This window comes from Haliotis cracherodii, unplaced genomic scaffold, assembly GCF_022045235.1.
Source record: "Haliotis cracherodii isolate W230 unplaced genomic scaffold, xgHalCrac1.p SCAF_22, whole genome shotgun sequence".
Lineage (NCBI taxonomy): Eukaryota > Metazoa > Mollusca > Gastropoda > Lepetellida > Haliotidae > Haliotis > Haliotis cracherodii.
The window spans coordinates 13,902,850-13,974,938 of record NW_027266278.1 but is presented as its reverse complement, the minus strand read 5'-3'; the positions used below and the strand labels follow the sequence as shown (position 1 = coordinate 13,974,938).

Below are 72,089 nucleotides of genomic sequence, written 5' to 3'. Positions count from 1 at the left end.
AACATTTAACCCCATTTCACCTCACCTCATCTTATGATATAAGCAATCCCAGCAAATTTGATGAAAGTCTTTTAAAATACACTTTGTTTGTCTACCAGTTCAAACCGAATGGTGTACACCAATCTCGAGGTTAATGAAAGCCCGAAGTGATGCAGGTCTTAGACGTTTTCCACTTTTGTTAAACCCAGAGCTACGGGGTGGTTATCACAAACTCTAGAAACATGATCGGGGCGAACCGGAATTCGAACCCATGATGAGAGGTTTCCATCACGCCTGGGAGCCAATTAGCCTCCTCTCAAAATTAAAAAAAAATGCTTGCACGTTTGATTGTTAGTATGTGGTTTTAACTGGAATAAGTCTGTTTTCAACAAATGAAAAGGGAACGAAAGGACGGACATCACCAGATTTCACACATTCTGGCTTCGCATCATCTCTCAAAATATTTTGTCAACAGCAGAGAGAATTTCAAAACCGTTTTGAACAGGCGTGCTAAAACCTAACAACGTTTGTATCCGACTAAAAATGACAATGCATGCGTCTGATATCGTTATTCTGGTCATTGTTTTTAACTGTTGCCAATATTTGTACATTCCACAAAAATTGACAAAAGTTCAAAAGTTTAAAGGGTTTGTTTACGACACTTAACCTGATTCTGTACAAAACGCAGCCGTGACTGGGATGCATTGGGGTGCTCGGAAACCAAATTAGTCACCGTTCATTGAAAAGTTTGAGAAACAAATTGCAGCTTAGCTCCCACAAATATCAGAGTGGGACATTCTAGCAAGTAGGTGACAGGGATGAAGTATTCTGTTCTGTTTGCTGTCAGAACAACGACATTCCCGCTGTGTGGAATCTGATATCAATTAAAGGTGACAGGCAAGTAAACTCAGCACACTTGCACTTGACAGATTCCAGCGCGCTTATCGCAGGTACAAAAATATAGAATCTTGAGATAAACGCAAAACAACGAAATTGTGACAATTAACGACTTAGTCTTTCCATATATATTTTTAAATTACACTTGTATTAATTGTCTAACGATATGCATTTTTTTGTTTTTAAAGTGACATTCTCATACTGAAATAGAGAAACACTTATTATGCAGCCTTATTTATTGCATAGTGTGAGCGAATAGAGTTCAACGCTTTAAACAGTATTCCAGTTATATCACGGCGTGGCAGCTTGACGAGGGAGGAAAGACCGAAGTGATGCAGGTCTCAGATGTTTACCACTTCAGTGAAACCGACGAGAACAGGGTGGTGATGACAAACCTAGAAACATATTCAGGGCGAACCGGGATTCGAACCCAGGATCATAGGATTCTGGCACGCCTAATGGGCGCAACTCTGCACAGCGAATTACAGCGCTTTCGGCGACGTTTAATCTGCATCAAGTTTGAGTTAGCAGTCAAACAAAGAGGCTATAAATGACATGGATCAAACTCGCTGGGACCGTCAAATGACCTGCCTCACTAAATCACAAATAATATACATACGTTCCCATCCACGGGATCTGTCAAATTTACCGTAATAACATTCCACGGAAAGGTCATCCGGAAGCCCCCGCGAGGTATATTGCTGCTTACTTGAATATACCCAGGTAATCTGATACGACTTGGCGAAGGCAGGGATATATACAACCATTGGTTTATCCAGGGTGTGACAGGTTGATTGACAGATGAAATGAGCAATGATGAACGTTGATTGTCATGGACAACACGATCCGCGCTAACTGATACGATGATTGGAGGATCGGGTCCCTCGTGGCCAAGGACGCACGTGCGTGTCAATGGTCAGAGGTTTAACATTGCATTCCAAGGGTGTGTGTTTCACCCATGTCGATTAATGAACTTAATCTACGCGACACACGAAGCGTGTGATTGAACGACTGAAGCACGCGTTTTCATGTTCTGAGCGACGGACCTCGATGTATGAGATTTTTTATGGGCCGCCATAGACAATAGAAAACAAAAACATACCTTTGTTAACATTGACAAGAAAACATTCATAATTTGCGCACCATCCAACTTCAAATGTTTTATAAATGTCTTGAAACTGGACCAGACAATCCAGTGATTGACATCATGAGTATCGATGTACGCAATTGGGATACGATGGCGCTCGACATTCAGTGAGTGAGTGAGTTGGGTTTAACGCCGCTTGTAACAGTATTCCAGTTATATCGCGGCGTGTCAGCTTAATGTGGAAGAAAGCCCGAAGTGATGCAGGTCTCAGACGTTTACCACTTCGGTGAAACCCATGAGCACGGGTATGGTGCTGACAAACCTAGAAACATAATCGGGGCGAACCGGGATTCGAACCCACAATCATGGGTTTCTGGCATGCTTTTAAAACAAAGGGTTGCTGAAGACATAGAAACTGAAAATCAATAACCATAAACCCAAGACTCCCCCACTGAAAGTTCTCAACGTTTGGTTTGTTCAACACAGCGGGGTTCACCAGAAATTAGCTTCACACATTGCATCCAAGTGTGGAATCGAAGCCAGGTCTTCGGCGTGACGAGCGAACGCTTTGACCACTAGGCTACCCCACACTCCAACGTAACAGTCAATGTCTGTTGAACACATACTCCAAAAGAGTGAGTGAGTATGGTTTTACGCCGCTTTTAGCAATAATCCAGCAATATCACGGCGGGGGACACCAGAAATGGGCTTCACACATTGTACCCATGTTGGGAATCGAACCCGGGTCTTCGGCGTGACAAGCGAACGCTTTACCCACCAGGCTTCCCGACCGCCCCTACTCCAAAAGATGAGTACAATGTTACAGTGATTTTATCACAACATCTGGAAGCGCCGTAACAAGCCGGGGCGAGTACAATCGGTGTTATTCGCCTATTAAGCAAGTCCGCGTCCTGGAGGCCGGGGGGTGCGGCAGCCATGTGATATGCACCGTGGGTGGGTCGGATAACGGGATCACAAATCATTAGCTCCGTTTGACCAGCTGTTGCGTGTTACCATTTTTCAGTTGGTTGTTACATAATACATTAGATGTGATGAGCCACTGACGAACACCTTGTATTGTATCTATGATGAAGAAAAGAATTCTGATAGAAACATGTTGAAGCCCGAATGTTAAACGTTGTGTCACTGTCGAGTGGTACAGAAAGGGGAGGATTACCCTTCAAGCGAACACCTGGTGCAATCACTGATTTTCAGTGATCATTCATGTAACTGTCACCGCCATGCTGCTCTTTACGCCCAAATGAATATCTTTCGGCGGATAATCGAGACTGGTTAATCTCTGGCGTTGACGTTTTACATTCCAGATAACGGGGTGAATTGTCAATCCATATACGTGAAACGTGACATAAGAACATTTACATTCTTGTGCAATAATTCCAAACTAAAGTGACCTGTACCAACTCATGCTAAGACAAATCAGTAAATAGGATTTTACGCCGCTTTTAGCAATGTTCCAGCCATACACAATGACACAAAGTCTTGCCAAGTTGGAAATCAAGCCCTGCTCTTCGGAGTGACGTGTCACCGCTGACACTATTCGGCTACCGCATCGCCCGCCTATTGATGCAAATAAGCTCATTATAGAACAAAAGACCTGAAAAATTAGCATGTGTTTTGGCTTCAAACCAAACTTCAACAGCAGCATTCCAGCTATATGACGGCGGTCTGTAAATAATCGAGTCTGGACCAGGCAATACAGTGATTAATATCATGAGCATCGATCCACGCAATTGTAATCGATGACATGCATCAATCAAGTCAGCGAGTCTGACCACCCGATCCCGTTAGTCGCCCCTTACGACAAGCATAGCTGAGTGAGTGAGTGAGTATGGTTTTACGCCGCTTTTAGCAATATTCCAGCAATATCACGGCGGGGGACTCAAGCATAGCTGCTTTTTACGGCAAGCATGGGTTGCTGAAGACCTATTCTATCCCGGATCTTAACGGGTCCATTTTCTGCGTATCACCCAACGTGTTATGATGACTCAAATACCAAGGAATGTTTATTTTTCTCGTGTCATCAAGACGTTATGATGCATTTTATTAAATGAAAATTGCCCATGCAAGAGAATAACCAGTCTAGATTATCCACCGAAACGTGTTACATTTGGCGTAAAGCGAAAAGAAGCTGTGAAATTTACATGAATGGATCACGGAAAAGTCATGACACCAGGTGTTCGCGAAAAAGAAAAACATGTCCTGCCCCATAGGTATAATAGAATAAATGAGTTTTGAGTTTGGTAGAAGAAGAAGATGAAGAAGATGTTTATTTCTCATGGATCACCGTGGTGACATAAAGAGTGAGTGAGTGAGTGAGTATGGTTTTACGCCGCTTTTAGCAATATTCCAGCAATATCACGGCGGGGGACACCAGAAATGGGCTTGTACCCATGTCGGGAATCGAACCCGGGTCTTCGGCGTGACGAGCGAACGCTTTAACCACTTGGCTACCCGACCGCCCGGTGACATAAAGAAGTCATATATACAAAGTTGGTTGGTTGGTTTGTTGCTTTACGCCGCACTCAGCAATATTCCAGCTATATGACGGTGGTCTGTAAATAATAGAGTCTGGACCAGACAATCCAGTGATTGGCGTCATGCGCATCGATCCACGCAATTGGGATACGATGACATGCATCAACCAAGTCAGCGAGCCTGACCACCCGATCCCGTTAGTCGCCTCTTACGACAAGCATGGGTTGCTGAAGACCTGTTCTACCCCGGATCTTCAAGGGTATATATACAAAGAAATGAGACAATAGTTAGTGGAGCATACGCAGTCCACATTTTACATACTGGGCTAGTCGTAAGAGGAGAGGTTTATAAGAACAAGTCATAAGTGAAACAATTTTTTCAGTATTTGGATATTTACAATAATATGATGGGAGATATTGCTTTCTTAAATGATCCAATAAATGGCATTCTAATATAAAATGGAATTCATCACCAATTTTATTTTTACAGAGAGCAAAGCCTAACTTCCCTATTGAGGTTATACCATCGGTGGTTGGTGGTTCTGATTTTAGTAAGCCAGATGCGAAAATTATGAGGTAAATACAATAAGTGTGAATGAGTGAGTATGGTTTAAAGCCGCTTTTAGCAATATCCCAGCAATATCAGAGCGGGGGACACCAGAAATGGGCTTCACACATTGTACCCATGTCGGGAATCGAACCCGGGTCTTCGGCGTGACGAGCGAGCGCTTTAACCACTAGGCTACCCGACCGCCCAAATACAATAAGTAGTATTCGACTGAGAGGATATCTTTATACAGATTAGAATAGTGTCCTTGTAAGGAATTTACTTTACTACTCCTCCAGCTTTGTAAAACCCGCTGGGTAGCACCCGCCATTCACAAAATTTGCATAAAAAAGTAAGTATATATTGCCTGATCCGCACTGAGTACTCCTGCCATGTGACGGCGGCTCCTATACAAACCAGACAATCAACTGGTCGATAAACAAGAAAATGTTAACTTTATATGATAGGCGCTGTATTTTTATTTTAATGTATAAACGTCTATTTTATGCATGTTTTTTTATGATGTACAGCGGTGAGACGAAAATAAAATATCTGTCTGACTGTTAATTTTGTTTGCAAGTGACAGATTCGGCTGCTTATGAGTAAAGAAAAACATTTAGGAAATGTATTCGTTTTGCAACATAGTAGGAGGCAGTTTTAATGTCACGGCACAAACTTCTCTTTTGTAACTGTCTCAGAGTAGATGAAAACGACCGAGTCAGTCCACCAGCAGAAACATCGACCCAGCTCAAGTAAATATAAAAGTATAATTTATTTTTATATAAAAAGTAAATTTCTCAGTTAGACATACGTTGGCTTTGTAAAAATAGAAGATATTCTGAAAAGATACATTTTAATTTAATATCAGTGAAACCTGCCTGCCACACAGGTGACACGCGAGCGTGTGAAATCGACATACTTTTGACTCGTAAATATCCTATCAGACAAAGAAGATTTTACAGTCTGTGGCCACACGTGAATGCACTGTTAACACCAAAATAGGAATAAAGCCTTTATCAAAGCAAACGGTTTCTATTCCTATACACACAAAGCTAAACCTGTTGTCCAGTAATTGTTTTAAGTATTAAAGACCCCGCAAGTTCATTGAGGCGAGGTTGAAATTGACATAAGGTATTTGTCTCATTATCGGATTCGTAAATCATGCGGTTGGTCTATACATAATCCTATTCTATTTCACCTGTCTGTGAGATCGTTGGGGCTATTCTTTGCCGCGACAAAGCTTTAGTCGATGAACAAATATTTATGTACTTGTGCATGGTCAACCGTCTTTCGACAACAGCGGTGACCATGTGAACAGGTGTTGAAACGAAGTTTTGATCAGATGACCGACTATTTATGGAATTTCAGAAATATGCAGAACATAATTTGTTGCAGACACGGCGAATTTGACTTCAGAATACCGAGGAGAGTATATTTCTATCGTGGCTTTAATTTTACCCCTTGTAAAGAGGTTTATTTGGAAATTGCAAAAGCATGTGTTAGGAAACTCAATGGATGGAAAATACTAATAAACATCTGTTTATGAGATTCCGATTTATCGACAGTGTGAATAAGTATGGTTTTTACGCCGCTTTTGGCAATATTCCAGCAATATCACGGCATATATGATCATCGATCCACGCATCAATCAAGTGAGCGAGCCTGACCACCCGATCCCGTGAGTCGCCTTTTACGGCAAGCATTGTCGCCTTTTACGGCAAGCATGGGTTGATGAAGACCTATTCTTCCCCGGATCTTCACGGGTCAAAAGAATGTATGCATTAAGAGGTGTCATAAACGTCCAAACCGTTGCATTGGCAAGAAGTGTGAAATACGAACCTTTGTCTGTTTTCTTTCTATTTTCCCCCAGATTAACGCTGTTGTTTAATACACAATACCCGCCATAAACCAATGGAAGTATTAACAAAGTTATTATCCTATTGTTTATAATGGCTCCCATATCACCCACTTATTCCCCAAAGGAACCTTCTGTCTCTTCCCTAACAATCTTAAATGACTTATCCCTGTTTTACGATTTAACAATTTACTAAAAATGCACGTTGTGTGAAGAATCCATTTAACGCAGTTTCCATGGTAATAGGGCTTATATGTTCTGGTTTAAAAGGTAAGTCCTGCTCAAATGGGAGATAATAATATTAATAATATTAATAATATTAATAATAATGAAAAGTGTCAGGATCACGAAAACCCTCTTTCATTTTTTAAATTTAATCTGAAATATTAATATGGCGCTCGACAATGGCCATTGCCGTTATATTTCACTCTGAACACAAAATCCGTAATTACTCGTCGCTCGTAAGCTCTTCTATATATATTGACCTTGTAGAAAGATTAAAGATATTTGTGTAAAAAGCTTACCTGTGCCAAAGCTGTGCCGAAAGGTTAACATTAAATATACCATAAACCATATAACATATGTGTCAAAAGATAAAAACACAAAGTGCCAAAACTCACAAGCTAAATAGTAAAAGTCATAAATCATCAATAGATGTGTCAAAGTTAAATACTTTCTTCGTCAAAAGCCAAATACGATCTGTGATGCAGTTAAACACTGCCCGTGTCAAAAGTTGAATACTGTCTGCGTCAAAACATGATCATCATCTGTGAATACAACATTAATGTGCTATTTAGAGAAACAAAATGTGAATAATGTAAAAAAAGTTCACTTTAGTTTTATTTATTTATTCATAATTTTCTTCAGTTCCATGCCAGGATTAAATCACAATATTATTACGAAATGCAAATAGCTCAGCAATCTCTCAAGGTCACGAACATCTCAGTTATGCAATTCAAAACTGTTCATTTTCATTTTTTGCTGTGTACTATTTTGGTCATTGTTTTCACAGCAGGTTGAGTCAATAGATGAGTCTGTTCTGTCTCTTGGGGCCATATTACATTAGACATCGAAATTCTACATGCGATCAGCACTATTTGAACAAACTTCGGATTATCGAATTCGTCACTTGAGTAACAGCTGAAGCCCGTCAGGTTGTGGAGCGTTGACTCTGTAACCAAAATACAACATCTCCGTATCTTTCCCCTATAAATATGCTCGGATTTGTGAGATTAACGATTTGAACATTTTGGGAGGTTTTGAAATAGACAACGATTAAAGGGGGTCGATGTTTTCACTTTTCTCACATGTGTGACAGATTCTGGAACAGTGCGTTGCTGTAAAAACGGGACGCTTGGTTTACACATCAACGTCGTTAATCTAAATCCGGACTGATTAATGTTCGCAATTGTCTGGATTAACTGGTGTTACGTCCCAATAAAGGGCGACTAATTTACAGACAGACATATTTGGTTTCTGAAAGTGTCGCATGATAAAAATGTACAGATAAAAGCGTATATTGAAGTGATAAAAGTATGTTTAACGTCCAGCCAAATCTTGGCCTACGGGACACCAACATTTATAGCGAAATATTTTTAATAGAATTAAATCAAATAAAGCTCAATTTATGAAAGACGATACAGTGATGAAATCGGTATATAGGTATCTATGACAAAGTTGCTTGAGCCTGTAAAATATTTCTCTTATCATAAAAGCAATCTTCTTTCAAACGATTTTAACAGTAAATAAATTAGCGTAAAAATGAGATAGGTAGGCACAGCACGTTGTGTCACACTATATAACATCTGCATATAAATGACATAAAATAAGAAATTGTATTTCAGATTCGATTTTATCGTAGAAGGGGATTAATCTTTTTTTCCGAAGGGTCGGGTGGTATGTTGTAACGGCCGGTCTATAAATATATCACGAATTGTAGTTATCGCCGCTGTATAACAATATTCGAGTTTTATCTCGGCTGTCTGTACGGCGACACGCAATCAGCCCGGTCACCATTTGTAACCACTCGATCTTCATGTCTGTCTGATCCTACGACAACCGGGAGGACTGACGTTCCCCACATCACAAGGTTGGTTTATTCTATACTAGTAAGGTCAGCAGATTCTATACTAGTAAGGTCAGCAGATTCTATACAAGCAAAGTCAGCAGATTCTATACTGGCAAGATCAGCAGATTCTATACTAGCAAGGTCAACAGATTCTATACCAGCAAGGTCAGCAGATTCTATACTGGCAAGGTCAGCAGATTCTATACTGGCAAGGTCAGCAGATTCTATACTAGCAAGGTCAGCAGATTTTATACTAGCAAGGTCAGCAGATTCTATACTAGCAAGGTCAGCAGAATCTATACTAGCAAGGTCAGCAGATTCTATACTAGCAAAGTCAGCAGATTCTATACTAGCAAGGTCAGCAGATTCTACACTAGCAAGGTCAGCAGATTCTATACTAGCACGGTCAGCAGATTCTATACTAGCACGGTCAACAGAATCTATACTAGCACGGTCAACAGATTCTATACTAGCACGGTCAACAGATTCTATACTAGCAAGGTCAGCAGATTCTATTGTAGTAAGGTCAGCAGATTCTATTTGAACAAGGTCAGCAGATTGCATATTGGCAAGGTCGGGATATTTTATATCAAACATCATCGTCACGCCAGATCCTAAACAATGTTATGTTAATCTAGAAAATCACACTGTAAAATAAAACGTTTCCGTTGTACGTAATTAACATACTTTCTCGGGAAACACGGTCACATATATATGTAATTTTACGGAAATCTAAACGTTTGTTTTTCTTTAAAGTATGTCTGTACTTACATTTTTTTATTAAGTCAGTTTAGGCTTTTTAATCCCGTCCAATAAACATATGGTAGTCAGTAAGCTAGTAACAATGACTAGAGTTAATAAACCTTAATTTGTCATAAATTACAGCAAATTAACACTCAAATTAACACGTAACAAAAAACAAATTTACACCTTCGGATTATAATTTCAGAAACACATTTACACCGTAAGACTTTATAATACAATAAAACAGTTTGATTTGCCTAATTGAATGTTGTCAATTACAATCAAGCTGAGAGAAAAAATAAAGCTGAATTTTTTATTATTTTTTTTTAAATTTTAAATAAATAAAAACAATCAATCTGAGACTGCCGAGAAACAAGACCGCTACAACAACGACATCATCTTCAAGCAGATGTCTCGCTAATTACAGGGGATACGGGTGGCACAGTCGTGATTCGCTGTGCAGAGTTGCGTCCTTTGGGCACGCCAGGAACCTATGATTGTGTGTTCGAATCCCGGTTCGCCCCGATTATGTTTCTAGGTTTGTCAGCACCATACCCGTGCTCGTGGGTTTCACCGAAGTAGTAAACGTCTGAGACCTGCATCACTTCGGGCTTTCCTCCCACATTAAGCTGACACGCCGTGATATAACTGGAATACTGTTAAAAGCGGCGTTAAACCCAACTCACTCACTCGCTAATTACACACGATCAACCCAATTTAGTCAGCTTGGAGAGAATACATTAAATACATTTCTTAAAGTAACCCATTTCTCCTCCACAGCATAAACAAGTGATTATAGCACCCATGTCCCGTGACAATAATTTCCACTCTTAATGGAAACAAAGATTCCTTCAAAGGTCACGGGTCATGGCGTATGGGTTCCTAAAGACAAATGTTCCTTTATGCGTCTATACCATTACTGGTCCGATCTCTGTATCCTGACGTACATGTTATGCCTTAGGGCGCATGGTTTGTCGACAAATGGGAATTATTAACTCGAGATCGTAAGTGCATTGTGCTCTCAAGTTGTATTCACTATCATGAAATTATATCGCGAAGGGTAGTTATTGAAGTTATAAAGCCCTTTTGAGTCATATACGTACCACTGCTATTTACCACGGGGCGTATCGGGCTTTGTTAACAAACCTACTTCTGAGCTTCGTAAATTGAAAACATTCCGATATCTACATCCCACTTGTCAATATAGGTTAACATATGTGTGTACACGTGCAGTTACGATATGAAATAGACGGATTAGTGAGTGAGTGAGTATGGTTTTACGCCGCATTTAGCAATATTCCAGCAATATCACGATGGGGGACACCAGAAATTAGCTTCACACATTGTACCCATGTCGGGAATCGAACCCGGATCTTCGGCGTGACGAGCCAACGCTTTAACCACTAGGCTACCCGACCGCCCCTAAATAGACGGATTAATTTAGTGTATGTGTGTATATGGTCAATTCAGGTACTCAATTCAGTCACCACTTGGGTTTGTATGAATGATTCAGATTCAGTGTAGAAGAGACACAAACGTTGTTTTGTGTGTTTGTTGTCTAACGCCGCACGAAACACGCAAAGGCAAGGCAATTCTTCATTCATCATTTTCGTCACTAGGGCGTCAAATATACTAGGGTTGTTTTTCATCTGTCGCGTCCATTTCTTTTGACTGTTGAATGCTATGTGATACATACACTGGTATGGATACCCATGAGGTTATTGTTTGATGTTTGACGCCGCAATACTGCAGCTTCATGACGGTGGGCTGTAACTTATCGAGTCTGGACCAGACAAACCAGTGATGGATGTTGTGAGGAACGATCTATGCCATCGGGTATGATGTCACGCAATCAATCTAGTCACCACCCGTTCCATTCAATCTTACGACCACCCTAGATTGTTGAGGGGTCAATTCTAACCCAGAATCTCCACGGGTTGTTACAAGCGGACTAGCATGCTACATAAATAGTACACACAGTTGTCCTTACATAAGAAATCCGTAGTAAGGTGACAATCAGCGCCTGGAATATGCCGTTCGGAAAAGAAGGGCAACAGAGCACTACGGGATTCGGTTAACTCCCTGCTTATGTCCGATCCAAGATTCTATGCACTCCCTCCTTAAGTCCGATATAGAGTACTACAGTATTCTATGCACTCCCTCCTTAAGTCCGATATAGAGTACTACACTATTCTATGCACTCCCTCCTTAAGTCCGATATAGAGTACTACAGTATTCTATGCACTCCCTCCTTAAGTCCGATATAGAGTACTACACTATTCTATGCACTCCCTCCTTAAGTCCGATATAGAGTACTACAGTATTCTATGCACTCCCTCCTTAAGTCCGATATAGAGTACTACAGTATTCTATGCACTCCCTCCTTAAGTCCGATATAGAGTACAACAATATTCAATTCACTCCCTGCTTGAGTCCGATATAGAGTACTACGATATTCAATGCACTCCCATGTCTTGTATAGACAATGACACGTCTAATGCACAAAGGAGACTTCACTTAACCTTATTTTGGCATGATTGACATTGGGAACGTCACATCTTAACCATAAATATGATGATGTGTTGTTACATAAAAGCCGTTGCAAGAGTGTTTTAAATAATGAAGGACAAAGCATAAGCTCCCAAACATTGTGTTCCTCATAATAAAGAGTGAGTGAGTATGGTTTTACGCCGCTTTTAGCAATATTCCAGCAATATCACGGCGGGGGGACACCATCATAATAAAGAAGTCTACATCAATAAATTCTCTCTTTTATGTGTATCCCATTATTAGTAGTATACATCACCAACGTTTAAGGGCCCTTCGTCACGAAGGGGCAAGACGTAGCACTGAAACGTTTTGTTTACAGTGAAGAAGTTGTGATCCATATACTCCTTGGCATGAGGCTACCCAACTTTTAAATGCCTATAAAAAAAACTCCCCCAAAAGACGTTTTATAAAAATTCCAAAATAATCTTAGTTTAGCATTCGTCAAACTTGATAAATGGTGAAAATGTTTATCCAAAATAAACATAGTTTAGGTGACTTATCCCCGGGTTTATGAGAGTAAAGATACCTCAATATTTGGCATTCTTTTAAAAAAGCATAGTGTCAACGTAAGACATAGGCACAGCATTGGTTTCATGTAGGAGCTGACACAGTAATGCCATTATGGATAGGCAGCACCTTCTGAACATAGTCAGACCCAAGTTCTACGTTCACGTATTACAGTTGCACGTACCTGATAAGCATGACGACATCCCGGCGTTCGTACCGATGTTCTTTCTCTAATTAACAGAAGCCTCTCCGTCGGTGACACACGGTATATAGGTAAAATTCCTCCTTGACGAACACAGTCGGACAAATATAAGTAATCTGTTAAAACAACAACAGAAACACAACCCTACAAACTCCAAGTAAACAAACCCTGGTAAATCAACAACTCCTATGGCCGTCTTCAAGTGAGGCGAGCGGCCTTACGTTGTGTTCATCCTCGGCCGATTGCTGCTCGTTGTGGTAGCGCTACACGCGAGGAGGGTCGATAGGGTCAACCTCGGGGTCGCGCTGTGGTGTCTGTAGCGAGTCCGAGCTCGTCACGTGACAGTTGGAGATACTCATTTGCCTAATTAGATTTAGTTTATATAAGTAATTAGGGTTAAATGTAGTTGCTGTAATTAATACAATTGTTTATGCAGGTGGGGTGTTTTGTTTCTTTGTCGGTGTATTTTGTATTATATGACCACGATAGGTGATACGTGCCGCGTACATATTTCATTGTCCCTGATTAATACCTACTTGATCGGAATGCGGAACAGAGTCCTATTGTTATTTTTCGTTTACCTGTTCACATTGTCAATTCTCTATAAAGGGTTAGTTTACCGTTGTAAGCAAACCTTATAGTGAGATTCACATTTGGTGATCCGCGAACATGATTGTGAGATTCACATTTGGTGACACGCGAACCTGATTGTGAGATTCACATTTGGTGACCCGCGAACCTGATTGTGAGATTCACATTTGGTGACACGAGAATCTGATTGAGAAATTCACATCTGGTGACCCGCGAACCTGATTGTGAGATTCACATATTATAATACCTAAATCAGATTATGAGATTCACATTTGGTGACACGAGAACCTGATTGAGAAATTCACATTTTGTGACCCGCGAACCTGATTGTGAGATTCACATTTATAATACTTAAATCAGATTGTGATATTCAAATTTGGTGACACGAGAATCTGATTGAGAAATTTACATTTTGTGACACGCGAACCTGATTGTGAGATTCACATTTTATATTACCTAAATCAGATTGTAATATCCACATTGGGTAACATAAATAAAATTCATGATCATATTTCGCCAACTGGAAAATGATCTCTTGAACATTACTCAACAAAGCATTATGCTTAATCTTAAGCCTCAAATCTCTAGCCTCTGATGTGATCTCCCTCTCAACCCCCATAAAACAAATACAGACATTAAAGTGCCCCCCCTTGAGGTTGGAGGTGAGCCAGAGTGTGTCCGAGGCCCACAATATCTCACGCGTTGTAAATCTCTCACCAATCATATTTCATTCTCATTCGTGCTTGAGTTTGATCTTTATAAAACCTTCATTTTGTGGCTCTTCCCTTTGAGAGAAAACAAACAACGCAACTGCAATAGAAATCACCCAGTGTCAGCTTCTTGGAGTGAGTATAGTTTTACGCCGCTTTTAGCAATATTCCAGCAATATCATGGCGGGGGACCAGCTTCTTGGAACACCGTGAGGATTAGTGTTGAACGGACACGCATATGCATGGTGGCGTCCAGCTTGTAAAAAAACAATATTGCATACTCCCTCACCCTCACACCCATACTCTCATACTCACTCACACTCTCACGCTCACTCAAGCACACACCCTCAGTCGCCCACGCCCATATGCTTACACTCAATCACCCACATTCACCCACGCCAAAACTTGCCCACACTCGCCCATTCTCACTCACTCAGTCACTCACTCAGCGAGAGAAATGCTGGTCAAAGTGAGACTGAGATGGTGACGCCACTGGGTGACCAATGGGTCGATGGTATTTCTCATAAAAGAATGGAAATATACTACCCTGGACCATCGAGGATGTACACGACCAAGCTGTGAACTTCTTCTGAGCAAAACAAACTACATCGTTTATGGGACCACATCTCTAAAACACATACCAAAAATCAGAAACGCATCGCACCTCGTGGACAGGTATAATCCGCTCAAAAAACGTTCTCAAACAACATTCTCGCACGAATATCTCAGTTTGTACAAATGGCGTCGACAGTCATCCCATGTTTTTTAGTCAAACATCTAAAAAAGTATATGTATGTTAGTTATTATCAGCTTAAACTGAAGTTTAAAAGGACTATGAGGATGTTTTTTTAGATATCGACACGTGACATAAATACACGTGGGTTATGAACTGTCCTGTAATATTTTGGCAAGTCACACATATTCCTAAAGTTACAATGTTTATTTGCGCTAAATTAGGCATGGAACAGAGATTATCACTTAAAGATAACAAAATCCACATCACCGATGTGTCAATGTGGTTTTTTTCATCATTTTAAAATGAGTCAAGTATTTTTGGTTATTTGTACAGCTAAAAGTAATAATTCAATTTTTCTTCCTTGTTTCCGCACTAATGTGTGTGGGGAGTTTGCAACAGTTGCCGAGTTGTTGCACATATATGCTGAACCAGCACGTTCGTCTCGGTCACGCCTACACCTGCTACCTTGTAACATCATGGGGATACCGAGACGGACTCCAGTCGTCACAAAGATCTACGAGCACGGGCTTAATGTACGGTCACTTGGGGGTCGCCCCGACTCCGGCCAGCTGACCCCATCACTCCTGCCCACGACGTGCGGTAACGTTGCGAGTCGTAGCTAATGCTTCTGGTTTGACATGACGCATTAGATCACCGTCGACTGCTAGTTATACAACAATGTATTGTTGCTATATATCTATATACAGTACGATGACCTTGGCAATCTCTCCATACCTACATAACAGAGGCCTTGTTTTTCTAAATATTGAAGACTGTTTATAAAGCGATCTCAACATACGAGCAAGGCTTTGGGACTTTGGGACTTTTGGGACTTTGAAATCAGGCAAAACGTTCAGTCTGTCCCGTTTAACCCAGAAAAGACGAAACACACATACGAAATATATATGCGAATAAAATACGCGTCTGACCTTGACGTAGCGTATTTTCATATCCGCGGTCCATGAACTAAATATGCAAATTAGTAAGTATGATCTGTGTTAGGTGAAATGGGTTTTAACGTCGCGTTCAATATTGTGGGTGTTGGATGGGTGGGGAGTGGAATTTGTTTTTGTTGGGTTTTTCTCTCTCTCTCTCTCTCTCTCTCTCTCTCTCTCTCTCTCTCTCTCTCTCTCTCTCTCTCTCTCTCTCTCTCTCTCTCTCTCTCTCTCTCTCTCTCTCTCTCTCTCTCTCAAATTTAGACCAGGCCTGGGGAATAAGCATAACCAAACAGAAACTACGTACAAAGAAAAAGTCAGTACCACATAAAAAACAAATCTTTACATGTTTTAAATGTGGTTCCGCGAGGTCGTGAAATAATAGAAAAATAACCGTTATCGACTTTTATAAGAAAACGAAGCATTTGGAATTTGAAAGCAAACTGAAACACGGTAGAAAAATCGGCTTTTTTATTCTACAAACACTGGTTAACGCTCACCTATAATTAATTTTACGACGTCTTAACTAAGCATTTTAAGAAGATTATATACAATTTGGAATAAAACCCTCTTGGTGTTTTTAACTTGTTCAAAGCCGAAAGCAAATAACGGTTTAGCAAACAAGCAGATGACAAGGAATCCACTCTCAGGTTAAACTCTAAACGATTTAACAGGTGCTCGATTTTTTTCAACGCCATCAATGAAAAGAATGGGAGTTAGAAGTTTTCCTTGTCGTAAGACCACGTTTGTGTTCTGAGGTCACGTCCGAAGTTCCTTCTAGCGACAACAGTCACATGATGCGTCGCCAACGCCGCCATCATCCGGAAACGTTGTCCTATCTCGTAAATACGACACTGCCCCTCAAACAGTTGACCACTCTGGTCGCTTGGGGGTGGTATCCAAACCACAGTTTTCTTTTTAGGAAACTGACGAAGACACAGTGATAACTACATCACTGAAGTGAAATTGTAGTTCCTTCCATAATGAATTATTTTTCATAAATGGAAGTAGGTTATAAAGTTTGTAATGAGTATTATACGAAACGAAAAAATAAATATTACTTGAATTGTATTATAACGTCCCGAAAACACTCGGACAATAACCAACGTGCACAGCTTATCATGACCTCGTTACATGTCCTTCTTTTAGCAGGAACAAGAGAATGTTTTTTGAAAGATTTGCACGAAAAGGAAAAAGTTTGGATGTTATTTGACAAGTATGTAGACGCCCAGTTGTCAAAAGCCAGGCTACGAGGGCAGCTGTTACGGGTTTGTTTTTGCTCTTTTTTGCGACATCATGCTTTGAAAGTACTTGTTACTTATTGGTTTAAAAATCTACAACCTAATCCTGATTTCTGAAACATGTATATATTGTCTTCCTTAAAGGGAGATATTGATCCAGGGTTTGATATCCATTTTCGTTCTATGCCTAGACGATGAACTATGAGTTTGTTTGTCGTTTAAGGCCGCACTCAGCAGTATTCCAGCTACATCATGGCGGTGTGTTAATAATCCAGTCAGACAATCCAGTGATTGACATCATGAACGTCGATCTAAGCAAATGGGATACGATGACACGGATCAACCAAGTCAACGAGCCTGACCACCCGATCCCCTCAGTCGCTTCTTACGACAAGTATTGGTTTGCCGGAGACCAAATATAACCCGGGTCTTCCCGCGCTTTGAAATTAGAGACTCAAAAGAGAAAAAAACAAACTTTGAGTTTAAAGACAAACAAGGTATATTTGGAATGACTTGAGTCAACTTTGCTAGAACTGTCAATAAGCGTACACCCAAAGAGAGTGAGTGAGTATGGTTTTACGCCGCTTTTAGCAATATTCCAGCAATATCGTGGCGGGGTACTATTATTTACAGGTCGCCAACAAATTTAGGAATAATTACTTTTATCTCACATGTTGCGTATGTTATTTGTGTATACATATGTTTGTTAATGTTAAAGAAGGAATCAGGTTTTGTTCAGTCATCACTTCTTAATGTTATGTAATAAGCAGCACGAATCAGAGGGGTGTGGAGGGGGTCGGGGGTGTTAAAGACCCAGGTTTTATATCAAGCACTGTTTAACATTAACTTATAAAGAAACAAGAAGACAGAGCCATACCCCACCCAACGCCATCCCACCACCCAAATCCCATCCCCTCGCCTCCACTACTCTCCCCTCCCTCTTTGCAAGTTTACGGGTGGGGTGGCCCAGTTGTCTAAGGCGCCGCGATTCGCTGTGCAGGGTTGCGTCCCTTGGGCACGCCAGAAACCTATGATTGTGAGTTCGAATCCCGGTTCGCCCCGATTATGTTTCTAGGTTTGTCAGCACCATATCCGTGCTCGTGGGTTTCACCGAAGTAGTAAACGTCTGAGACCTGCATCACTTCGGGCTTTCCTCCCACATTAAACTGACATGCCGTGATATAACTGGAATACTGTTAAAAGCGGCGATAAACCCCAACTCACTCACACTATAACGAACTGGGGATACGACAAACTGTTTTTTGGTCCCGTCTCACTCATATTGCAAGCTTACAATTGTATATAAATGACCTAGGTTTCTGTGAAAACGATAGGCGCCAGTCCTAAATAGCCAAATCCATTTGCAAAGTTACATGAAAAAACGAACCGAAAACAAACCGTACACCCATCTGAACAACTTGTTGCCCTCGGAAAACATAGGATAAAAAAATAAAACTTCCAGAACATTGAAAGGCACCAGTTCAACACTTGCCTAGCGTGTATACAAAATTTTCATGCAGAAATTTTTTGCATTTGTTATTCTCCTGATACGACCTCCATCCCTAATTGGGGAAACGCAAAATTTATTCAATAAGGGATATAATTCTGTAAGATATCAATTCTTGAGGGCAGTTTTCAAACTAGACAACCCATTAATCACATAATGTATTCAAAATGTTATCTGTTATACTAATATGAAAAACGTAACTGTGCTTCACAAAAAGTGGTGTAAATGTTACTGAAAATAACATAATGTTTGGTCATTAGTCTGATGAATGTATTATCCTGACAAATTCATTGACAAAACCCATGCCAAGTCACAGGAGACGGCGACACATCTCAAAACAGCGGTGGCGTAAGAACTCCATTAACAATGATAGTATGGGGTGTGACCGCCATTCCTGTTGATAGAGGCGAGGCAGCGGAGGCGCAACCAAAGATTGGTCTAAATGAGCCAACGTTACTGGGTGGTTCTGGTCCTGTCGTAGGCGTCGTTATGTCTCATCCCAGACATGTTCCATTGGGGAGAGGTCTGTAGAAACAGCCGGTCATGGCAGTACAGTAATGCTATGCGGCTTCAAAACGTCTGTTACAATACGTTACAACGTGACGTTACGTCCCTACATTCGCACGAACGGTAGAACATGATCTCGAAAGATGTCGTCTCAGCAGCGTACGCAATTCAAATTGCCATTAACAATTATGAGTTGTTTGTTTGTTTGTTTCGTTGTTTGTTGTTTAACGCCGCACTCAGCAATATTCCAGCTATATGACCACGGTCTGTAAAATAATCGAGTCTGGACCAGACAATCCAGTGATTGACACCATGGGCATCGATCCACGCAATTGGGATCGATGACAAGCATCAACCAAGTCAGCGAGCCTGACCACCCGATCCCGTTTAGTCGCCTTTTACGACAAGCATAGTGGCATTTTACGGCAAGCATGGCTTGCTGAAGACCTATTCTACCCCGGAATCTTCACTGGTCTGATGAGTTGTATTGTCCCATGAACTGTGATGGCATCCCACATCATTACGCTTCCACCCCACACTGACGACGCCGAGTAACGGAAGCGTCGCTAAAACGTTCTCCTGGATGCATGCCGAACCTTGCACGACCATCGGAGCTGTCTAAGTGAAACACGGACTCATCTTTGAACGGTACACTGTCCCACTCTACACCAAGATAGGCGTGCTTGACGGTGACGTGGAAGCAAAATTAGGCGTATCACTGGGGTTATCTCTTATTAGTTACAGGGGGCACGGGTGGCCCAGTCGTCTAAGGCGCCGCGATTCGCTGTGCAGGGTTGCGTCCCTTGGGCACGCCAGAAACCTATGATTGTGGGTTCGAATCCCGGTTCGCCCCAATTATGTTTCTAGGTTTGTCAGCGCCATACCCGTGATCGTGGGTTTCACCGAAGTGGTAAACCTCTGAGACCTGCATCACTTCGGGCTTTCCTCCCACATTAATCTGACACGCCGTGATATAACTGGAAAACTGTTAAAAGCGGCGCTTAACCGAACTCACTCACTCACGTATTAGTTACACGTCCCATTTGTCACACACCTCTATATTTCCAGTTGTTACACCGCCTGTGAGGAGGGTATTAATAAAGACCACACCTACTGAGCAATGGACCAGTCCTAACTGGAGTACCACACAGACCTCAGGTCTATACACAGGTATACATACTACGGAGAGTCTACAGAGTCTGAAAACCGCCTGGAGAGATTGAAAGTGGTGAGGTGAGGTGAAATGGGGTTTCACGTCGCGTCAAAGATTATTGCACTTATATAGTGCATGTATGTGTGTGTGTGTGTGTGGCTGCTGGTGCTAGTCCGGACTGATGCCGATTTATAGTGCCAGCTCACTGAGATACCATGCCGCAGTTTAACATGCATACCCTACTCAGACACAGTATACTGACTCCGAGCCGACTAGTCCTTGTTTTAGCAGTCCCTTAATGCCGAGCGCCAGACAGGGTAACAACAAGTACCATCTTTTAACGTCTTTTGGTATGACGCGGCCGGGGATCGAACCCCGGACATTCCGCTCTCCGGGCGAACGCTCTACCACTAGACCACGTACGCGGTCCAAGCTTCGCCAGAACTCAAGACTCCAGTCAAGTTCCTGGATGCTGCAGGCTTCTATGCACGGTTGGAGTAAGACTATTCAGAGGCATTCAATTCAATTAATTTAACACTACTACTGGTATCGTGCTACTACAAGCGCTAATAAAGAATTTTTACATATTTATAACATGATACGTCTTGATATGCATATACTTCACATAAATAAAGTACAAGTCTTCTTTTCTTGGATCACTCCATCCTAATACTTAGGTAACATAGGGTAGACCAGTCAGTGCCTTCAGCAATGAGTAGCCTTTGACCTATGTTGTTTTAACGTGTGCGACAAATGGTACGTGTAACTAATGGGACGATACCGTCACTGGACGTGGGGGTCCGGATGTCAAGGCCAGTGGTCAAGCACGATCAACATATTTATTCCCGAGTGACGTATGCAAAATGTCATCCATAAAGGTTTCCGGGGAAACCTCGTGGCGGAGGGTCTGATTTTATGACACTTCAACCATATGTTTGTACAAACATCTAAAGTGAGGTAAGCAACAATAATACGATGCAAATTATTAGCAATATTCAAGCAATATCAGGGCGGGAGAAACCAGAAATGGGCTTCATGTGTGGAATAGAACCCGGGCCTTTAGCGTGACGAGCGAACACTTTAACCACTAGGCTAACCTAACCGCCCCTGATGTCTTGGATCTTCCTATATGCATTCCATTCCCACAAAGATGAAGCCCTGTGCTTTGAGGTTCTTAAGAATACGAGCTTAATTCTTTTTAACATCAAATCACATTGATTTGAGCAAGGAAATGTGTCTTCAAAAAAAGGAACCTGAATGCTAGACAGTATCAGTAAGTTAGTTAGTGAGTGAGTATGGCTTTACGCCGCTTTTAGCAATATTCCCGCAATATCACGACACCAGAAATGGGCTTCACACATTGTACCCATGTCGGGAATTGAACCCGGGGCTTCGGCGTGACGAGCGAATGCTTTAGCCTCTAGGCTACCCGCCCGCCCCTTGACAGTATCAGGGGAGAAGATATTTAAGAGTATGGTAAATATACAAAGGTCTTTCAACTGCAAAGGTCCGTGTCAGGGTCGCTGGTGGTCACAGGGTGATGAACTTTTAAGTTGTCTTGCCTCGTCGGCCGAAGTAATAGCTGTTTTGACTTGGTCAAATTGGCCAAAACGCTGGCCTGCCGTCCGTGGAGAGTTTGGCCTGCTTGAACTTCTTTTGCTATTTTCTACTGTATCAAAGATATGGGAGTTTAAGCCTTCATCACCCTACCGACAGCAGATCTTCTTGCTGCTCGTACTATTTCTTTTGTTACCACTCGAGTTTTTTTTTATCCATGTGCGGATACCTACTCTTTTCCATTGCATAATGTATGCTGTTTGTTTGTTCTTTAACGCCGCACTCAGCAATATTCCAGCTATATGACGGCGGTCTGTAAATAATCGAGTGAGACAATCCAGTGATTGACATCATAAGTATCGATGTACGCAATTGGGATACGATGACATGCATCAACCAAGTCACGGGCCTGACCACCCGATCCTGTTAGTCGCCTTTTACGACAAGCATAGTCGCCTTTTACGGCAAGCATGGGTTGCTGAAGACCTATTCTACCCCGGATCTTCACGGGTCGCATAATGTATGCAGATAATTTGATGAAACCTAGTGACAGGCTAGTGTACGGTGCAGTCTAGGATAGGTTATCCAATATTGCAGCTGCTTTGATTTTTATTGCCCATTGAAGTTTCACCAACAGTGATGGTAAAAGGATAAGGTGAGTGAGTGAGTAGAGTTGGGTTTAACGCCGCTTTTAACAGTATTCCAGTCATATCGCGGCGTTTCAGCTTAATGTGGGAGGAAAGCCCGAAGTGATGTAGGTTTCAGACGTTTACCACTTCGGTGAAACCCACGAGCACGGGTGTGGTGCTGACAAACCTAGAAACATAATTGGGGCGAACCGGGATTCGAACCCACAATCATAGGTTTCTGGCGTGCCCAAGGGACGCAACTCTGCACAGCTCCATGGGCCTTGTTGAGAGATGTCGAAAATGTAAATGTAAATGTCAACGACGGACAAAAACCCGGACGAACGGACGGACGGACATCGCGAAACGACATAACCTTACATGACCGCTATCAATATACGTAGTGACGTGAAGCTTGCACTCTGTAGTTTCAAATATTTTAAACGATCTCACATTGTCATAATTAATCGAAGTAATCTCGATTACATTCATCAAAGTTACCACCAATCTGTACGCGCATTCTGATTGGTTTGCGCCGTTCGATTCATGGCGGTCTTCTTGTCAGTAAATGAACGATGCGAGATGCATTCGTCGCCACTCGCCTATGTGAGAGCAATCGGCCAACCCCGCCAGTTCCTGTGACCGCAAAGACGCCTCGGCTGTGAATGTCGGAAATGGGACAACTTGTCCCCAAACAGTAAACATCCGCCTAAACAAGCACGAGGATGCACCTTTTTGCGCATAAGCTGTTCGTCCGTCTTTAATGAATGCGTACTTGCTTATTTAGATGGTTTTACCATAACTATATTTTTAAAATACTGGCTGTCGACTGCAAGCGGGAATGTTTTCATCACGTGACGGTCATGTGCAAGCAAGCGAGGTCGACGGGTCAAATGTTCTCCCGGTTCAAAATGGCTTCGAGTCAACGCAGAGATCTATTTTTAGCGGAAATGGCCGATCGTGTGCAGAGCGCTTCAAGGCGGGTTGTCCCGGAATGACACGAGTGGTAACGAATATCACAGAAGCAACATCGGCTACGCTATATTACCTCTACGGAAACTGAGAACATATGAATCTCTGAAAGTCCTGAACCGATCACCCAGAATTCAATATACCGTCAATTTCCAAACTTAATCCAACCAACCTGCCACTTGACATTCAAGAAAACTCACCGTCCATCTTCTGTCGTGTTGCAAGTTCTCCTGCCAATTAGCTTCACAGCTCGTGCTCGGGTACATTGTGCACGTGCAAATCGTGAGATTCGAGCTGCCATATTTTCCACTCAAGGTGAATCTCGAGACGCTGCAGACCACTCATGATAATCAGCTTATCCACGCGCATTTTTGTGTCAATGATATAAATATCACAAACAATGTATACTGAACAGAAAATGTTAGGGATAATGAATATTTTTGGAGATATTTATTATGAAATTATGTGCCGAGTGTTTCTACACTACTAAAATATATCCCAAAATATTCACGATCCCCCATATCAACCCGAGACCACCATATCAGCCCCAGATCTCCATATTAACCCGAGACTATTTTTTCAGTTTGTAAGCACTCAGTCAATTCCAGCAAATACCGCGTATCCTATGGATGCTGGTGATCTTCAGTAAAAATCAGATTATGATTTCAGACAAAGGAGCATTAAAGATTTTAAAACTACTTCATTCAATAACGTGTCCGTCTTTGAAGGCACTGCGCACGTAAAAATCCGTGCTTTGTGACTGACGCTTCAAGTTTCTTTGTTTGTTGTTTAACGCCGCATTCAGCAATATTCCAGCTTTATGACGTCAGTCTGTAAATAATCAGACAATCCAGTGAATGACATTAAGAGCATCGATCTGCGCAATTGGATTACGATGGCATGCATCTGACCACCGGATCCCGTTAGTCGCCTCTTACGACAAGCAATGTGGCTCTATACGGAAATCATGGGTTGCTGAAGACCTATTCTACCCCGGATCTTCACGGGTAGACGCTTCAAGTAGGCATTACAACCAGCTATGGACAATAATAGAGAAACTTATGTGCCATTTATCATCCAAAACTGGCTCCCACAGGAGATATCGCTTGCAATGAAATTACATCACAATGCTTTGCAGACCATTGTGACGTCACTGGTTACCATGACGTCACAATCAAATGACATCACTAATGGGTCTGCTACTGAAGCTGTTTGCAGTACTTTTTACACTGAAGACACTGCTAATTACTGTCTACAAATTGAAAAAGTTGAAAGAATGATGTTGGATGATAAATAAAATCTCACCCTCGTGTCTTTTGATATCAAATATATCAACACTCGTTGATAAAAGTGGCAAAAATCCTCGGCAAGCCTGGGATTTTTTTCCACTTTTATCAGCTCGTGTTGATATATTTGATATCAAAAGACACTTGGGTGAGATTCTCTATATGTCGAGTGAGTGAGTTTGATTTAACACAGCTTTTAAACAGTATTCCAGTTATATCACGGCATGTCAGCTTAATGTGGGAGGAAAGCCCGAAGTGATGCAGGCCTCAGACGTTTACCACTTTGGTAAAACCCACGAGTACGGGTATGGTGCTGACAAACCTAGAAACATAGTCGGGGCGAACCGGGATTAATCATAGGTTTCTGGCGTGCCCAAGGGACGCAAATCGGGATTCGAACCCCTAATCATATGTACTCAAGGTTATATGCTAAGCTGGAGCTGAAGGACAATATGTTTGACAAATATTAAATGACTTTGACCAAACTTGATATTCCCACTTGAATGGTGGTGGAATTCTCTTCATATTACAACTTCTGCTTGACACAATACTGATGTATAGTTCCGGTAAACCAAACTATATTCATGGCAATACGACCCGTGAACCTCCGGGGTAGAATAGGTCTTCAGCAACCCTTGCTTGCCGTAAAAGGCGACTATGCTTGTCGTAAGAGGCGACTAACGGGATCGGGTGGTCAGACTCGCTGACTTGGTTGATGCATGTCATCATATCCCAATTGCGTGGATCGATGCTCATGATGTCAATGACTGGATTGTCTGGTCCCGACTCGATTATTTACAGACAGCAGGCATATAGCTGGAATATTGCTGAGTGCAGCGTTAAACAACAAACCAAAAAACACAGAAATGTTGATCAACCTTTAAATCATTCCGCTTCCACAAAATGTGACAAGAACCGGATATCACAGAAAGAGCACTAAAACCATAACTATGATTTCTTAGCATCCGGTCCAACGTGTTTCTGGTCCAAGTCAGCAAAAATGACCACCTGATGGCGTTAGTCGCCTCTTACGACAAGCATGGCTTGCTGAAGACCTATCCTACCCCGGGCCTTCACGGGTCTTGTTACATGGCAGGGTATTTTATGGTTGAACAATGATTGTAACTGTGTTCCAATGTTTCTGTTGAGATTCGGTGTACGCTCATTGCATTGTGTTTGGACAGTGTTTCAGTCGTCAGGAAGTTACTATATCTAGATGTTAGTGTGGTGCGTAAGCTTCCGGTCCCGTATCCCACGGACGGTGATAGTATGTTACTGAAATGTCTGTAATGTTCTATGTTGTGAGGACTATATGGAACTTTCCATTTGTTCGACCAACTGCTCAAACGCAGTACAAAGTTAAAAATACGTAACATGTGAAGAGTTGGATGAGCGAGTGAGTGAGTGAGTGAGTGCGTACGGTTTTACGCCGCTTTTAGCAATAATCCAGCAATATCACGGCGGGGGACACCAGAAATGGGCTTCACCAATTGTACCCATGTCGGGAATCGAACCCGGGTCTTCGGCGTGACGAGAGAACGCTTTAACCACTAGGCTACCTGACCACCCGTGAAGTATTGGGAGAAGAGACATGTGGTCATATGTGGGGAGGAGGTGGGGGTCATGTGACCATGTGCAGGGTGGGGATGAGGAGACATGACGCTGTGTAGGGTGTGGTTTGGAGAAATGTTATGCATGAAAAGAAATGTAATTTGCCAATTTTTCAAATATACTACGCTGATAAATTGGATAATTATTAGATACACATACAGTGTATAGAACGGCGCGGCTGCTCACTCACTCACTCACTCACTCACTCAGTATGTATTTGTCGCAGATATCCTGAATATCATAAAACAACTTTAAGGTCTTTGTAAAGCTTCCATATGGTGTAATGTTTATTGTGTAATGTGAACCTGGTTCTCACGCACAATGAATTGGAAAAAAATGTGCCCTTGACTTGTCCTTGCGTGCAAAGAAATCTTTAATAAGTGTAATGTCTATTGCTCATAAAGTTGGACGTGTCCTCTAATATCTTCTTTAAGCTTTTTGATATACCAAGATCCAACGAATTTTATTGTATGGTTCTGAAGTATGGGAATTTCAACGTTATGACTGTTTAGAGAAGGTTCACTTATTAGCATGTAAAAAGTTTCTTTGTGTCGGATCTTCTACACCAAATTGCATGGTTTATGGTGAACCAAAATCCTTCATATGCATAAGCAACGTCTCCCTAAATTAGCTTATAACATGCTTCTACATTTAGATAACATGGGAAAGAATACTTGGACAGTCAGTTGGAAATGTAAATATGTTTCTTAATGAATTTCGAAATCGGTCTATAAATATGTTCTACCAAGAATGGCATTCCACTTTAGAGGATAGTTCACGTCATGAATATTGCTTTCGCTCGTCAGATACCACAACTATTCACTCGTTTCATAAAATTGGTATTACACGGGAGCTCGTTTAGTATTCTATATTGATTACCTACGAGGGCAAACATATCGGGGTTGATATAGAGAATCTCACCTGAGTGTCGTTTGATATCAAATATATCAACACGAGTTGATAAAAGTGGAAACATTCCGAGGCTTGCCGAGGATTTTTGCCACTTTTATCAACGAGTGTTGATATATTTGATATCAAAAGACACGAGGGTGAGATTTTATTTATCATCCAACATCGTTCTTCCAACTTTTTCAATTTGTAGACAGTAATTAACAGTGTCTTCAGTGTAAAAAGTACTGCAAACAGCTTCAGTAGCAGACCCATTAGTGATGTCATTTGATTGTGACGTCATGGTAACCAGTGACGTCACAATGGTCTGCAAAGCATTGTGATGTAATTTTATTGCAGCGATATCTACAGAGTAGATATCGCTTGATCTCATCCAAGCGATATCTCCTGTGGTAGCCAGTTTTGGATGATAAAAAAAATATGTCACGTCACGAGACAACAGTGTATTGTTTCCGTCATCCGGAAGGCATTCTTGACGTCATTCGAATCTTATTGTGACGCGAGGTCGGAATGACGTCATTCGACAAAGTGTAGTTCCGCTGTTGTTGCGACTGACTGCCCTTAGTTAAACACTAAAATTCGGCTCTGTGTGTATACATCGTCTTCGGTAATAAATAGAACATTATATTCGTGTTCATTCTCGTGCCTAAATTCCGGTATTTAGACACTCCTGTCGTAAACATAGTATGACATGAACACTCATATAATGGTCTCTATTTATTTCACGATATAACATTGTTCTGTCATGACGTCATTTATGGAGATTCGAACACTCGTAAATTGGACGACGTTATTTTTTCGAGGGAAGTGCCGAGTGAGTTGTTCCCTATTAGATGTAGCTGGGCAACGTCGAAAAACGCAATGGCCGAACGATCGTACCGAAAAGTGGGAGAGATGTGACAATCGGCATTGGCAGAAAGGTGCAAATAATCGACGTGATTTGTGAGAATACCAAACTTAACGCCCCTCTCCATAAAATGGAGTTGTCGGACATTGCCGAGGTTGGATTGTATTCAGGGAGTCATCGTTATTTTAAATACGGGTAAATGTATTTAAAGTTTGTACAGTTTATTGACATCCTTAAAAAGGCTGTGTAAAATGTTGAAATTTCATACCAGAAATTTAAAAAATAACGACGAGTGCGAATTGTTTATCGTAACAACTCCGATTCGTCGTTTATTTCTTAAGTAAAATATTGGCGAATTAACGTTCTTTAAATCTGTGGTTATTATTATAAATAGCCTTACATGTCAAAATTTAATAATGAGTGAGTTGGGTTTAACGCCGCTTTTAACATTATTCCAGTTACATCGCGGCGTGCCAGCTTAATGTGGGAGGAAAGCCCGAAGTGATGCAGGTCTCGGACGTTAACCACTTCGGGGAAACCCACGAGCACGGGTATGGTGCTGACAAACCTAGAAACATAATCGGGGTGAACCGGGATTCGAACCCACAATCATAGGTTTCTGGCGTGTCCAGGGGACGCAACTCTGCACAGCGAATCGCGGCGCCTTAGACGACTGGGCCACCCGTGCCGCCAAAATTTAATAAGCATGTTGGGAATAATAACATATATACATGTCCTGAAATAATTGGCAAGATTTCTATATGCCATCTTGTTGTAATTTGTATATGTAACTCATGCGTAATTTGTAACTCATGTACCACCGTTTGTTTGTTTATTGTTTAAGGCCGCACTCAGCAATATTCCAGCTATATGACGGCGGTATGTAAGAAATCAAGTCTGGACCAGACAACCAAGTGATTGACATCATGAGCATCGATAAACGCAACTGGGATACTATGACATGCATCAACCAAGTCAGCGAGCCTAACCACCCGATCCCGTTAGTTGCCTCTTACGACATGCAAAGTCGCCTTTTACAGCAAGCATGGGTTGCAGTATACTGACTCCAAGCCGACCAGTCCTTGTCTAACCCCTTAATGCCGAACGCCAAGCAGGGTTTCAACAGCATTTTTTAACATCTTCTGATAATGACCTCCTCTCCAGGCGGATGCTCTACCTACAGACCACGGCGGCGGAACTGCAATATCAGTGATTCAGCAGGATGACAGCAGCCAGTTCTAGTCAAGCCATCACTCACAACAGGTGTCAAGCCTGACCTGCTGTTCCTCGAGTCCTGACTATATCTCGGGGCCAAGCTGTCACTTCACAACCTGTGGGGCTTCCAGGTTAGAATAGGTTACCAGCAACATACGCTAGTCGTTAGAGGCAACCATATGGATCAGGTTGTCAAGCTTGGTGACTTGGCACATAATGTGTCAGTGTACCTCGACAGCTTGATTCTCTACAGGCCACCCTCTTATAGCTGAACATTGCGGAGTGGGGAACAAGGTTGTCAGGCTCGGTGACTTGGTTGATAGCATGTTTGTTTACCTCAACAGTGTTGTACGTTGCTCATAATATCAATCACCAGTTTGTCTGGTGCAGGCAATTCTTTACAGTCCAGCCTCTTACAGCAGAACATTGCAGACCAAATGGATCGGGTTGTCAGGCTCGATGACTTGGTTGATAGCATATCTGTTTACCACGACAGTGTTGAGCGTTGCTCATAATATCAATCACCAGTTTGTCTGGTGCAGACTCTATTCTTTACAGTCCAGCCTCTTGCAGTTGAACATTGTGGGGTGCCGACCAAATGGATCGGGTGTCAGGCTCGGTGACTTGGTTGATAGCATATCTGCTTACCTCAACAGTGTTGAGCGTTGCTCATTATAACAATCACCAGTTTGTCTGGTGCAGACTCAATTCTTTACAGTCCATCCTCTTACCGCTGAACATTGCAGAATGCGGACCAAGTACATCGGGTTGTCAGGCTCGGTGACTTGGTTGATAGCATATCTGTTTACCTCGACAGTGTTGAGCGTTGCTCATAACATCAATCACCGGTTTGTCTGGTCCATACTATCCTTAACAGGCCACCCTCTTTCAGCTGAACATTGCGGATTGCAGACCAAATTGATCGGGTTGTCAGGCTCGGTGACTTGGTTGACAGCATGTCTGTTTAACACAACAGTCACGGTTGAGCGTTGCTCATAATATCAATCACCAGTTTGTCTGGTGCAGACTCTCTTCTTTACAGTCCATCCTCTTACCGCTGAACATTGCAGAATGCGGACCAAGTACATCGGGTTGTCAGGCTCGGTGACTTGGTTGATAGCATATCTGTTTACCTCGACAGTGTTGAGCGTTGCTCATAATATCAATCACCAGTTTATCTGGTCCAGACTATTCTTTACAGTCCAGCCTCTGTATCCGCCCATGTATACACCATCCTGTTTTACATTTCCAAAAATGACAAGTCAGAAACTATACACCTTTTAACAATGTTTAATGTACAAAGAATTACATATGGACAAATGCTATTTTCAGTCACACTGGGTGCAACAGAGATCCAGACAAGCGGCGAAGCTGCATGAAATACCAAAAATAAATCACCCTTACTAATTATTTAGTTGTTTGAATACAAATACATTTGTTTGTTTGTTTGTTTGTTTGTTTGTTTGTTTGTTGTTTAACGCCACACTCAGCAATATTCCAGCCATATGACGGCAGTCTGTAAATAATCGGGTCTGGAAGAGACAATCCAGTGATTGACATCATCGATCCACACAAAAAAACAATGGGATACGATGACATGCATCAACCAAGTCAGCGAGTCTGACCACCCGATCCCGTTAGTCACCTCTTGCGACAAGCAGTCGCCTTTTACGGCAAGCATGGATTGCTGAAGACCTATTCTACCCGGATCTTCATGGGATAAATACAAATACACATGAAACTTATTTCAAAACAACAATATGCCCATATGTCTGTACAGATCTTTATTTACTGATGCATGCATCTCACATACACAATTTCTGTGCATAATGCACAAAGTGAAATCATGAAAGCATTATAAAGACAGTTGTTGCAAAAAATTGTGATCCTTCATTTCAAAATAACCAGTAGATTAGACCCAAGGGAGTAAATATACTGAATAATGCAGAAAGTGAACCACGAAAGCATTATAAAGACAGTTGTTGCAAAAAATTGTGATCATTCATTTTAAAATAACCAGTAGATTAGACCCAAGGGAGTAAATATATTATATAATGCAGAAAGTGAACCACGAAAGCATTATAAAGACAGTTGTTGCAAAAAATTGTGATCATTCATTTTAAAATAACCAGTAGATTAGACCCAAGGGAGTAAATATATTATACACAAAAGAAGTCAAAGAACAGCCAATTCTTCCATATGTTATAATACAGTAAACTACATTTATATCGAACATGCTTATAACGAACTGACAGATATTACAAACTGTTTTTTGGTCCCATCCATTTACGTTATATATGCTGTATATGTGCATACAAAGTAAGGTTATAACAAACTGTTTTAGAGTCCCATCCATTTACGTTATATATGCTGTATATGTGCATACAACAAAGTAAGGTTATAACAAACTGTTTTCGAGTCCCATCCATTTACGTTATATATTCTGTACATGTGCTTATAACAAAGTAAGGTTATAACAAACTGTTTTCGAGTCCCATCCATTTACGTTATATATGCTGTACATGTGCTTATAACAAAGTAAGGTTATAACAAACTAAAATTAGTGGTCCTTTTGAGTTTGATACAACCGTAGTTTACTGTAGTTAATTTTGTTATGGCATAGCAGATTAACTACTAATATGAAAAATAAACAGACATTCTTTAACTTCTAGTGAGTGGTATATACCCCCAAAATCTATCAATACCCAATGTGAATGAGAACATAAGAGCAAGCACTCGCTGTCTTATATGGAGCCCTGGTGCTCCAGCAGTGTCCAGCATTAGCATCCAAGTCATTGATATGCACTGTAGCTCACCATACAAATTATATTGGTATATTGACCTTTGTATAAAAAAATAATAATTGGAAGAGGTAAAAAAAAAGTTTTAAAAAACATACATTTCAGATTTTGGTTCTTAGAAAAGTTTTCTAAGTATTTTGCCATTTCAGACTTCTTCATCAATATTTTATTCACATTTTTTGCGGTGGCTATTTAAAGGAATGATTTTGATTGGATTAAAAACAGCTGTGCTTTTCAGATTTTATTCTTTTCTACTCATTTTTCCGGGGCTGGTAGATCCATTAATCTTTTCTTTAAAGAAAAGTATGTCTATATTCCTAAACAATCCTGCAGGACTGGGTCCTGCAGTTAAAATCTAATCTCATTAAAATAACTTTAGAAAACCTTTACTCTGATACGAGTAATCCACTGGATTGTCTGGTCCAGACTCAATTATTTACAGACCGCAGGCATATAGCTTGAATATTGCTGAGTGCAGCGTTAAACAACAAACAAATGAATAAATAAATAGTAAATAATTGATTCTGGACCAGACAATCCAGTGATTGACATCATGAGCATCGATCCACGTGATTGGGATAAGATGACATGCATCAACCGAGTCAGTGAGCCTGACCACCCGATCCCGTTAGTCACCTCTTACGACAAGCACAGTCGCCTTGCACCGATGCAGTTATCAAACCAATGTATGCAACATGACAACCCGCAGTGTCACACGATACGAGTCAATATCAATATAAAAAATAAACTTATACTAACTATTTCGTTGCTAAGTTAGGAAACATTTTCTTGTGTTTGATGATGAACGCAATAGACCAGGGTGCCGTTGTACAAAGCGATCTTAGCGCTAAGGTGACTAGCTCCCATGCATTAACATAGACTTACGACAGTCGTAGGGCTACGGTTGTTTTGTACAACGGCAGCCACAGTGGTAAACCGTCATATTTTGGCATGATATGAACCTTAGCGACAGAGGCTATAGGGAGTACTGTGCTAGTCTGCCTGTTGTGTAAAGTCCTCTTAAGTACCAGACTATCCCACCACCCTTACTATGGAGCCAGTATCTTGTATATATTATTATCAGTAATTGCCGAGCAGCCAGGTATCCAGATTATAGACAATGCACACACACAAGAGAGGTAAAAATAGTTCCTCTTCAGAACAAATTGACGAAGGACAAGCAGGAAACGGACCCATTTTGACCAACATCTGCTCAATATGATTAAGAAATGAGCCAAACTTTCAAAAATCCTTTTGAAACATATCTGTCCATTGAGTGAGTGAGTATGGTTTTACGCCGCTTTTAGCAATATTCCTGCAACATCATGGCGGGGGACACCAGAAATGGGCTTCACATATTGTACCCATGTCGGGAATTGAACCAGGGTCTTCGGCATGACGAGCAAATGCTTTAACCACTAGGCTACCCGCCCGCCCCGCTGTCCATGTGAAGTAGAAAGAGACTGCTCATTCCAACGTGTGTTTAGGGCGGACAACATTAAACTGTGTCAAAATGGCTGATTTTTAGGATTTAGGACGAGTTTTTCTAACATTAGAGTGAGTGAGTGAGTTGGGTTTAACACCGCTTTTAACATTATTCCAGTTATATCGCGGCTTGTCAGCTTAATGTGGGAGGAAAGCCCGAAGTGATGCAGGTCTCTGACGTTTACCAATTCGGTGAAACCCACGAGCACGGGTATGAAACATAATCGGGGCGAACCGGAATTCAAACCCACAATCATAGGTTTCTTGCGTGCCCAAGGGACACAATTCTGCACAGAAAATCGTGGCGCCTTAGACGACTGGGCCACCTGTGCCCCCTTCTAACATTAGAACACAAGCAAGACTTTGACCCAAGCTAATATTCCTGGGAAACAAAGACAGCACAAGCATATGGTCAAACATCATCTTGGGTTATGAATTTAGTATTTTGAAACCTGTTTTTCGCACACTTTAGCCACACACGTTTTATGATGTTAGAAAACTAAAACTTCCAAGCGTTGGAAAGATTAAGGACAGTAGTCAGCCATTCGTACATATCTGATAATGGGCATAATATAAACATTGGACATTTGCAGGGAGACAAGATGGGCCCGTATCCTTCCTCGTTCTTTATAACAAACTGCCACCAGAGTCAGAACATGTCTTGACTAAATATCCCTTGCCTACAATGATTAACTACATCTCAACTAAACACATGAAGGATTATTCCAGAGGAATAATAATAATAATCCTGGAGGAATAATAATAATCCTGAAGGAAAAAAAAAAATAATAATAATTATAATAATTGAGGAAAAACATGGCAAAACATGACGCTTATCTGGTTGATCCTGCCAGTAATTATATGCTTGTCTCAAAGATTAAGCCATGCATGTCTAAGTACAAACTTCGAAATGTCACACTTGCACCCCAAGTACCAAGTTGTCCAACTCCCCATTGTTCACGGTGCCTTAGGTTTGGTACCTCCCAATCTGTTGACTGACTAGGGGAGAGTACCCGGGTTTGCTACCAGGAATACAGCCCTTCTGACAAAGAGGGGGCAAGCTCTGATGATGAGCCTAACCAGCCTGACTGAGCCAAGATCACCCAAACCCTCTTTGCTCCATTTTTTATTTTGATCTTTAAATAATAATCATCATCATCATCATCATCATCAAAATGGCAGCCAAAAAGTCCATATTAGTACATTTTATTACACTGGATCAGTTTGCACTCAGATTTCATTCTCAACCCCCTGGGGAGTATACAACCCAAGCTGCCGTATGAGACACAAGAAGGTTAACAGTGACACATACTACCAGGTACCATATACATTCACATTCATCAAAGTAACACTCTACTTCTACTGCAAGGTAATAACTCGTCAACTAAACTAACGGCTAACGTGTGACTAACAGAAGTTTTATATTTGATCTTTGGCAATAAATACACATGTAATGCTGGAGTAAGTAGCATCATGATTAAAGAATGTAATAAAATAAACATCATCATAAGCATGATCACTGTAAACATTATTTGGAGCTGATGAAAACAGTGTGTGAGAGATAGAGTTGGGTTTAATGCTGCTTTGAACAATATTTCAGTTATATGGCTGTGTGTCAGGTTAAAGATCATCATCAAATCATAGCTGAAGGCTGGAAGACCAAAAGTATCATGTGACCTGAATATGTCACAATGGAATACCCCCTCTGCCCATGACCGCAGTAAAACAGTTTGATATAAACCTTGCAAAACAAACAATTTATTCTTAAACAGTGTCCGACCTTGTGTTTTTGTTCCACAAGGCCTACACTCCAGCCACGTAAGAAATGGCTGCTCGAGGATGACATTTTTGTTGTAGATAACCCACCTACAAAAATGCGCATAAATCTAAGGAGGGTAGAAAATGTGAAAATAATGAGTTAAGAAAATATACATTTCTGGAAGTAATAGCTTTTATTTGTCTGAAACACACACAAAACTAGTTTCTCAGATGACAACTTCTAGACAGTTAGCCTTGTATCAAAACTGTCCAAATATTCATTGACTTTCTGACCATGCTGGTTCTCAAGTGCCTGCGCACTGACTGAGTGAGTGAGTGAGTATTCCAGTTATATCACGGCGTGTCAGTTTAATGTGGGAGGAAAGCCAGAAGTGATGCAGGTCTCGGATGTTTACCACTTCCGTGAAACCCACGAGCACGGGTATGGTGCTGACAAACCTAGAAACATATTCGGGGCGAACCGGGATTCGAACCCACAATCATAGGTTTTAGGCGTGCCCAAGGGACGCAACTCTGCACAGCGAATCGCGGCGCCTTAGATGACAGGGCCACCCGTGCCCCCGTCACATTTGGACCACTACATGTGAATGTTGAGAATATTTGGGAAATGTATCGCCCATCTCGGCCTCTTGTACCGGTACCTATTTTCCTACACACCTGTGGAGGAGAAACACACCTGTGGAGGAGAAACACACCTGTGGAGGAGAAACACACCTGTGGAGGAGAAACACACCTGAGATAACTGGTATTAAACATATGTGTGTGATGGGAGTTCCAGGCCTGTGACATGGGCGAGTTGAATGTCAGAGTATGTCACCGATATCAGGGGCGGTCGGGTAGCCCAGTGGTTAAAGCGTTCGCTCGTCACGCCGAAGACCCGGGTTCGATTCCCGACATGGGTACAATGTGTGAAGCCCATTTCTGGTGTCCCCAGCCGTGATATTGCTGGAATACTGCTTAAAGCGGCATAAAACCAAACTCACTCACTATCAGGGTGATTTAGCATAATGTGGGAGGAGGCCATAGAGTGAGTGAGTGAGTGACTTGGGTTTAACGTTCCTTTCAACAGTTTTCAGGCGTGTCAGCTAGATGTGGCAGGAAAATCTGAAGTGATGCAGGTCTCAGACGTTTACCACTTCAGTGAAACCCACGAGCTTGGGTATGGTGCTGACAAACCTAGAAACAAACTCGGTGAACTGAGATTCGAACCCACAATTATAGGTTTCTGGGGATCAAACCCCGGACCTTCCGCTCTATGGCGGACGCTCTACCACTAGACCACGGAGGTGGTCTCATCCACAAGAAGTTTATAGTGTTGTCAGAGATTGATTGACAGTGAACAATCTTAGAACAAACATTGGTGGAACTAAACCTTTTTCGACAAGAGTTTAAAGGTAAAAATGTACCCTTTCCACTCTAGTGTTTCTGTGAAAGAACATCTGTTATAAGGAAATACAGACTGTTTTGTAGATTTTTCGTCTTAGTAGAGGGAGAGCACTTATAAAGTTTATCAAGGAGTTGGCTAGGAAGAGCAGGGTGCTTAATATGACAGATAAAAAAAACTACAAAAACGGACCTACCTGTGATATTTTTGAATGGTTTGAAATAAGAGAAACACACCCATTTTTATATTTTGCCTTACATGGAAATTAAAGTCCAAAGTTTTTCATATTCAAATTCTACGTTTCCCCTTTGGGGGGACTCCGTCCTTTTCTTTACAAACCAAAGCGTGAGTGAGTGAGTGTGTGTGAGTGAGTCAGTGAGTGAGTGAGTCATTGAGTGAGTAAGTGAGTTTTACGCCACTTTCAGCAATATTTCAGCAATATTCCAGCAATATCATGTCTCAGGGAAAAAATAATGTGTGCTTCCAATATCTGTCCCTTGAAAAAATAGTGCAGGAAGTCATGATTTGATGGGTTTTTTATCTCCACAGTACGTCAGTGAAAGCCTGATTTAAAATGAAGATATGACCGGAGGCAGCGGTGTGGAATACATACAATTACCTGGTGAAGGACAAAAGCCATGGGGAAACTATAGAAAAACTAGAAAAGGACTTAGGGACGGGATGCCATATTAGGGTAGGTTGGGAACTGGTACCACCCATTTGTCTTTATAGGCCTTACCATGACAGCAGTATTCATAAAAATACCATTACCCATGGGCAAACATGACGAAATGTTGCATCAGATGCCACTCACTAAATACAGCCCAGATCGTATGTATAACATGATATGTAACAAATTATACATAAAAAGACAAGAAAAGAACCAAACTCGTAAACATTATTATTAAATGAATAAGCTTCATCTAAGTTCTGCAAACATTGCAAAATGTCAAAGCTGACTAATATTCATATCTTAGTCTTCAATTTGTAAAAAGCTATGATGTAAATTGCATTTTGACTTATCTGTGAAGAACATTGTCTCTTTAAAAGCAATTATGCAAGCACATAGATCAGCAACAAATATTACAAAACATAAAGAAAAGACTACAAAAACCATAAATAAATATAAATACCATTAACAATCTTCATGCATGATACTTTTTTTATGATTGTTTTTTAACTTATGATTTCATTAATCATCAATCATCATTCTCAATTATGCCATTCAATCAGCACATAAGAGTGTGAGTGAGTTGAGTTTAACGCAACTTTTAACAGTATTCCAGTTATATCACAGCATCGCAGCTTACTGTGGGAGGAAAGCCCGAAGTGATGCAGGTCTCAGACGTTAACCACTTTGGTGAAACCCACAAGCACGGGTATGGTGCTGACAAACCTAGAAACATAATCGGGGCGAACCGGGATTCGAACACACAATCATAGGTTTCTGGAGTGTCCAAGGGACGCAACTCTGCACAGCAAATCGCGGCGCCTTAGACGACTGGGCCACCCGTGCCCCTCTGCACACAAGAACTTTTATGCCTTTAATGATCAAACATTTAACATTCTTATAATTAAAAAAATCATTTGGTAATAACTATCTATGAAATAATATCCTTTCTTCCCCACTTTATACAGGTTATATCAGATACCAAGAGAATGTCCAATTTGAGCATTCAAATGTTTTAAAATAAAAAAAACCTTGATTACATAACACTATAGCATACATTTGAAACCGGCTACTCTATCTTGGCTAATTATGAGGATTATGCACCAAGACTTACAAAATGATGTAATTTTTGCTTGACTGGTCTCAGTTTTTGACATGATTCTTTGACATGGTACCAGTAGTACACACATACACACACTGTCAAACTGTTTATGCACTAGGACTTTGAGATCTGAACTTCCAGAAGAGGATGAGAGTGACGATAGTATTGGTGAAAAAACCCAAATAACCAAACGATGAAAAGCCAACATTTTCCAACATGTAACCTCCAATCGTTGGTGACACACTCCGCACTAGAGAGTTCACAGCCATGTTGAGTCCTAACATAGCACCAGTGTCCGCGTCCGCGACAGTTCTTGTTAGAGAGCTGCTGATGATGACGTTCTGTGTCGTTAGTCCTACAACCAAGGGGAGACAAACCAGACACAACTCACTTACATTTGTCACAAAGGAGAGTAGTAGGTAGGCCCATACTAGGATGAAGGTTGACCACTTTAGAATGTTATTTTCACTGAATTTCTTGGTTATAACTCCGAGTCCAATCCCTTGCACGATCATCGTGGTGATTCCAATGTAGGACATAAGATAGCCATTTTGGTCAGGCGCCAGTTTGAATGTATTCAGAGCAACAACTTGAAACATACTTTGAAACACTCCTATAGGAACACCTGATGCTAGACGCACAAGAAGTAAAAACATGGCTCCTGGGCCCATGATTAACTGCAAGATTTTCTCGACATTAAAGATGCTCTTTCCAGAAGTGTCGGTCTGTACCTCTGCCTTCTTGGTGTGTCTGGGTACAAACATCAGAACAAGTGCAACACTTAGCATAGATCCGGCACTAGCAATAAATGCTGCGAACTGCTCTCCCAGAGTTTTTGTCAGGATTCCTCCAATAAGTGGACCAATGACCATTCCAACTCCATAAGACATGCCCAACTTCCCGAGGGCATCGGCTCTCTGACTTGCATCTCCGATATCTGTCACAATCATCTGACCACCTTGCATCGCATGCATGAAGAGGGATGGAAGTCTTGATATAAACAAAATAGGAACGCTTGTTGACATACCAAGTATGAAATATGAAAGGGTTGCTGAAAGGAAAGCCAGGGTCATTGCTGCTCGGCCACCAAACAAATCACCAAACCTACCAAACAACGGTCCTCCTGCTAACTGGACGATTGCAAAAGTTGTCTGAAGGTATCCAAACATTACAGGATCTACTCCAAGTTTCTTCGACAGATAGGGCAGGGTTCCATTCTGGATCCAAAAACATGTGGCGTACAGAAATATATTCAGATGAGTAACAGCAATTACTTTATTGATCCTCCAACCCCTTATCCTGATAACCTGGCTTTCGTCCATTTCTGTTTTCTGCTCCTCGACTTCTGTCATTGTCTCTCTGGGAAGGTTTCCTCGAAAATTTATATCAGTAAAATCGTGCTTGGTTGAGCCCTCGGCTGGCTTAGTTGGGGCAGCGTTCCTCTGCATTGTTGATGTCGGTTATTGGGTTATCAGTCAAGTGAAGCAAACTTAGATGATGGCAGCCACATGCGACCAGTATGCTGTGCTGACTACCAGTGACTAAGGTCTTTTTGGTACACATGTTACAAAACGATAGACGAGATAAGCATGTGACGTGTCGCACGGACAAAGTACCACGTGATTATAATCCAAAGTCCGGTTACCGGTGTTTTATCTACGTTATTATATCAAAAGTGTGTCAAAAGACATGTCAAGGTCTTTTTGTCATAACATTCCTATTTCTTGCATTAGTGTACTTGTTATATCTTCCTGATCTGGGACGCCTCAAGCACCTGCTAGAATAGAGTTAACGCCCTTAGTTGCCATGTAGACTAGGTTCCTGTCTGCAGGATGCCGCGCAAAGTATAAGCGGTGCCAGTTTCGCTGTAAGCATCTTCCGGTGAGGAATCAAACAAAACGTCTTCACATGTCTTTGTGACATGTGTGAAATGTCGGCGGACGACAGTGTCAAACGTTCTCTTAGATTCATGTATGTTATTTGTTAATGTCTTGATTCGGACCAAATGCACATGACATGCATAAACACGAACGAGTAATGAGTTTGTTGTTCGATACGGAAGGGTGATTGCAATGGCTTCACGGCCGACGCCGGCTCAGATTGTGCAACTTTACTCATTTCTGGTGCAATAAATGTTCTACCGCGTTTAGTTTGTGCATGTAATGTCTTAAACAAAAAGTTTTTTTTATAATTTGTAGTGTGACATAAAATTATTATCATAAAGAATTTGTGTTTTTTCTTGTCTTCCCCGTTCACAATTTCATTCAAATAATCGGGTGTCATACAATATTATTAAAGTCTATAGAATCTTTACACGATTTAATTTGCTTTAAATAGATCTAATTTCAACCTCATTTTGATAGTTTTTTCAACATGGTTTTTAAAAAAATGAAATTGAAATTGAATTTATTATTATTTTTAGCTGCCTTTACTAAATAGATCAAGATTTCTTGTTGATATTTTATGTTATTTCTATTCATATATTTCAGACAAGGACAAAGTGAATGATCAGAAGTCCTCGTCAGATCAATTTCATAATCAGAGCCATTCAGAGCAACCTCCATCATAGAATACACCCATGTCAGTTCGCCTCGTTTTGTGTGCAGGCATCAGTTGGCAATTTTACATTCCCAAGCAATAAGCACTCTCTTATCCACCTAAACTGTTACAATTTATTTTCAAATCAATATAGATTCTTTTGTACTGACTTCATAATGTCAGAAAATAGATATATTGTTGGTTATGCAAAACTTGGTACATCAAGTTGTAAGAAATGCAAACAGAAAATTGAAAAGGGAGGGTTAAGAATTGGAAAGGTTGTTTCCAACCCGTTTAGTGACGAAGGGGGTGACATGAAACAGTGGCACCATCCTGCCTGCATCTTCGAGACGTTTGTCCGGGCCAGAGCAACAACGAAGAAGATAGAGGATCCTGACGATGTGGAGGGATTTGATGATCTGCAGCAGGAGGACAAGGATGCCATTCAGAAACTCATTGATGGTAGGTCATGATGCAAATCACACTGTACATTCTTCAAGATGTAGTGGGTGGCCCAGTCTAAAGCACAACAATTTGCTGTGCAGAGTTGCATTCTTTCGGCACTCCAGAAACCAATGATTGTAGGTTCGAATCCCGCTTCCCAGCATTATGTTTCTAGCTTTGTCAGCACCATACCCATGCTCGTGGGTTTCACCAAAGTGTTAGTGAATGTCAGAGACCTACGCTACTTCCTACACACCGTGATATAAGTGGAATACTGTTCAAAACAGTGTTAAACTCACTCACTCATTCGAGATATACTACTAGTTTGCGCATGGTTGACTAATTCATGCAACATGTGCAAGGCACTGCACTTAGCTGTGCAGAGTTGCGTCCCTTATGTGTGCCATTATACCATGATTGTGTTCGAAATCCCAGAACAGCCTTCATTATGATGAGTGTTTTGTCAATAGCATTTCCATGTTCATAACTTTCACCACTGAGGTAAGCCACTACGACCTGCTTTCCTTGCCACATGAAGCTGACGTGCCATGTAATGACTAAAGTACTTCCTGTTCAAGGTAGTGTAAAAACTAAACTCACTGGGAGGTTTTTAAGTTTCAAATGATGGTGGGCTTGGGAAGTAGATTCAGTGATTATGATGATAGGTTGGACAATCTTTGCTTTATCAGGCCTCAAAGTTTAAATTTTTACCAAGTAGCCATATGGCTACAAGTATTTTTTTCCAGGTAGCCAGTGGTAAAATTAAGAAGTGAAGCCAATATTGTAGGTAGCCAAAAGCATTTGAAATTATCTTTTATCAAATAACTATTATCTGTAAAAGTCATAGCACTAGTCTTGGAATTGTATATTATTGGAAATTGTATTAGTGGAGTTTTGTGATTTGTGACTCGAACAATGATGCAATTTATGTTACTAGATTATATAGGTATATCCTTGCTTATCCAATAAACTATCAACTTGAAATAAAATACAAATTACATTAATATTTATGTATTTCGGCTCATTGTTGACTTAGAGGAATTATTTGCGAGTACAGTTAGCATGGTTAGTAGCAGACATGTGTATTTTTGTGTCTACATATGTGTTGCAATAGAATTTGTCCGACACCGGCTATTTTTCAAGGTAGTTATTTGGCTACCTCTGAATTTTAGACAGTAGACAAATTGAAATTTAAGTTGCAATTTTAGGCCTGTTTATCATGTTTTTGGCAATAAACTGTTGAAGTAAAAACACCTTATTGGGGACCATTTGATATTCTTTCAGAGAAAAATATAGTTATATCTTGACGCTTTCTAAAAATATCTGTTCTATGAAAAGATCCCATTAATTTATAATAGGCGCTAGAAGGATGTCTAACTTAGTGTGCGTTGAGGATATTACATGTCACCCAGACAAAAACAAATTACTTCAACAAAACATGAGTTTGTCCAGGTCACATAGTATATTTATACTGGCTTCACAAAAAAATTGCCGAGAGATGAATGTTTATGTGAATCCCAAGTGTGCCCCTAGCTTTGTTGATAGCATGTCCTCTACTCCAGTGGTGTAGATTGTTGCTGACAATAACGTTCACTGGATTGTCTGGTCCAGACTTGATTTTTTGCAGGCTGCCGTCATATTCATGTATAGCTGGAATATTGCTGAATGAGGCGTTAAACAACGGAGCATAAAGGACTATGAAATCTATGTAATCTAAATAACAAGTTACATATTTGAAATATTTCACAAGCAGAGTGACACATGGGGTAATTACCTCATCATAATCCTGTACAATTGCATCTTCCCAAGGCAAACTTGCCAAACTTGGCTGGAATTCCTGGACTCGATCATAGCGCAACCAGTGACTATTACCAGTTATGTCCCTTCTAAGCCTCTCCTATGGACCAGTCAGATTCCACCTCTCGTATCACTAGCATTTGCTTCAAAGAAAATGGCGGTGCCAAGTCAGGACGTTCTGCTCGATAATCAAAATCTGCATTGTGATAAAACGGGTCTTACATCGCAAAATGCATCAAATCACATGAGCACCTTGATTAAAAACATGAAAAGATTTTGAAAATATCTGTTGACAACGAGTTGGCAGTGCACATGCTTTGCAAATCCTGCAATTGACCGAAATCTGCATGACAGTTTACGAACCGGATTTTGATTTCGATGCACGATTTTGATTGGGCTATGCATAGACTTGTTAGTCCAGCCAAAATGTAACTCCATAACACCAGCCTAGTTCAGCAAGGGTGGAAACTATACTTTTATAGTCAGTTAACTCTCTTGCCTCGGGTAGATGGTACAATTGAAAACAAGTGGGAACTTTCTATTTCAGACTTCTTGGCCAAGTCGAGTGCGAAGGGTAAAGGCAAGACCCCCAAAAAGGCTGCTGCCCAAAGCAAGCTTCCCTTCTCCCCACCGAAGGTGAAAAAGGAGGAGGGAGACAGTTTTGATGCAGGTGAGAGTCACATCAATGTCGCTTTATCTAGACCTCCCCAGATTCTGATTTTCAGCCCCAAGTCTGCAACCGTGTTAATCCTGGATTAATCGCTGCATGGTATTAAGATCAATCAAGCTTTTGGTTTACAGACTTGCTCATCAAAATTACATGGACAGGAAGCAGAAACGTTAATGAAAATATCACGGCTGATATGTGAGGCTTGACCATTAAACAAGGAGATAATCATGATAATAGTCGTCTGACATTTGTCTAAATATTGTATGTTTAACTTATAAGAGTTATCCAAATAAACTAACGCCTAGTTACATTTCAGTGGTAGAAACTAACAGTTTTTGTCCACTAGTCCTTATGATGTTAACATATAGCAAAACCCTTAATAATGGCAAATGTCTACAAGTCCTTATGATACCTTCACCATTGGTCAGTTTGCAAGGACTATAGGACTAGTGCCAATTTCTAACGCTGTGTTTCCATGGTTACAGGTCCTTCTACAAACTTGGATGCTAATGGCCTCGTGCCACCCAAGTTCGCGGATGCTGATACAGAGAGGGACAACTCATTCCGACAGTTCCGCCGCCTCTGTGCAGATATTGCTGAGGAAAACAGCTACACTGGCAAGACGGCTCTTGTGTCAAACTACCTAAGGAAGGGCAACAGTGGGAGTAAGTTGATGTGGACTAAATACCAGCGATAGAAACTACAATAAACTTTGTTTGTAACGATCACGCTTATAACAAACTGGGGGGGGGGGGGGGGGGCACGGCTGGCCCAGTCGTCTAAGACGCAGCGATTCGCTGTGCAGAGTTGCGTCCCTTGGGCAAGCCAGAAACCCATGATTGTGGGTTCGAATCCCGGTTTGCCCCGATTATGTTTCTAGGTTTGTCAGCACCATACCCGTGCTCATGGGTTTCACCGAAGTAGTAAGCGTCTGAGACCTGCATCACTTCTGGCTTTCCTGCCACATTAAGCTGACACGCCGTCATATAACTGGAATACTGTTGAGAGCGGTGTTAAACCCCAACTCACTCACACTATAACGAACTGGGGATACGACAAACTGTTTTTTGGTCCCGTCTGTATGCTGTATATGTGCTTATAGTGAACTACGGTTATAACAAACTAAATTTAGTGGTGCCTTTGAGTTTGTTATAACTGTAGTTTACTGTAACAATTTAGTCCACTTGTCCTTATAATGGTAACACATAGCAAACCCCTTAAAAATGGCTAATTTCTACTAGTCCTTATGACACCTTAACTATTGGGCAGTGTGGCATGGACGACAGGACTAGTCCTAATTTTTAACACTGCTCATTGTACAGGTGCACAGAAGGCCCAGTAAAGGGTGGCGCTGCATTTCACTGTGCAGACTTACTTCCCTTATGCAGGCCAGAAACCTATGATTGTGGGTTCTTAACACGGCTATGTTCATAACTAGGTTTGTCGGCACCATTCCCTTGCATGTGGATTTCACAAAAGTGGTTAATGTGTAAGACCTGCTTCACTTACGACTTTCCTCCCACATTAGCTAACAATGTTACTCCAAACTCACTTACTCCTGATAAAACTGCCTCCCTAGTCTAGAGGTAGAGCGTCCGCCTGGAGAGCGGAAGGTCCGGGGTTCGATCCCCGGCCGCGTCATACCAAAAGACGTTAAAAGATGGTACTTGTTGTTACCCTGTCTGGCGCTCGGCATTAAGGGGCTAAAACAAGGACTGGTCGGCTCGGAGTCAGTATACTGTGTCTGAGTGGGGTATTCATGTTAAACTGCGGCATGGTATCTCAGTGGGCTAGCACTATAAATTGGCATCAGTCCGGACTAGTACAAGCAGCCACACACACATACACGTGCATGCACGTCGCTATATAAGTGCAGTAATCTTGGATGCGACATTAAACCCAATTTCACCTCACCTACTCCTGATAATAAATGTTGTCTTCGCTATGATATGGCTGTGATATTGCCTGTGTCCAGTCAGTGTTAACTCACTCGTTCACTCCAGTACAATTCGTGTCACTTTCAGCCGGGTATAAGGGTGATGTCTATCTGTTGATGAAGCTGTTGTTGCCGGGCGTTGTCAAGACTGTGTATAATCTCAACAACAAACAACTCGTCAAGCTATTCAGTCAGGTTGGTACCTCGTCTTAGAGGAGAGAAAGTTTCAATGCAGTAGAGTTGATGTAGCAGACTAATTTAATGCTAAAACCTGTATCCAGTTCAGATATCAGTCAAATTTTGTTCAGATTTCTAGAACCAAGCAAGAGTTATGTCCCTTGGTAATTTTCTCAACACTTTCTGCAGTACAATAAAATCATTAGAATTCAATTTCCACTTGATTTATTGTTTAAAGGTCACGTTCAACTTCATGCTAAATTGACCACCTCCGTGGTCTAGTGGTAGAGCCGGGAGAGCGGACGGTCCGGGGTTTGATCTCCGAAAGACGTTAAAAGATGGTACTTGTTGTTACCCTGTCCGGCGCTCAGCATTAGGGGGATAAAACAAGGACTGGTCGGCTCTGAGTCAGTATACTGTGTCTGAATGGGGTATTCATGTTAAACTGCGGCATGGTATCTCAGTGAGCTAGCTATATAAGTGAAATATTCTTGGACGTGACCTTAAACCCAATTTCACCTCATTCTATACCATGTAACTGAAACAGTGTGAAAAGCTTGTCACATGAGAAGAAACTCCACTGAATTGTTGTTACTAAACATTCTAGGCCATATGTACATACAGTTACACCAAGTACTGTCTTGTTGAGCCAGACTTCAGAAAGATGCGGGGCTGTCGGGTAGCCTAGTTGTTTAAGCGTTCGCTCCTCACACCAAAGACCAAGGTTCGATTCCCGACATGGGTACAATGTGTGAAGCCTATTTCGGGTGTCCTCCGCCGTGATATTGCTGGAACATTGCTAAAAGCGGCATAAATCCATACTCACTCAGAAAGATGCAGTTGAGTATGACATTGATTATAAATGAAAAGATTTATATGTGAGATTGAAAAAAAAGTCAGTGAATGAACACATAATTTTGATTCCCTAAATCTTGAAAGAGTCACAGGGCAGTTAGGGTCGCCTAGTGGTTAAAGCGTTTGCTCATCGCGCTGAAGGCCCTGGTTCGATTCCCGACATGGGTAAAATGTGTGAAGCCTATTTCTGGTGTCACCCGCCATAATGTTATTGGAATATTGCTAAAAGCGGTGTAAAACCCAACACCCTTTAAGACTGGGTAAACGTCTTAGTCCTGCATCACTTCGGGCTTTCCTCCCACATTGAGCTGACACGCCGTGATATAACTGGAATATTGTTAAAAGCGGCGTTAAACCAAACTCACTCTCTCACTTTAAGACTGAGACTATTTCCATCATACCAGAAGTGTCATGTCCGTATCTTTTCCAGACCTGTGAAGATCTGGGGTAGAAGAGCACTTCAGCAACCCATGCTTGCCGTAAAAGGCGACTATGCCTGTCGTGAGAGGCGATTGGGTGGTCGGGCTCGCTGACTTGGTTGATGCATGTCATCAATCCCAATTGTGTGGATCGATGCTCATGATGTCAATCATTGGATTTACGGGCACTGACTCGATTATTTACAGACCGCCGTCATATAGCTGCAACAAACCAACGATCCATATCTTTTTCTTGTCTCAGAGGATGGTCCTCATATTTCACACAAGGCTTTTTAACTGTTTGAAGATGTGTTGTTTGAACAGTGTTGTTGATTGATCAGAAATTCATGTGATTTCAAACCTTTAGTGTACAGAATTCTAAGTGAGGCTGTAAAATAATTTCATGTTTATGCATACCTTTTTGTCTGCAGATATTTGGTACAAGTCTAAAGGCAATGGTGGAGGATCTGGACCAGGTATGTGTTTTATAGTTTATCTAGTTTCAGCTTTTTTAATGATTGCCTGTTTCATTGGTTACACTTACAAGTTTTGGACTTGGATAAAATACACAAGTATGGCCAAAATATGTGAAGTATATGATTTCTAAAGAAAATATTATATGAGCCTATCCATGACCCATACTGACTTTATCTATATCTCCTAAAAACTAAAAAATCAGCTAGGGTCAAAGACTTGCTCACGTTCACATTTGAGCTGATTCCATTCCCATTTAACCCATGAATACGGTGTTAGCGTTGGGCGTCTCAACGTGCGTGATTCGCGTGCAACCTTTCGAGTTGAGTTGATTTGTTCAACTGTGTCATATGGCCCTGTGACACAGGGGAACAGATGGCTGTTACAATGAATGTTCGTTCAACCAATGACGAACAGGTCTGGTTGTTGATGAAATATAGTGATAGCTAAATAGACAGATTTTTTATTCATGCACCGATTGTCTTTGAATGTAATATCCAGTTATGTATGACTGTCTACTAATCTCATACCAACTTTGACTGGAGTAGGTCCGGTAGTTTTTCAGATATTGTAGTAAACGTTGGTACCTTAAATTACGTTCCAGACTATACATGTGTTTATAATGTGGGTGAGTAACAGTGTGTGTGTGTGTCTGTACAGGGGGATGTGGCAGAGACAGTCAGGGTGTTTTTTGAGACCAACAAGAATGTTGAACCCTTGAAGAAGAGTATCCTGTCCTTACAAGAGGTGAGTGAAATGAACTAGGCCATCTATTTCTGATATTGATGATGACAGGGATGGGAGGCCTAGCCACATAAGATGTCAAAATTTGCATGTAGCGTTGCATCCCTAAAGCATGCCAGAAACGTGGAATTATATATCTAGTTCTCCCTGATCGGGTGGTCAGGCTCGCTGACTTGGTTGATGCATGTCATCGATCCCAATTGCGTGAATCAATGCTCATGATATCAACCACTGGATTGTCTGGTCCAGACTCGATTATTTACAGACCGCTGCCATATAGCTGGAATATTGCTGAGTGGAGAGTTTAACAACAACAATCCAAATCTGATTATATTTCTTGGTTTGTCAACTCACATTTCTAAGACCTGCATTACTTAACTACAGACACGTGATGATCCCGAGTAGAATAGGTCTTCAGCAACCCATGCTTACTGTGACAGGTGACTATGCTTGTTGTGAAAGGAGATTATCGGGTGGTCAGGAATGCTGACGTGGTTGATGCATGTCATTGATCCCAATTGCGTGAATCGATGCTCATGATATCATCCACTGGATTGTCTGGTCCGGACTCATTTATTTACAGACCCCTGTCATATAGCTGCAATATTGCTGAGTGTGATGTTTAACAAAAAACTAACAAACAAACAAACAAACAGACTGACATTTCACTCCATACTAACAGGAATAAGGCACAGGTGAAGCAGTGCTGCAACTTGCTGTGCAGAGTTGTGTCCCCTAGGCGTACCAGAATCCTATGATCATGATTTAGGTTTGTCACTTGTGGGTTTGACCAAAGTGGTAAACGTCTATCGATGGGGTCAAAATAAACAGGTAGATGGATTGATTGAGAACAAATGGCATATTACAATTATCATGATTAAATAAATTTCATAGAACTGTTTTTCAAAAATATTGGAGTGTGTTTTGGAGGTCAGATCATGTGACAGAAATACTGACATGTTTCTGATGAATTGCCTTTTTCAGTTGATCATCCTCGAATCAACACCATAGCTTTGTTTTGTCTCCAGTTTGAATGACGGAACATTATGAATAACTGATTAACCAAATTACACTGTTCTGAAACAGGGGGCACGGGTGGCCTAGTCGTCTAAGGCACCGCAATTCGCTGTGCAGAGTTGCGTCCCTTGGGCACGCCAGAAACTTATGATTGTGGTTTCGAATCCCGGTTCTTCCCGATTATGTTTCTTGGTTTGTCAGCACCATATCTGTGCTCGTGGGTTTCACCGAAGTGGTAAACGTCCGAGACCTGCATCACTTCTGGCTTTCCTCCCACATTAAGCTGACACGCCGTGATATAACTGGAATACTGTTAAAAGCAGCGTTAAACTAAACTCACTCACTGTTCTGAAACAAGCAGCTGCCCATCAGACTTTGTGTTCCATGGCAAATACAACTTGTCTCATAGCTTAAGAAATATCCCATCCCTGTCTCAAAACATCTTTCAACTACAACTTCATCTATATCAGTATATGGAAGATTTGCCTGTACGAGGCCACAATCTTGAATGAAGGCCTATGGCAAACTAGCATTCAGAAGAGGCATTTTGATTGTGTTTTATCTCAAGCTCACATGGTGCACTTTCGTTTTTCGTTTTCCGTTGCACCTAGTGAGTGAGTTTGGTTTAACACCGCTGTTAACAATATTCCAGTTATATCGTGTCGTGTCAACTTAATGTGGGAGAAAAGCCTGAAGTGATGCAAGTCGCAGACATTTACCACTTCAGTGAAACCCACGAGCATGGGTATGGTGCTGACAAACCTAGAAACAGAATCGGGGCGAATCAGGATTCGAACCCACAATCATAGGTTTCTGGCGTGCCCAAGGGAAGCAACTCTGCTCACCGAATCAGGGCGCCTTAGATGACTGGGCCACCTGTCCCCCCTCCCATTGCACCAAGTGCTGACTGTAATTAACAACTGACTGTGCCGCTGACAAACTGGCAGCTCCAGATAATTTACTGGAAAATGACAACAACATGATTGCAAACTGTTGGTTTACTCATCATGCAACATATGTTTGTCGTTGTTTTCCTTTTTGGGTGGTGGGTATCCTAGTGGTTAAGGCATTTGCTCGTCACGACAAAGGCCCGGGTTTGAGTTCCCACATGGCTACAGTGTGTGAAGCCCATTTATGGTGTCCCCTACGTGATATTCCTGGAATATTGATAAAAACTGTGTCAAACCTCTCACTCACTCACTCACTCACTCACTCACTCACTCACTCACTCACTCACTCACTCACTCACTCACTCACTCACTCACTCACTCACTGTTTAACTCTTGACATGCATCTGTAGACATATGTTTCAGGTGGACGGCCTTCTGGCTGCTCTGTCAAAATTCACCAAGGAGGATGAGCAACTCAGACTGCTGACGAAAATTGCTAAAAGGTGATTTGGGCTATATGGCTTCAGGGCCGTGGGGATGCCAGGACGGAGGAGATGCCCATGGCCCACTCTTGTACTAAGCGCTGACTGAACTCAGGAAGGAGACTATGCTTGGCATAAGAGGCGACTAACGGGATCGGGTGGTCAGACTCGCTGACTTGGTTGATGCATGTCATCGATCTCAATTGTGTGGATCGATGTCCATGATGTCAATCACTGGATTGTCTGGTCCAGACTCCCTTATTTTCAGACTGCCGTCATATAGCTGGAATATTGCTGAGTGCGGCGTTAAACAACAAACAAACAAACAAACATCCTCTTGTTCATTGTTGTTGCTGAGCATCATGACATTGAGGGACTATTAGTGTTTGTATAGGTTTTCATTTGTATCACTCACAATTTTCGAAACGAGGTGGACCAACAAGGAAACCGATTCATCTTAGAAAGTTGTTACATGATTCACCTTCTATGGAGGTGTCGTCAGATCTTAGAGGTATGGTGTCGAACTAACAGATAGGATTCGAAGCATCACAGATTTCCATGAAGCAGCTGTATCACTGATGACAGTGTCATAAAACAATAGTCATTCATACACTTCTTCCAGTTTGAATTTGAATCATGTGATGGACTTGTTGGTTTCAGATGTACCGGAAACGATTTGAAAATGGTGGTCCGTCTCATCAAACACGACCTTCGCATTAACTCAGGGGCAAAACACATGTAGGTTGGACTTCAGTATATTACGAGTATTAACATTGATGGTCCTAAATATATATAACATGTAAGTCATGCCAGTCATCAGCATTAAGAACTCAACTGAAACTTGTCAATGAAATATTTGCAATCCAATCCAAACTTGTATATGTTTTGATATTCTATATAAGCATTGTCATCTTCATCTGATACCCCACATTGCAAAATAAGTGCAATAATCTTGAACACTGCGTTAACCCAATTCTTAACCTCACCCCTGACTGCCCCTGTGGTCAAGTGGTAGAACGTCTCCAGCCGCGTCATACCTAAAGACGTTTATAGAAGGAACTTGTTGTTACCCTGCCTGGCGCTCAGCATTAAGGGGTTAAAACAAGGACTGGTCAGCTGAGAGTCAATATACTGTGTCTGAGTTTGGTGTTCATGTTAAACTTCAGCATTGTATCTCAGTGGGCATACACACAAAAACACACACACACGCAAACATACCAACACACATTGCAATATATTTGCAATAATCTTAAATGCAGCCTTGACCACATTTCACCTCATCTCATCTTCATCTTTGATCCCAGATTAGACGGTCTTGACCCTAATGCATATGAAGCATTCCAGGCATCGAGAAATCTGAAGGACGTTGTGGAGAGGGTTCAAGCCAACGCAGAGGAGAGCAAGCCAGGCATGAAGAAGAAGTTGAGCATCCGAGCCTCACTCATGACTCCCGTACTTCCCATGCTGGTCAGTCTCCCGTATCTCATATTGTCAGTCTCCCATACTTCCCATGTTGTAAGTCTCCCATACTTCCCATGTTGTAAGTCTCCCGTACTTCCCATGTTGTCAGTCTCCCGTGTCTCATATTGTCAGTCTCCTGTACTTCCCATGTTGTCAGTCTCCCGTATCTCATATTGTCAGTCTCCAGTACTTCCCATGTTGTAAGTCTCCCATACTTCCCATGTTGTCAGTCTCCAGTACTTCCCATGTTGTCAGTCTCCCATACTTCCCATGTTGTCAGTCTCCAGTACTTCCCATGTTGTCAGTCTCCCATACTTCCCATGTTGTCAGTCTCCAGTACTTCCCATGTTGTCAGTCTCCTGTACTTCCCATGCTGTCAGTCTCCCGTACTTCCCATGCTGTCAGTCTCCTGTACTTCCCATGCTGTCAGTCTCCTGTACTTCCCATGCTGTCAGTCTCCCGTACTTCCCATGCTGTCAGTCTCCCGTACTTCCCATGCTGTCAGTCTCCCGTACTTCCCATGCTGTCAGTCTCCCGTACTTCCCATGCTGTCAGTCTCCTGTACTTCCCATGCTGTCAGTCTCCCGTACTTCCCATGCTGTCAGTCTCCCGTACTTCCCATGTTGTCAGCCTCCCATACTTCCCATGTTGTCAGTCTCCCGTACTTCCCATGTTGTCAGCCTCCCATTGTCTGAGTGGTTCAGCCCTTTAGTTCCATGTGTACCATTCACCACCCACTCTCTGTTCAGGCAGAGGCTTGCAGGTCGGTGGAGCAGGCCATGAAGAAGTGTCCCAACGGATTCTACGCCGAGATCAAGTATGACGGAGAGAGAGTGCAGGTCCACAAGAAGTCCGATGAGTTCCGGTACTTCAGCCGCAGCTTGAAGCCTGTCCTGCCTCACAAGGTGATGTGACAAAAACAACTGGGGTGCTTTCAGGGGTTGGTCAGAAAACAGGGACAGGCAGTTTAAAAGCCGAAGAATTGGTGTTTTAAGACAAGTCCAAAGAAATGTTGTAAAACCTTATTTCATTATTCCTCAGCCACACAGGTGGTCCAATCGTATTAGGCGCCACAATTTCGCTGTGCAGAGTTGAATGCCTTATGCAGTCCAGAAAACCTTGATCGTAGGTCAGAAAACCATGCTCATGTGTATCACGATAGTGGTCAACGTCTGAGACCTGAACCACCTTGGACTTTCCTCCCACATTAAGCTGACACACCATGATAGACCGGGAATGCTGTTCAAAGCAGCACTTAACTTCACTCACTTACTCATTAGTCTTCCGAGTACGGGGGCAGGGGTGGTCCAGTCGTCCCACGCGCCGCGATTCGCTGTGCAGAGTTGCGTCCCTTGGGCACGCCAGAAACCTATGACTGTGGGTTCGCATCCCGGTTCACCCCGATTATGTTTCTAGGTTTGTCAGCACCATACCCGTGCTCGTGGGTTTCACCGAAGTGGTAAACATCTGAGACCTTCATCACTTCGGGCTTTCCTCCCACATTAAGCTGACACGCCGTGATATAACTGGAATACTGTTAAAAGGGGCGTTAAATCCAACTCACTCACTCACTCACTCACTCACTCACTCACTCACTCTTCAGAGTACTGTTTGAAGAACACTCTCATTTCTGTAAACCGACACTAACCACCAGATCCATTCTCGAGGTTTTCGCGATCCTCACTTACCTGCCCTTGGCTTCCTGTAACCATGTTGACTGGCTACGCTACTAAATCTAAAGGAAGCCAAGGACTGGTAATTTGAGTTTGTGAGAACCATGGGAATAGATTCAGGGTCAGTGTAGGTGCGAGCCGTGGAGATATAGAGGATGAATTTGTAGCACCATTGAACTATTGAGAACTAGTTGAGAATTATAGCTCCTATATGATTCTAGTCAAAGAGGACGACCATCATTGAAATTTTGCTTGTCCTCTGGACAATAGAATAGTCTCGGACTTGCAGACTTTGTGAATTCAAAAGCTATGTTTAAATCTCAAAAACATTAGAAAACATATGTTGTAATTGTCTCCATACAATGAACAACCATGACAATACCACCATTGCAGTCCTGGTATTTGGGAATTCTTGGAGAGTTTCAACGATCAATAGGTTGCGATGATCACGTCAATTTTGTTTTTACAACCAATTCCATTCACTTAAAGGTGCGATCTAGAAGGAAATCTGTTTTTGTTTTTGATGTTTTGTTAATATTCCACAGTGATCAATGACTGTTTTCTCCCTTCCCAACCTTCAGGTAGCCCACTTCAAGGAGTTCATCCCCAAGGCGTTCCCGTCAGGCGATGATCTCATCCTGGATGCGGAAGTGCTTCTGGTCGACACCAACACAGGCAAACCCCTGCCATTCGGAACACTTGGCGTACATAAGGTGACTTAGATACAATTGTTGTGTGTAGTCTAACGACTAGGTCATCGACTGTCGGTTGATAATCTAGGACATCGATGGAATGGTTGATAGTCTGGGACATTGATGGAATGGTTGATAGTCTAGAATATCGATCGAATGTTTGATAGTCTAGGACATCGATGGAATGGTTGATAGTCTAGGACATCAATGGAATGGTTGATAGTCCAGGACATCATGGTTTGTTATCATAAATGTCCTGACCATATTTTCAAATTGGGTAGCATATGCACTGCCCCATCTAAACGTGGAGTGCACACCCTTTCTAAGACACCTGACATGTCCATCCTGCCTGTTGTTGACATTGTTACTTAGTATGCACCCAACTGTTTCTTGCAATCCTGGATCTGCCCCTGACGCATAATGTCCGGTCAAAAAGGGATAAAATCATGAAAATGTTCTAGAATATCTTGCAAAGGATTCATGTCAAACAAAATCACTGCACATGATTGACACCACAGACAGACGTCATACAGTCACAACCTCCAGGGAACATGTGACTTTGTTTTCAGTCAGACAATATTTTGTGTTTCAGAAAGCTGCATTCTCGGAAGCCAAAGTGTGTCTGTTTGTGTTCGACTGTCTTCACATCAACGGGGAAAACCTTATGGACAGGTAACACAGCACAGCAAAAGTTTAGGGGTGTCGCCAAAGTTTATCACAACCATGTGGAGTTCTACATTTTCAGGAAAAAAAGTTTTGAATTTGAACGTTATTCATAGACGGATCACTGGTCGTATATTATACATGTATTTAGGGAGGGGGTGTCATGGAAAAATGTTACATGTATTTGGGGAGGGGTGGTTATAAAATGTTACATGTATTTAGGGAGGGGGTGTCATGGAAAAATGTTACATGTATTTAGGGAGGGGTGGTTATAAAATGTTACATGTATCTGGGGGAGGGGTGGTTATAAAGTGTTACATGTATTCGGGGGAGGGGTGGTTATAAAGTGTTACATGTATTTGGGGGAGGGGTGGTTATAAAATGTTACATGTATTTGCGGGAGAGGTGGTTTTAAAGTGTTACATGTATTGGGGGAGGGGTGGTTATAAAGTGTTACATGTATTTGGGGGAGGGGTGGTTATAAATTGTTACATGTATTCGGGGGAGGGGTGGTTATAAAGTGTTACATGTATTTGGGGGAGGGGTGGTTATAAAATGTTACATGTATTTGCGGGAGAGGTGGTTTTAAAGTGTTACATGTATTGGGGGAGAGGTGGTTTTAAAGTGTTACATGTATTTGGGGGAGGGGTGGTTATAAAGTGTTACATGTATTTGGGGGAGGGGTGGTTATAAAGTGTTACATGTATTCGGGGGAGGGGTGGTTATAAAGTGTTACATGTATTTGGGGGAGGGGTGGTTATAAAATGTTACATGTTTTTGGGGAGGGGTAGTTATAAAATGTTACATGTATTTGGGGGAGGGGTGGTTACAAAATGTTACATGTATTTGGGGGAGGGGTAGTTATAAAATGTTACATGTATTTGGGGGAGGGGTGGTTACAAAATGTTACATGTATTTGGGGGAGGGGTAGTTATAAAGTGTTACATGTATTTGGGGGAGGGGTGGTTATAAAATGTTACATGTATTTGGGGGAGGAGGGTTATAAAATGTTACATGTATTTGGGGGAGGGGTGGTTTTAAAGTGTTACATGTATTTGGGGGAGGGGTGGTTATAAAATGTTACATGTATTTGGGGGAGGGGTGGTTTTAAAGTGTTACATGTATTTGAGGGTGGGGTGGTTATAAAATGTTACATGTATTGGGGGAGGGGTGGTTATAAAGTGTTACATGTATTGGGAGAGGGGTGGTTATAAAGTGTTACGTGAAATGTTTGGGGCAGTGAAATGTTACACAGTCCTAAGGTTTCACTGTGATGGTAACTATGGTTTCAGACCCATCAAGAAGAGGAGGGCGATACTGCAGGACAACATGCAGGAAATCCCCAACAGAATCATGTTCTCCGAGTATGAACACATTAAGGTAAGCTTTGTTTGTTTGTTGTTAACACCGCACTCAGCAATATTCCAGCTATATGACCACGGTCTGTAAATAATCGACCAGACAATCCAGTGATTGACATCTTGAGCATCGATCAACGCAATTGTTTGTTTGTTTGTTTGTTTGTTGTTTAACACTGCACTCAGCAATATTCCGGCTATATGATGGCGGTCTGTTAAAAATCAAGTCTGGACCAGACAATCCAGTGATTGACATCATGAGCATCGATCCACGCAATTAGGATTGATGACATGCATCAACCATGTCTGGCCAACCGATCACGTTAGTCGCTTCTTATGACAAGCAGTAGTAGTAGTAGCAGAAGTAGTAGTAGTGGTAGTAGTAGTAGCTGTAGTAACGAGTTATAGCGGTAGCAGTAGCAGCAGCAGAGGTAGTAGTAGTAACAGCAGCAGAGGTAGTAGTAGTAGCAGCAGCAGAGGTAGTAGTAGTAACAGCAGCAGAGGTAGTAGTAGTAGCAGCAGCAGAGGTAGTAGTAGTAGCAGCAGCAGCAGCAGCAGCAGTAGTAGTAGTAGTAGTAGTAGTTGTAGTAACAGTAGTAGTAACAGTAGTAGTAACAGTAGTAGTAGTAGCAGTAGTAGCAATAATGGTAGTAACTGCAATTGTAATTGCTGTGTTTAAGCCAATCAACATGAATCAAAAATGTTATTCCCAGTTATCAATGCCCTTGTTTGCTCCTGCCCTGGAAAGACGAGACTAAGAACTGTATCCTACATCTGTTTGCAGAAGCCAAGTGACCTCCAGTCCATGATGGACAAGGTGTTCCGAGAGGGCCTGGAAGGACTCGTGCTGAAGGATGTCAATGTGAGACACATGTCCATAGTGTGAAATGGGGATTTGTTTGACTGTGTTGATGTGAGGAATGAGTGTCAAAGGAATAGAAACAAGAGTTGTCTCCTCTTGGTGGCAACTACATTAAGCGCCACCTAGGTTCAGTTAATGGTTCTCTATGTTGTATCAGAGTCCGGAGTTACATTTTGTTAAAAGTGAGGAATGGAATGAGTGAGGGAGTATGTTGGGATTAACGCCGCCTTGAACAGTAGCAACAGTATAGTGTAGTGTTAGAACAGAATTCTAATAATATCACCGCGTGTCAGCTTTATGTGGGAGGAAAACCCGAAGTGATGCAGGTCTGAGATGTTTACCGCTGTGGTGAAACCCTCAAGTGCGCATATGGCACTGACAAACCTTGAAACATAATTGTGGCAAACGGGAATTCGAGGCCACGACCATAGTTTCTCACGTGCCAAGGGGACACAACTCTGCACTGCAAAATGCAACGCCTTACACAACTGGGCAACTCATGCCCCCTTTTCCATAGTACTTTTGGTCTGATGTGGAATTGTGTGTTTCCAGAGTAACTACGAACCAGGAAAGCGACACTGGTTGAAGGTGAAGAAAGACTACTTGCATCAGGGCAGTATGGCCGACTCCGCTGACCTGGTGGTCCTGGGGGCGTACTTTGGCACAGGAAACAAGGGTAGGTACGGGTGTTACCTTGTTTGTTGGTTGTTTAACGCCAGCGACATAACAGCGGTCTGTAAACAATTGAGTCTGGACCGGACAATCCAGTGATTGACATGAGCATAGATCCACGCAACCAAGTCAGCAACACTGACCACTAGATCCCATTAGTCGCCTTTTACGGTAAGCATGGGTTGCTGAAGACCTATTCTACCCCGGCTCTTCACTGGTCAGTGTTAGCTTGTGGTAGTGCGCCAGAGGGACAGGTACAAATCCTTGTATTGAGACTCGTTTCCTTTGTCGATTCCCCGTCCTCGTACCATGACAGCTTGAGATTGCTCATAATATCAACAGCCTCTGTGGTCTAGTGGTAGAGCGTCCGCCTGGAGGGTGGAAGGTCAAGGGTTCGATCCCCGGCTGCGTCATACCAAAGCATGTTAAAAGATGGTACTTCTTGTACTTGTCTAGCTTTCGGCATTAAGGGGCTAAAACAAGGACTTGTCGGCTCGGAGTCAGTATACTGTGTCTGAGTGGGGTATTCATGTTAAACTGTTGCATAGTATCTGAGTGGGCTAGCACTATCAATCGGCATCGAGCGGTGGGGTAGCCTAGTGGTTAAAGCGTTCGCTCGTCACACCGAAGTGCCGGGTTCAATTCCCCACATGGGTACAATGTGGCCCATTCTGGTGTACCCTGCCTTGATATTGCTGGACTTTGCTAAAAGCGACGTAAAACCATACTCACTATAAATCGGCATCAGTCCGGACTAGTACAAGCAGCCACACACACACACACACACGTACATGCAAGTCACTATGTAAGTGCAATAATCTTGGACGTGACATTAAACCCCATTTCACCTTACCTCATAATATCAACCACTGGTTTCTGAGACCTAGACTTAGTTATTTACAGTCTGCCATGATTATTATGATATAGCCTGAGTATTGCTGACTGCGGCATAGAGTACCAAACAAAGTTTGTGTTAAGAGCTGACTGACAAATGATATGAATATACGACAGAATGCATGTATGAGGTCACATAGAGCTTGCACAAATCCTTATGACTGAGAATCAATTGTGCTGAAATATCATTATCCCTCACAGTAGGTGTATGCCATATTCCTGTATTCTGTCTAATACGCAGTCTCCATGTAGTCCCAAACCCAGTCTAGTAAAATATTATTTGGCCTAGTAATCACAGCATCATATTTGGTCCTCAACAACCTGTGCTGGTCGTAAGATGCGAATTATTGGAATAGGTGGTCAGGCTTGGTGACATGGTTGATTGCGTGTCGTGGTATCCCAACGGTGTGGATTCTTGTCCACAATATCAATTGCAGGATTGTCTGGCCCAGATATTTATAGGCTGCATACATACAGCTGGAATACTGCTAAGTGCACCGTTAAAAAAAAGCATACTCAAGCACACATGCACGCACGCACACACTCGAATATGTTGTTTGTTTGTTGTTTAACGCCACACTCAGCAATATTCCGGCTATAAGATGGTGGTCTGTAAATAATCGAGTCTGGATCAGAAAATCCAGTGATTGACAACATGAACATCGATCCACGCAATTTGGATCGATGACATGCATCAACCAAGTCGGCAAGCCTGACCACCCGATCCAGTTAGTCGCCTCTTACGACAAGCATAGTCGCCTTTTATGGCAAGCATGGGTTGCTGAAGACCTATTCTACCCCGGGATCTTCACGGGTCACTCCAATATGTACATACAGAGTTTGCGTGACACAGTTCCTCTTTCTCCCACCAGGTGGCATGATGTCTATCTTCCTGCTAGGCGTGTACGACCCCAAGTCTAAGCTGTGGTGCACGGTGACGAAGTGTGGCAGCGGCCTTGACGACAAGATGCTGGAGAAGCTGAACAAAGAGATGGACATGGTGAAGATCAGCAAGAACTTCACCAAGGTGCCCATGTGGCTCAACATCAAGAAGCCGCTCACGCCAGACTTTGTCGTCACCGACCCCAAGAAGGCTCCAGTCTGGGAGATCATTGGAGCCGAGTTCAGCAAGGCAGAGGTTCACACTGCCGATGGAATCTCAATCAGATTTCCCAGAATTCAGAAATTCAGGGATGATAAGAATTGGGAGAATGCGACGGATCTACCCAGATTAAAGGTATAGAAAAGAGAAACATCATTGAATCTCTTGTGGTAGAGGTGGGGTGGGGGCTGAGTGTTTTATATGTAAACCTCACTCACTTATTATTTCACTCACTCACTGGTCAAATGTTCCAAGGAGAAGGCTGACATTGTCTCATTATAATGCTGTGTGTCTCATTATAATGCTGTGCTTCTAACTCAGGTCCTGTACAATGCTAATTCTACACTGTGTCTCATTATAACGCTGTGTGCTTCTAACTCAGGCCCTGTACAATGCTAATTCTACACTGTGTCTCATTATAACGCTGTGTGCTTCTACCCAGGCCCTGTACAATGCTAACTCTACACTGTGTCTCATTATAACGCTGTGTGCTTCTACCCAGGCCCTGTACAATGCTAACTCTACACTGTGTCTCATTATAACGCTGTGTGCTTCTACCCAGGCCCTGTACAATGCTAACTCTACACTGTGTCTCATTATAACGCTGTATGCTTCTACCCAGGTCCTGTACAATGCTAACTCTACACTGTGTCTCATTATAATGCTGTATGCTTCTACCCAGGTCCTGTACAATGCTAACTCTACACTGTGTCTCATTATAATGCTGTATGCTTCTACCCAGGTCTTGTACAATGCTAACTCTACACTGTGTCTCATTATAATGCTGTATGCTTCTACCCAGGTCCTGTACAATGCTAACTCTACACTGTGTCTCATTATAGTGCTGTATGCTTCTACCCAGGTCTTGTACAATGCTAACTCTACACTGTGTCTCATTATAATGCTGTATGCTTCTACCCAGGTCTTGTACAATGCTAACTCTACACTGTGTCTCATTATAATGCTGTATGCTTCTACCCAGACCCTGTACAATGCTAACTCTACAGTGTGTCTCATTATAACGCTGTGTGATCTACCCAGGTCCTGTACAATGCTAACTCTACAGTCTGTCTCATTATAACGCTGTGTGATCTACCCAGGTCCTGTACAATGCTAACTCAACACTGTGTCTCATTATAACGCAGTGTGCTTCTACCCAGGCCCTGTACAATGCTAACTCTACACTGTGTCTCATTATAATGCTGTATGCTTCTACCCAGGTCTTGTACAATGCTAACTCTACACTGTGTCTCATTATAACGCTGTATGCTTCTACCCAGGTCCTGTACAATGCTAACTCTACACTGTGTCTCATTATAACGCTGTATGCTTCTACTCAGGTCCTGTACAAAGAATCCAAGGAGAAGACGGACATTGAAGTCCCCAAGAAGACAGGCAATGATGAAAGTAATGGTAATGGTGCGAAGCACAGCAGCGGCGACAGTGACAGCATGGACGTTGACATCCCCATGAAGAAAACACCGGTCAAGAGACAAGCAGAAGATGAAGGATTGACCACACCCACCAAGAAGGTGACTTGACCACATACCATCCTTTATAGTAGCAAGTTCAACCCAGACAACTGAATATTAAACTAATATGTTCAGAGTAGCATCCCTTGAGTTGCACACCAGAAACCTTTTGGTTCTAATCCCGGTTCGCCCTGATTATGTTTCTAGGTTTGTCTGCAATATACCCGTGCTCGTGGGTTTATCAAAGTGGTAAAATGTCCAGTTTGAATGACGGAACACTATGAATAACTGATTAACCAAATTCCACTGTTCTGAAACAGCGGGCACGGGTGGCCCAGTCGTCTAAGGTGCCGCAATTCGCTGTGCAGAGTTGCGTCCCTTGGGCACGCCAGAAACCTATGATTGTGGGTTCGAATCCCGGTTCTTCCCGATTATGTTTCTAGGTTTGTCAGCACCATATCTGTGCTCGTGGGTTTCACCGAAGTGGTAAACGTCCGAGACCTGCATCACTTCAGGCTTTCCTTCCACATCAATCTGACATGCCGTGATATAACTGGAATACTGTTCAAAGCGGCGTAGGTTTCCGCCATGGAGGGAAATAAATTTCTCAGTTGGAGAATTAATCCCCTATACCCCGTCATGAGTGAGACAGAGAGCACATGGATTTCTGAGAGGCAGAATAATCCCTTATACCCTTCCAAACAAAAAGCCGCAATCCTTTTCTGAGTCAATGAAAGTTATATGAGATAGCACAAGTTAACCTCAGCTCAATCGAACAGCTGTTTTCTATCAATTTTTATTTCATTTTTATTATGTCCAATGTCATATTTTGGTCCCCCAGAGGAGTTTTGAGATAGTAAATATATGTTTTTTAGATATTATATTGATATGACATGTGATATTGTCTAAAATCAAAATAGTCTGCATCTATATCATGTAATTCCTGTGCTATGGCATGTTTGAATTAACACATCTGAATGTATAACCATATTTATTTTATTATGTTGTCTACAAGCAATGTGCTTCAATAGATGAGAACTCTGTCGCCTCAGTAACATATCATGAACATCCAGTTGTACCAAGGCCTACCAGACAGGAGCAGTGTCTCCCCCTGACTGACATAGTGGGACTCCAGGGAACTCCCAATAACTACCCTATTCGACGTAATAAGCACCTCGCTCTAATAAGTGCCCACAGTGATATTTGTTAATATATTGGCTAGTGAACAATCCTAATTAGCACCCCTTCCGATTGATCAATGTGCACAAGACTTATTTATTCCTGTATAATACGCACTCGTGTGTTATATGCACCCTTAAATATGGGCAATTAAATTCTGGAAAAATATATATGTCGTATATAAACATTTCAGGCTGTCAGCATAAACCACAAAATTTATCTTTCAACTCTGTTTTTTTTTCACCAAAATAATATTATGATAAGAGCCACCTATTTCTAATTTTGAGAGCTTCCTGGGCACTTAATAAGTCGAATATGATAAGTCTTAAGAGTCCTTGCAGGCAGTATTAGGGTCCTGTAAAGTAATGAAATGGTGTTGAGTGCTGTACGTGTACTATAGGCTGTACTGTACTGATAATTACTTCAGAGCCTGGAATGAATCAATGATCATGTGGACAGTGGTCATGATTTATGGACGCCACTGCTCTTGATTCAATGATCATGTGGACAGTTGTCATGACTGATGGACGCCCACTGCTCTTGATTCAATGATCATGTGGACAGTGGTCATGATTGATGGACGCCCACTGCTCTTGATTCAATGATCATGTGGACAGTGGTCATGATTGATGGAAGCCACTGATCTTGATTCAATGATCATGTGGACAGTTGTCATGATTGATGGATGCCACTGCTCTTGATTCAATGACCATGTGGACAGTTGTCATGATTGATGGATGCAACTGCTCTTGATTCAATGATCATGTGTACAGTTGTCATGATTGATGGACGCCACTGCTCTTGATTCAATGATCATGTGGACAGTTGTCATGATTGATGGACGCCCACTGCTCTTGATTCAATGATCATGTGGACAGTTGTCATGATTGATGGACGCCCACTGCTCTTGATTCAATGATCATGTGGACAGTGGTCATGATTGATGGATGATTGATGGACGCCCACTGCTCTTGATTCAATGATCATGTGGACAGTGGTCATGATTGATGGATGCAACTGCTCTTGATTCAATGATCATGTGTACAGTTGTCATGATTGATGGACGCCACTGCTCTTGATTCAATGATCATGTGGACAGTTGTCATGATTGATGGACGCCACTGCTCTTGATTCAATGATCATGTGTACAGTTGTCATGATTGATGGACGCCCACTGCTCTTGATTCAATGATCATGTGGACAGTTGTCATGATTGATGGATGATTGATGGACGCCCACTGCTCTTGATTCAATGATCATGTGGACAGTGGTCATGATTGATGGATGAAATGACAGACGCCCACTGCTCTTGATTCAATGATCATGTGGACAGTTGTCATGATTGATGGACGCCACTGCTCTTGATTCAATGATCATGTGGACAGTTGTCATGATTGATGGACGCCCACTGCTCTTGATTCAATGATCATGTGGACAGTTGTCATGATTGATGGATGATTGATGGACGCCCACTGCTCTTGATTCAATGATCATGTGGACAGTGGTCATGATTGATGGATGAAATGACAGACGCCCACTGCTCTTGATTCAATGATCATGTGGACAGTTGTCATGATTGATGGACGCCACTGCTCTTGATTCAATGATCATGTGGACAGTTGTCATGATTGATGGACGCCCACTGCTCTTGATTCAATGATCATGTGGACAGTTGTCATGATTGATGGATGATTGATGGACGCCCACTGCTCTTGATTCAATGATCATGTGGACAGTTGTCATGATTGATGGATGAAATGACAGACGCCCACTGCTCTTGATTCAATGATCATGTGGACAGTTGTCATGATTGATGGACGCCACTGCTCTTGATTCAATGATCATGTGGACAGTTGTCATGATTGATGGATGCCACTGCTCTTGATTCAATGATCATGTGGACAGTTGTCATGAGTGATGGATGCAACTGCTCTTGATTCAATGATCATGTGGGCAGTGGTCATGATTGATGGATGAAATGACAGACGCCCACTGCTCTTGATTCAATGATCATGTGGACAGTTGTCATGATTGAATGGACGCCACTGCTCTTGATTCAATGATCATGTGGACAGTTGTCATGATTGATGGACGCCCACTGCTCTTGATTCAATGATCATGTGGACAGTTGTCATGATTGAATGGACGCCACTGCTCTTGATTCAATGATCATGTGGACAGTTGTCATGATTGATGGACGCCCACTGCTCTTGATTCAATGATCATGTGGACAGTTGTCATGATTGATGGATGATTGATGGACGCCCACTGCTCTTGATTCAATGATCATGTGGACAGTTGTCATGATTGATGGGTGAAATGACAGACGCCCACTGCTCTTGATTCAATGATCATGTGGACAGTTGTCATGATTGATGGACGCCACTGCTCTTGATTCAATGATCATGTGGACAGTTGTCATGATTGATGGATGCCACTGCTCTTGATTCAATGATCATGTGGACAGTTGTCATGAGTGATGGATGCAACTGCTCTTGATTCAATGATCATGTGTACAGTTGTCATGATTGATGGACGCCACTGCTCTTGATTCAATGACCATGTGGACAGTTGTCATGATTGATGGATGCAACTGCTCTTGATTCAATGATCATGTGTACAGTGGTCATGATTGATGGACGCCACTGCTCTTGATTCAATGATCATGTGGACAGTGGTCATGATTGATGGACGCCCACTGCTCTTGATTCAATGATCATGTGGACAGTGGTCATGATTGATGGATGATTGATGGACGCCCACTGCTCTTGATTCAATGATCATGTGGACAGTGGTCATGATTGATGGATGTAACTGCTCTTGATTCAATGATCATGTGGGCAGTGGTCATGATTGATGGATGATTGATGGACGCCCACTGCTCTTGATTCAATGATCATGTGGACAGTTGTCATGATTGATGGATGAAATGACAGACGCCCACTGCTCTTGATTCAGTAATCATGTGGACAGTTGTCATGATTGATTGATGATCGATGGTCGTGTAAAACCCTGCGCGAGTGAGCAGCATGCTAAGGTTTCACTATGTTGTTGTCCAATCTGTATCAGCAGTAATGCCTCATGTGCGACAATGTATTTCAGTCTAAATCAGAATGCAAGTATGGCTCCTCCTGCTACCAGTCCAGCCCCTCCCACAAGGCAGCCTTCTATCACCCAGCAGGTGGCAGCACCCCCCACAAGTCACCGTCCAAGCCCCCCACCCCTGGGGTAGCCAGTTCCTCCAAGACCCTACCCAACATCTTCACAGGCTGCAAGATATACCTGCCAGAAAGCACAGAGAAGTTCAAGGAGCTCAAGCGGTACATCATAGCGTATCCTTTACATTTGGGAGTCTTACACCCTGGGGACTCGGGGTTAGAATAGATCCGACCCTGAAACTCCGGGGTAGAACAGGTCTTCAGCAAACCATGCTTGCCATAAAAGGCGACTGTGTTTGTTGTAGGAGGCGACTAACGGGATCGGGTGGTCAGGCTCGCTGACTTGGTTGATACATGTCATTGATCTCAATTGTGTGGATCGATGCCCATTATATCAATCACTGTATTGTCTGGTCCAGACTCGATTATTTACAGACCGCCATCATATAGCTGGAATATTGCTGAGTGCGTCATTAAACAACAAACAAGCAAGAATATATCCCCAGCATCCAATGGATTATGCTGATCATTAGAGGCCATGTTATGGAGCAGGTGGTCAGGTTTGGGAGCTTGACTGTCTGTGTGTCATTGTACCCCAATGCTAATGTTGTTAATAATAGACCGCCTCCGTGGTCTAGTGGTAGAGCGTATGCCCGGACAGCGGAAGGTCCGGAGTTTGATCCCCGGCCGCGTCATACCCAAAGATGTTAAAAGATGGTACTTGTTGTTACCCTGTCTGGTGCTCGGCATTAAGGGGCTAAAACAAGGACTGGTCGGCTCGGAGTCAGTTTACGGTGTCTGAGTGGGGTGTTCATGTTAAACTGCGGCATGGTATCTCAGTGGGCTAGCACTATAAATCAGTCCTGTCTAGAACAAGCAGCCACACACATGCACATGTGCATGCATGTCGCTATATAAGTGCAATAATCTTGGACGCGACGTTCAACCCCATTTCACCTCACCACCTCACCTGTTAATAATATCAGTCACTATTTTTTGGTCCAGACTTGATTATTTTTAGCTTGCCTTCATGTAGCTGTAATACCGTTGATGCTCAGCGGTAAACAACATGCAAACAAACCAGGCCACACTCAACAACGGGAATAGGAGCTGAGATGAACTATGATCTAGGTGTCTGACAGTAATGGATGTAGGACTACCGGTATATGTATATGTTAAAGTCAATGTGTTAAATGGCAGACATTTTCACATTGGCAATTTACAAAATACAAAAAAATTCCGTCGTTTTCAGTCAGATTAACTTAAAGTTATTCGGAAGTCCAAAAGTGCTTAAAAATATCACAACTGACTACTTATTGACAATTTTTAATTGTTTGAAGCCAAATATTTTTTAATATATACATTGACTTTCATTTTCTTTTAATCCTATCATTTTCAGTCACTGGGTGATGAAATAGAACATAAACAGGTTTGGAATTCGTTATCATAATATAATAAATGGAAAAATAATAGTAAAGTCAGCAAAATATTTTTGCATTATGTAGTTGCCTTAGTGAAAATTTCAGTCATTTATCACATGTACTGTAACATATAGACAGCATATGTGTGAAGGAACTGATTGATGTGGTGTTCATCACAGCAAAACGTAAGGTTCAAGTCACCTTTCATGATATGGATGTTTGGACAGTGAATCAGATTTTACGTTAACAGACTAGTAACCATGGTAACTGTCGCTTTGTGATTATGAATCCCAAAGTTCCTGACATTGGTTTTCATGCTAGACCTTTTCATAACTGCCAAGTATTCTGAGGATAGATCCGTTAGGCCAGGCGTTTTATATTTTTCAGATTACGGACCCCCGACTCTAATTTTTGAGAAAATGTTAAAAAAAATAATAATCAGATTTATATTTTTTTCCCTCAACAATAGCCGTGTGTTCAGTTATTTTATTTGTTATCATCACCTTTTAATAAAAAAACAAATGACTTTACCGTTGTAAACTAGTAAAGATATACATAATCGATCTTTGTTGATCTCGAAGCCGAACATGAATAGCCTCCCTTGACAATTGTCCGTATTGTAAGTGGTAGAATTTTTATTGTTACAAGGGGCTTTATCATCACACATGGCGACTTTTGAGCACAGAATATGTTCATAAAGTATGCCAGAGGCATTCTGCATTAAAATAAATGCATCTAGCTTTTTTTCGTTTGTTTTCCCCTCTTCCAACCTTGGACGTTGGGCTGAAAAAATCTGTAATCCTAAAAGTAAAAAAAGCCTGGCCTAAACACTGTCCTAAAATTATGTATGCCTGAAGTACTTGTTCTGTTGTTTGGGAATTCCTTAACTGTGGCTAGTTTTGACGGTGACTTGTTGGCAGAGTTCAGTAAGGGATCAGCTACACATATTGTGTCTTCTAAGGGAAAGGTGAGTTAATGTTTCCAGTCCTGTTTGATACTGAAACTTCATTGAAAGAATAATTTTGTAATAGTAAGAGAGTTTGGTTTCACACGCTTTTAGCAATATTACAGCAATATCACGGCAGGCACTCCAGGAATGGGCTCCACATATTGTACTTGGCTGAGTGGACCCGTGAAGATCCAGGGTAGAACAGGTCTTCAGCAACCCATGCTTGCCGTAAAAGTCAACTATGCGTGTCGTAGGAGGCGACGATCCGGATCGGGTGGTCAGGCTCGCTGACTTGGTTGATGCATGTCATTGATCCCAATTAAGTGGATCGATGCTCATGATATTAATCACTGGATTGTCTGGTCCAGACTCGATTATTTACAGACCGCCCTCATATAGCTGGAATATTGCTGAGTGCGGCGTTCAACAACAAACAAACCAACCAACCAACCAACTTGGCTGAGTGTGTGCTCTTGCTATCAACCACCTGTTTTCCGAGTATGGCTTAAAAGTTTCTCAGTGGATGAACAACCCCTGTATCGCCACAAATTGGATGCCATTTTACTGATCTGCAAGAATGCAGTATACCGGACACCTTCCTGCCAATTTTGGTAAGGGATGTGCTCATCCCGTGCCATAGTTTCTAAGTTTTTCAGACGCCATGCATTTTTGTGGCCTCGTTAAAATAACAGGGGGTTTAACACTTTTTTCTGGGTTTTTTTTTTTTAGCTTTACATCCTTTTTTTCAACTAATAAAGCTGTTGCGTTCAGTCTATTGGTAGCATCAAACAAACATGGTGGATAGGTGTCCAGTAAAATGCATTGGTACTTGCTGATGCATTATACAGCAATTTTCACTCACTCACTCACTCACTCACTCACTCACTCACCTGATCCATGTGAAGAATATAAACATGTTACCATGGTTACTAATTTCCTTTCCAGATTGGCACAGTGGGTGGCAAGGCCAAGGTTGTGACCCCGGAGTGGTTATGGCAGTCAATCAAGAAGAAACGACTCGTATCCACAGAAGTGTACAGGCCCTGAACAGGGACATTCAGACTTTTATCCTGTTTTATATGCAAAGGACTAAACAATACATGTGTTGGCTCGAGCTGGCTCAGTTGACACATGCAAGGGCTTCACTTCAAGAAAACAGGTCAAGGCCATATGAATGTTGGCAGCATCTTTTGGAGGTTTTAGTGAATATGAAACACAGTGGAGTCTGCTGTAAAGGGCGGCTCCACTCCCTGCTTGCCCTTTGGGTGGGGGTGGGGGTTTGGCGGTTGGGTAGCCTAGTGGTTAAGGTGTTTGCTCATCATGCCGAGGACTTGGGTTCGATTCCTGACGTGGGTTCAAAGTGTGAAGCCCATTTCTGGTGTCCCCCGCTGTGATATTGCTGGAATATTGCTAAAAGCGGCAGAAAACCATACTCACTCACTCACTCACTCACTCACTCACTCACTCACTCACTCACTCACTCACTCACTCACTCTTAAACCTGGATACATTATGATGCCCTTTGATGAATGAATGAATAAATACCGTAAACCTTGAAATTAACGCAAGTGTGAATTAAATGCGACAAATGCAAGTAGTCTTTGTTCCCATTAAAGAAACATCGCATCAATGTATATAACAACGTCATTCAGAGAATAGAAGTTACACCATAGGCATCCGGTGAGTTATCACTTCTACCCAAGGTCAAGGTAGGAATCCACTGGGGAAGGGGTAGAGGGAGTCGCATTATTGGCTGGGGGCCAGCAGTTGTATAAATTAGGAGACGCATTAATTTCAAGATTTACGGTATTGCTTTACTCTGCATCAGCATTATTACAGCTATTCGCAGCGCCCTTGTTGACATGTCAGGGTTTTATTTAGACGGTCAAAGGCTGATATTCAGCCCTACATCTACAGCAAATGTCAGCTATGCTTCTCAAATGGTTAACACAATGTCCCAATTCTGGCAACTAAAGTAATAACTAATGTGATGGCTTGATGGAGGTGACTTGTATGTATTAAAGGCTTTAATACTTAATTTTAAATTATTGCATTGAATGCTATTTTAAAATTCCTTTATAATTAAGAATATAGGATTTTAGGAAAGTCCCAATTTCGAACAATATTACGTTTTTATACATTTTGGCTGTTGGGCACGTAGTTTTGAATTTTTTATAAATCGATGTTTGTAGTGGGGTCACGGTGGCCCAGTCGTCTAAGGCGCCGCAATTCGTTGTGCAGAGTTGCTTCCCTTGGGCACACCAGAAACATATGATTGTGGGTTCGAATCCCGGTTCACTCTGATTATGTTTCTAGGTTTGTCAGCACCATACCCGTGCCCGTGGGTTTCACTGAAGTGGTAAACGTCTGAGACCTGCATCACTTCTGGGTTTCCTCCCACATTAAGCTGACACGCCGTGACATAACTGGAATACTGTTAAAAGCGGCGTTAAACCCAACTCACTCACTCATCCTGTATGTAGACAGTCACAAAATTATCTGTCCGGGTCCCCAGAATCACAGGGTCCCATGTCACTGTGTTGATAAGTCAGTATTAGGTGTGGCATCCTTAAATGAACATGGGGCGGTCGGGTAGCCTTGTGGTTAAAGCATTTTTACATGCCGAAAACCCGGGTTCGATTCCCGACATGGGTACAGTGTGTGAAGCCCATTTCTGGTGTCCCCCGCCGTGATATTGCTGGAATATTGCTAAAAGCGGCGTGAAACCTTACTCACTCACTCACTCACTTAAATGAACAAAACAATACTCTGAAAAAAGACAAGTGTTTCTCATTTTGTAAGAAAATAATTATGTGTCAAATTGGTTTGTTGGATATTCCTGTTAAAGTTACACATTGGATTGGATTCTTTACAAGCCAAACTGGTGTGCCACATTTGAACAACGATTTCATGTGATATTTTTATTTACAAATGAAAAAGGAATGTGCACAGTTGCTGAATCCACTAAGATTTATTTGGATAAACCAGCATACAAGGAATTATGTCATCTGACACTGTTACAAAACAAATGACAAATAACTGATTAGTTTTTCAGTTATCATTACAGTGGAATATTGTGACAATGAAATATTTACAAACTAATTCTTGGGGTCTTTGAACAGGGCTTTAGCACGTACACCATGTCTGTCCAGGAGGACTTTGTAGACAAGCAATAATTACCCGATTCTACATTAGGTGAAAGAGGTGAAAGCAGCTGATGCACACAACTCATTTGCTGATCTGGGGGCATGGGTGGCCCAGTTGTCTAAGGCGCCGCGATTCGCTGTGCAGAGTTGCATCCCTTGGGCACGCCAGAAACCTATGATTGTGGGTTCGAATCCCGGTTCGCCCCGATTATGTTTCTAGGTTTGTCAGCACCATACCAGTGCTCGTGGGTTTCACCGAAGTGGTAAATGTCTAAGACCTGCATCACTTCGGGCTTTCCTCCCACATTAAGCTGACACGCCGTGATATAACTGGAATACAGTTAAAAGCAGCAAAACCCAACTAACTCACTCACTCACTCATTTGCTGA

The 72,089-nt window shown here is 42.0% G+C and overlaps 1 protein-coding gene and 1 pseudogene across 1 annotated transcript; one reads left to right on the top strand and one right to left on the bottom strand.

Moving 5' to 3' along the window:
• Nucleotides 1-37,297: 37,297 nt before the first annotated feature.
• On the bottom strand, nucleotides 37,298-40,355 carry LOC139471505 (solute carrier family 22 member 18 pseudogene; annotated as a pseudogene).
• Nucleotides 40,356-40,431: 76 nt separating this feature from the next.
• LOC139471506 (DNA ligase 3-like) lies at nucleotides 40,432-71,856 on the top strand. Its single transcript, XM_071253863.1, has 21 exons — nucleotides 40,432-40,526; nucleotides 41,045-41,555; nucleotides 43,882-44,004; nucleotides 44,490-44,669; nucleotides 46,029-46,135; nucleotides 47,823-47,867; nucleotides 48,526-48,612; nucleotides 50,940-51,019; nucleotides 51,659-51,736; nucleotides 52,303-52,465; nucleotides 53,209-53,364; nucleotides 54,714-54,845; nucleotides 55,417-55,496; nucleotides 56,780-56,867; nucleotides 57,630-57,707; nucleotides 58,260-58,383; nucleotides 60,146-60,510; nucleotides 61,716-61,907; nucleotides 66,129-66,358; nucleotides 68,503-68,572; nucleotides 69,500-71,856. Exons 2-21 carry the CDS (start codon nucleotides 41,060-41,062, stop codon nucleotides 69,599-69,601), a joined length of 2,976 nt encoding a protein of 991 aa, XP_071109964.1. The 5' UTR covers nucleotides 40,432-40,526; nucleotides 41,045-41,059; the 3' UTR covers nucleotides 69,602-71,856.
• The last annotated feature ends 233 nt before the right edge of the window (nucleotides 71,857-72,089 follow it).

What these genes read in the sequence shown, in the direction of transcription:
- LOC139471506 (XM_071253863.1), top strand. Translation starts at nt 41,060, where the DNA reads ATGATCAGAAGTCCTCGTCAGATCAATTTCATAATCAGAGCCATTCAG. An exon ending in CATTCAGAAACTCATTGATG is followed by an intron (nt 41,556 to 43,881) that starts GTAGGTCATGAT and finishes TTTCTATTTCAG; the next exon opens with ACTTCTTGGCCAAGTCGAGT. An exon ending in TTGTGTCTTCTAAGGGAAAG is followed by an intron (nt 68,573 to 69,499) that starts GTGAGTTAATGT and finishes TTTCCTTTCCAG; the next exon opens with ATTGGCACAGTGGGTGGCAA.